We start from the raw sequence: 71,174 nt of genomic DNA, 5'->3' as shown, positions 1-71,174 counted from the left end.
AGCATAAATATGTAGAACATTTGGTGAATAAAAATTGACCCTGATTACAAAGTGCAGGGCTTTTAAAAAAAAACAGGCCAAAAAGTTGGCTCATTGCAGTCTACATTAAAACTATTTGGGGTTGTCACAACGTATGTGGTTGGTTTAGCGTAGTGGGTAACACCTCTGCCTTCTAAGCTGTAGACTAGGGTTCAATCCCCCACCTGGACAAGCACCCCACACTATACCAATAAGAGTCCTTGGGCAAGACTCCAAACACTACCTTTGCCTACCTGTGTTAAATGATCAGATTGTAAATCACTGTGGATAAGAGCGTCTGCTAAATGTCATAAATGTATTAAATAAATAATTAGGTAATCTAGTGTTCTTAACAGCACACGTTTAATTTTACTACATACATATGTGTATCCTTGAAATCCTGTTGGTTTGGGTTTCCTCTATTTCAGTGATGCTCACAAATGCCATTTGAGTACTAATAGCTCCCCCTTATGGAGAATCAGCTAAACATGGCTTTATAATAATCTGCGGATATCGTGTTTAGCAGTCAAATTGCAAACTATTCATGAAGCCGATTCACAGAGAGCAAAACATTTTAGTAGATTAAATTGAATCCATTTAAAGGGCCTATAACAGATGAATAGGGTAATGTTTTAGAACAATAGATATCACAGTGATTCTTTCCCAGTTGAATGCTGAGTATGTTTTGTGTTCAAGGTTTCCTAAAAATGACATTTATGAGATGATTTTTATTCATTACATGCAAATATGCACACATTTGCTTAGAATCAAAGTGTTAGGCTTAAATTCTTTGTTGCACTGGGAAGACACGCCCCACAGAAAAATAATTTTACAGAACAGATTGTTGGAATCTCTTCTTTTTATTGCTCAATCAAGAAAACACTACGCACTGTTATTATAGAATGTTATTCAGGTGTTGTAGTATATCTATCCAAATATAAATCCATTTGTTAATAAAAAGGAAATATACATTTTTAAAAACTGTAGTTAGATTCTTCACGAAGCTTTTCACGTGGCTGTGGCACATTTTCAAATTGATAACTATTGGAAAATACAGTTAAACATGACTGGATGTGCGCTGACAAAACATGCTGAAATAGCCATGTTTCTGTTGGGCTTGTTACAGTTCAAGGCAGGACATGATATATATGCATTTTCTCCAGAAATCTAGAAGGGAAAAGATTGAAAAGAAGGTTTAGAAGATGTAATTTCTGCCTGTAGTTACTTGCCTTAAATCTAAAGGTATCTTTGGGAGGTGATTCATCATAACCAGCTTATTAGTAATCTGTAGAAGTCAGCAGTTTGTGGTGTTACAAAAAGGGAGAACTGTTAATCGCTGAAAAGTTAGAAAAGATAGCACAGATAACTTATCAGAGGTGTAATATAAATGAAAAGTGCAGAAAACAAGGATTGATTTTAGACCTTTGGAGGAAGATGGATGTGTACCCTTCTTTATAAACAATGCTGAGTTATTCATAGTTATATCTTTAAATACCTGGGTGTAATCTGCTCCTCTAACTAAAATAAACTGGAGTGAAAAATGAAGAAGCTCAGTTTGCTCTGCGTTCTGTCTGATATAGAGTCTAATAAAGGCATACAAACAAATCAGTATATATAGATTAGAACAGTTGCAGATTAAGAACATTACACACAGGGATGCAGTCACTAAAAGACAAATCAAAAACATTCACTACTGTTCAAAAGTTTGGAATCACTGTTTTTATTAAAGGGGGATTCCACTGATGTTTCAAAATTTCTGCATGATTTTCAAGGCAGGTAAAATGATCAAGGACGGACTGTGTACAAATACTTGTTATCAGAATGTTTTTCTGTATTTCAATCTACATTATTGAAGTTCTTATTAAATTAAATAACAGCAATTATGAAAATGATGAATGATTTCAAACTTTTGATCAGTTTTCAAGGTACAAACAATGTAAATGTTCCCTGAAAGGTACAACAGTGGTTTAAAGGTCAAATTGTGTACCTTAAATTTTTTCCAGGTGAAAAGTACATATTTGTATCTTTTCATGGCCGAATGTTTTAAAACAGAACAGTAAAATAAAAAAGCCTGGAGACGAGACGGGGTGTGTGGAGTCAACTCCAAGTAAATATAATTTCAGTGGATTATGGTACAATTATGTTCCCTGACTAAAGGTACTGAGATGTACCCTTGAGGGTACCACCCCTTTGAAAAGAGGGGTCCTGCCCCGGTGAAGTGAGTTTAGTACCTTTATTTCTGAGAGTGCAGGTGAGTCCAAAATATCACCAACATTCACAGGTGATGTTTCATACTGTTTTCACAGAACTTTAGCACAGCAACTTCTAAGTATCAAAGCAACTGATGTACATATCACTGTCCTTTTAAATCTAGTGATGTTTTATTGACCTTGCAAATCTTGTCATGAGCCAACGTGAGGTTTACTTAGCTGCCTGTAAAGTGTTCCATTTGTATTTTATCACATTCATGTACCAGGTTGAAGTTTTCACTGCTGTACAATGCCTTTTACAACCCTTTATCGAGGTAGTGGAACGTGCGGACATTTGAGTCACTCCAACCAAAGGCATTGTAATTAGAGGTATTGGATGAAGAAGCCCGTGCTGGGGTGTTTTCAGGCAGGTCCAGACATGCTGCCCTCTTGCAGAACCTGCTGTCTTCAAGCCCTGTTGCACACACACGCTCCGGTGGCTGGCCAGCAATTCAGCAGCCTGATCTTTTCACTCATCTTTCAGTTTCAGGTATATTTCTCCTGAACGTTCCTTGTCATAAAAACAACATCCCAAGTTATATAACTGTTGTTTCTGATTCCAATTCCGATTACATAGCCCAGGAATTTAGCGCGGGAGAACTGAGGAACAGCGTCTCTCTGAGGACAGTGACGCAGTTATTACACAACAGAAGGCCATTAGTTCTATCATGACTGCTACTCCTTTTCTGTGGCTGTTGTGAGTAAAAAACTCCCTCTCCACACACAGCTCCCCTCCCCCAAAATCCCACCACCAGCAGTCCCGCAGAGGCCTGGCCCGTATGTCACCCTCAACCAAGCTGTTCTAGTCATACACGCTGTGCCAGCTACCCTACAATTCGAAAGTCTGGAATTACTTGTCATATGAATCATACTTGACAATAACTTCAATCATCGATTTACACTAATGTTTTGTTAAGGAGTTTACTCAAGATTTGATCACCACTTTTGAAATATGAGACTAGTTCCACTAGTACCCCTAGCAAGGTCTTCCCATCACATGATGCTACCAAGCTGGGAGGATGAAGGTTACCACATGAAGCTCCACTGCATATTTACTGCATAGTTAGTGCTGCTAACACAACAAAATTGGACATCCCTGCATGCTAACAGCAAATTCTGTTACGTTAGTTAACAGACATCCATGTTGCCTAGCATCTCGCTTAGTGGTGGGGGAGAGAGAGAAAGGGCAATCCTACCCACCCAGAGAAACAAGGCTAATGATGGTGCCCCAAGCCCTGTAGTCTTCCTCAGAGTCTTCACTTTGGAGACTTCACCAACATGCAAATGTAGAAGGCAAGGGAGCCTGAAGGCACCAGGTTTAAAAGCATGCATTCTGGACAGTACTGTACTGTACAGTAATGCACTGTATCCAATGAGATGTTGTACTCATTTTTTAAATGAGCTAATTTTCTTATCTGCAGAGGCTCAATATAGATTATGAGCATAATGGAGCTCAATGACAACTTAATAAACAAATGCATTTTAAATCAACTTCTCATTTGCTATGTTGGTCAGACAGCTACAAACAGCTATAAACCCATCCACTCTGGCTAGTCCTCGCCTGTGTCTCAAGAAATTTTGGCAATAATTTTGGGTAATAACGCAGTCCTAACCAAAGGCCAAAGTAAGGAGTGAACTGGGACACGGCCTTACAGTCTTTGTAGACACATGCAAGTCGGACAGGGCTTTGGACTCCTTTGGCTTTGGCATCAAGGATCAGACTCACAATCTCCCAATGACAGGGCCAACGCATTTGGAATAAACATTTTGGAATATGTCATTTCGGAATAATCTGCAGCTCCGTTCATCATTCTGGATACACTTCATCTTTTTAGCTTTCTTCTAATGGTTAAAAAACTTGCGCCCTGCTGAAAATAACAGCACAGACAATCAAGCATTTCATGCTGGTCTAAGCTGGCTTATGCCGGTCTGGTTCTGGTTTACCTGGTCACCCCAGCGTGCTCATGCTGATTGACAAGCATACCAGCATCCCAAACACAACATATGCTGGTTTTGCTGGTGACCAGCCATGCAGGTCTATGCTGGTTTTTCTAGCAGGGTTGAGCTAAACAGGTCTAGCAAATTATAATCATTTTATTCACTTATTTGCAACCAAGTTGGTTATTTATGGTTATTAAAACATCGATTATACATGTTTGAACTGAAGCAGTGGAGCTGGAGAGGATGCTGTTTAGGATTAGGATTTGTGAATGGAGGAGTTTGGGGGAGTTTTGGAAAATCTTGGTCCAAAAAACAGTAAACAATCCAATCCTATCAGTCCCCACAGCCAGCTGGCATTCATTTGTCATTGACGGCAAACCTCTTGCCTGTGAGAAAGTCCGTGGCTTAACCCCGTCGCTCTGCGTCCTCATGGAGAGATCTAACTGACGGCTCAGAGCGATCGGTCAGCTTGTTTTAATTTAAGCATGGTACTGCGACAGGAACTGCGGGGGAGAGGAGGAAGTGGACATTGCATGGGAAACAGTTAAAAGAGCCTTTAAGGATGAGGCGCCTGTTATGAGTAGAATTATGAAGATGTTTCCCATGGAGAATGAGGATGTGCCTCTTTCACAGCATGCAGGCTTTGAAATGTTTATTTTGTTTTAAAATAACTACCAAATATGAGCCTGTCGCACTACATCACTGTGCAGAATTATTGGCACCATTGATCAAAATGTGCAACAAAACACACAAAAGTGTTTATCAGTTTAATCTTACACTGAAAAGATAATGCACTAGTCATTTCTACATTAAATGTGACTCTGATCATTTCTACATGAATGAAATATATCAATAATCAAGAATATTCAGTGCATTGATTTTTTTGTATACTTGCAATTATGAGAGAAATCTCAGCTTGTAGCCATGTAAATTTATTCAAAGGAAAGAAAATCTTTCTGAAATTTTTCTGTGCCATAATTACTGGCACCCCTGCATTTGTGTCAAAGCTTTGCCGAGATGACAAGACAGTAGATTAGGTGAGGTAACACATGTAAAGAAATCTCTCTGTGTTGAAGTGGTCATTAATGGATAGTTACTTCATCCTGGTACTGTGTAATGGACATGAATTCAATGGACACAGTGACCAACGTATGTAAATTTTCCTGAAAAATGGCATAGAAATACAATCATAACTTTATGAATAACTTCAGAAACACCCTTTTGATTATGCAATTTATGCCACACAATAACACAATGCCTTGATAATACAACACACGCAACAGATTCTCCATTTCAGCCAATTATTTAAAGGTGGTTTCCAAAAAAAATCAAAATGTTCTCAAAATGTAGCCAATCGACCAAGACATGCTTGGTGTCCGAAGTTAGCTTCTTTAGTTTTTGCTACGAGGCTAATAGAAGACTATGTCACCTAAAAAGATTCTGGGTGGCAAAGACATCCATCACTTGTTAGCTTCATTAGCCTCATGGCTGTAGTACACAACTAAGGAAGAAAACTTTTGGCAAACAATTTCTTTAAAGTTAAAGTTAAAGCTAATAGCAATAGCAGAAGAAAAGATTAACTTCACGATAATTCAAAGAAAATACTTAACGCTCTTGTCCATGTTGGCATTTCTTCGGTAGCATCCAAACTCAAACAAGCCATCAGCATGTGAATTCCCACCCAGTCTTCAGCCAGTGGAAACCAGAGGCTAGCACCTTGAGGCTAATATGTTTGCGTAATTGCTGCTTTCACCTTTGTTCACACCCCGTATCTCTACTGCTGAATGTTTACTGTTTGATTAAAGTCCTTTATCTTCACTGGTAGTGTTTTCCTTTGGGAGCTGGGTGTTATTCATCACGCTAGGAGTCCATAACTAGCCTATAGCACCCGCCAAGAGAGAGACTGACGAGCCATATTTTATCAATTTAGCTGAAAAGAGACACCAATGCTAAGATGAGTGTGGTTACTGGAGACAGTATGTTTGATCATAATCATTTGTCTTGTCTGATAGTTCGCCTTTGGTATTTTTAACAGTGCAGAGCCAGAGGTCAATAAAAAAGGAATTCAGAACGAAACATTGCAGAAGTGCATTGTGGGGCATCCAGAGCGTGAACATTTCCGTTAATGTGACATGCCTCTGAGAATTCTTTCCTAGAGAAGAAGTGGGACCAGAAGACAACTGTAACTTGAGAGACAGAGAGAGAGAGAGAGAGAGATGATGGTGGGAATAAGCACTGAATGGGGCGGTCAGTGGACAACCACATAAGGTCTGGGATGGAGAATCCCATTTCCAATAAGCAGGATGCTGTGGTGGGCCTGCTGGTAATACTCCCAGGAGATACTGAGATGTTTTGTAAGGCATTAAGCTTCTTTTTTCTCTTTGTATCTCTCTCTCCTTTCTCCTTTACTATTTTAACTAGAGACGGCCCTACACTACCATTTTATTTCTGATTCCAATACTGAATTTTCATACTGGCTACATTTTCACCTCGGATTCTGATACTGAACCATGGCATATCGGCTAGTACCAATACTGGTCCAGTGTTTCTTTCTTTTAAAAACTATTAAGCTTTAAAATAAGGTACTTTTAACTGAAGTTCACTTAAGAAGGTAATCTAAAAGTATTATAGCATTCACTGCTATTAAAAGAGACAGCTTTCACACAAGTCGTGGTGCTTTGTTATCCAGCTGTTGTCAGCCACAGCAACAGAAGCAGACTTTTCTTTAGCAGTTCACTTGCTACTCACCTCATCTGACTCTCTCAGTTCTTCCTGCTTTAACACATACCAGAGCCGGTTTATGAGGAGCCTGACCTTTTCCTATTTCCTCCATTATATCAAACATGACCGCGAAATGCCAGAGGGCACCTGCAAGCAAGTCCTCAATGAATGGGGGTGAACAGCTAAATACAAAAAGTTGAAATAGTTTCTAATCACTCGCCTGGAACTTTCCTTTCATTTTAGAAAGTAGAAGGATGTATTTCACTAAAAAAGCAAAGAAAACTCACCTGTAATTTTTCTTTTTTCTACAGCAAATCTGTTTTGGGCAACATCTGTTCAGTGTTCAGGAAATTAATGTATTATTTTATATTAAAAATGTTTAAGCATTTATAAACTATGTTTTTGCTCAAATACTCCATCTTAACCCTTTCATTTTGGACTTGCTCGGGAGCGCCCTCTAGTGTTTGAGAAACCCAGAAGACATTACAGACAGATAATTCTCCTCTACAAGTTCTCTGCACATATCCCCCTGAAGCCTAGGTCCGCCTTCACAATAAGAGTGCAGAATAACCTCGTGAATAAATGCTGAAGAAGAATTACCGCAAAACTAACAAAAGCATTTATTGATCACACTACAGGTCATGGTCCTCAGCAACTAAGTATCATATTGTAGCTTGTTCAAGAAATGCTTTTGCATGTTAGTTTTGGGTTTTGTGTTCTCTAGCATTTATTGCACTTAGTTTGTTTTGCTATGTATTTCTTATTGTAGAGTGTGAAGCTAGGAACTGCCCAGGGGTGTGTGTATATATGTGTATGAGCAGAGAGAGACAGCTGTGAATGCTACAATATTGAATCTTTCACTATCAGTGTAATGTGTACGCCCTTTATTACAGCTTCCATTCTTGCATACAGTTTTTCATAGAAATCTGCAGGGATATTTTTCCACACCTCCAAAGTTCAGTCTTAGAAGTTGGTTGCATTTTCTGTAATCCCAAACACATGCAGTGATGTTGATGTCCAGGCTCTGGGGTGGTCAGTCCGTTTGTTCCGAGAATGCCAGAAGCTTCTTTGTATGATTTCTAAATGTTGTTCTGTTTTCCTTTTCTCTGTGAGGCCTTTTGACAGCTACACATCCTTTCAGACCCATAGCACTGAGTCATCTTCATACAATGGAAGGATGGACAAAACACCTGTTTTCAGATCTAACACAAGAGTGGAACTTGATTATCTCTTCTCTTTCAAAGATGAAAGCTTTAAGTATTTTTCCTTATGCATATTGTTTATCTTACATCTAATTTCCTCTGAAATGCCTCATTAAAAATGAATAAGTTGTACTTAATGACCATTTGACTGGAAATTAAATAAATGAAAGGGTCTCTGACATTTGCACAGTAGTGTATTTAGGATGAATTAGTTGTAATTCTAGTTTAATAATTAATTAGCTACTTATTGTTTCGGTGTTAATGCTCGGCTATGTGTGGCTACGTTGTTATCACATCATTTACTGTACTTCTCTTTACATTTTGTTGCATTTTAAGCCATTCTGTGCTTTTTCAGGCTAGACTTCTTACAGAATCACATTGGATTTGTTCTTTTTTCGTCCAATTTAGCATGTTCTGCTGGCATCAGCCAGATACTGAGAATTGGATCAGTGCCATCCTTGGCTGTCACCTTATCTTCTGATCTGCTGCTGTTCTAGGTCAAATGTCATACTGGCTCTAATGAGAACAATGACAACAAACCTTGACTTGACTTGACTGCAAATAGATCTTCTAGGAAAGTTATTCAAATCACTGCAGTACCATTTCTGGATTGCCATGACCAAAGCCTCCTCCTCCTAACGCATTATCTGGCTCTTGTTTTCAAAGTAATCAGTGTCCACATATATCTCTGCATTCTCAGTCTGTTTGTTATACAGTGCACACTTAGCTGTGTCCCCAGTTCCTTGTTTCATAGTTGTCGTGTGAGTATCTGTTCCGTGTATCAAGTCATCATCTTTTTGTTTTCTTGCCTCTACCACTTGATAGTAAACACCATTAAGCAATTTGATGCTACCTCCATTCTCTGAGTCATCACCCCAAGTTACATACTGAACATTCATACAGTATTTGATTCACTGGGGAATTTAATGGGAAGCTTTGTAAACAAGAGAGGTTTTCTCATTACAGTGGAGCTACAGTGGAGAAAAATATATGACATGGTGTAAAATAAAAATGATATACTAATGTAAACTACTGTTATACTGTAGAAAAAGCTCCAGTATTGTTTGATACACTCTTAAAAACAACAGTCCCAAAATGATTCCAGTTTCAAGAAGAACCTTTCAATGCTTTAACTTTTACATTATGTGATTCTTTTAACTTAAGCATTTTGGTAAACATATCACTTGTGGTGGTTCTTTGAACTTCAAAGAGATTCTTCACACCCACACATCTCATTTATAAAAATAGTACTTTAAAGAACCATCCAAGGTTCTTAAGAAAGCCAAAAAAATGGCTGTTCTACACTCTTAAAAATAAACTTGCCATTAAGTGTTCTTTGAGGAATGAATGCCAGAAAATAATAACTTTTGTTTCCCTAAAGAACCACGTTTGAGAAGAGATTTGTGAGTGTGAAGGACCTTTTAAGGGTTTAAAGAACCTTCACATGATGTAAAGATTCCCCACCAATTTACAAGATCTTCTTAGAAACTTTACACAATGTGGAGGATCTTTAACCATTAAAAAGAGTCTTCACACTCATTTACATTTACACAAATGGCTCTCTAAAGAACCACCTATTGAAAGGTTCTTCAGAGAACCAAAATTGATAGTTCTCTGGAATATCACAAAGAACGCTTTTTGGCATATTTCTTTTTAAGAGTGTGTCTGAGAAGTCTGAATCTAACACTAGGCCCTGTAGTACTCCCTTATAAACAAAGGTTCCTAAATGAGTCTTGGCTTGGATGTATGTTTCTTGGAAGTTGTTGGGTAAAGCTATAACTGGAAGAGAACCTTTAGATTATGTGGACTTCACATTTAGACATCTCATTTACAAAAGGTTCTTATTTAAATGTTTTTTGGGAACTAAAAGTGGTTCTTCAATGGCAGTGCTCCAAAAAAGTTTAGGTGACTGTACTTGTAATTTCCCTATTGAATTTCCCATTAATATGTCCATAGATCTAATCACTCTAAACTAAAGTTTTCATAAACGTAATCACTCCAAATTAAGTTTTCATAGACCTAATCACTGTAAACCAATGTTTTCATAGACCTAATCACTGTAAACCAATGTTTTCATAGACCTAATCACTCCTAACTAATGTTTTCATAAACCTAATCACTCAACAAAAGATGTCATAGATCTTATTACTCTTAACTAAGGTTTTAATAAACCAAATCACTCTAAAGTTTTCTTAGAGCTTTTCACTCTAAGCTAGATTCCGTAGACCTAATCACTTAAAGCTAAAGTTTTCATAGACCTAATCACTCTAAACCAGGGGTGTCAAACTCAGCCACTAAAAGCACCACATTAAAAAATGTCAACAAATTTGTAGGCCACAGATTGTCAATTATTTAATTTTTAATTAAAATTTATATTTCATATATATATGTATCTTTTGGAACATGTTGTTGGCATGGGCGGCGCAGTGGCGCAGTGGGTAGCGCTGTCGCCTCACAGCAAGAATGGCCTGGGTTTGATTCCCGGCCGGGTGACCAGGGTCGTTTCTGTGTGGAGTTTGCCTGTTCTCCCCGTGTCTGCGTGGGTTTCCTCCGGGTACTCCGGTTTCCTCCCACAGTCCAAAGACATGCAGTCAGGCCAATTGGACATGCTAAATTGCCCCTAGGTGTGAATGTGTATGTCTGTCTGTCTGCCCTGCGATGGACTGGCGACCTGTCCAGGGTGTATCCTGCCTTCCGCCCAATGACAGCTGGGATAGGCTCCAGCACCCCACCGCGACCCAGAAGGATAAGCGGTTTAGATGATGGATGGATGGATGGATGGATGTTGTTGGCATCAAATTCAAAATGTGGATATATTTTTCAAAAAACAATACAATTTCTCAGTTTCACCATTTGATATGTCTTTGTTGTATTTTCATTTACAAATATGGTTTACATGATTTGCACATCATCGCATTCTATTTTTATTTACATTGTGCATAGAGTATACACACACACACACAAACACACACACACACACACACACACACACAAACACACACACACACACACACACACACACACACACACACTTTATGCTACATTACCTAGAGATAACTATTAAACCTCTTTAAATGTCCCCATGTTTTTTAAACTAGTACCTAAATTAGACACCTTTCATCTTTTCTTTATGTGGTGTAAACGCCATCCCATAAATTGTTGTGGGGGACGGGGGGTCGGAGTGCACATTTTTTGCAGTGCATGCTGGGGACTGTAGTGCAGCTCATTGTGAAATGATCTAATAATAATAGAACATTAAAATAATTTTATGGGCCAGACAGGTTTGTGTCACAGGCCTGACTTGGCCTGCGGGCCTTGTGGTTGAAACGTGAGCTCTGAAGTTAAGTTTTCATAATCACTCTAAACTAAAGTTTTTATAGACCTAATCACTTTAACGTTTCCGTTTTTTTACCCAACTAATGTAGCATATTTTAGTATGACGTTGTCTTGTGTCACCCAAACAAAGGGACTGTTGAGACAGGGGCTTCTCCAATAAGACTTGCCAAACCTGTATGTTGGGTGTGGCTGACAGAAAAAAACAGAGCTGTAGGCAAAATGGAAGTTGAACAGCGCACAGCTCGCTGCTTCTCCATTTGCAATGCAAGTACAGAGCATTTCAGATGGACTGTATGTCTCTAAACCCTGCTGTGCATTTAGTCCCTTACTTTTTTGTTGCCCATTTGCTTATCAGATGGAGCTTTCGAAAAAGAGCTGTGTACAGTGGCATAAAGTGAAATTAGATAGTCGTAAAACAATAAAGCATTCCAACCAAATGAAAATGAGCTCATCTGAGATACAGTGGCTAAATCTAAACGACTAACAGCTCTGATTCTTCCTTTCCAGTTGATCCTGTGCTTTCATCGATGCTAAATAATCTTCCTATATTCACCCATTGCACCCCAGCTTGCTCCACCGCAGCTTCTCCTTTTTGTTGCTGCCTCATTGTTGGAATTCTTTATAAGCCTGTGCTGTTGTTCAGTGCTACTGAAAGCAAAAGATTTATGCTTGCGGCCTACTTTAACAGCCATTTTGAGACAGTTATGTTGTATGTTAACACAGGCAAGATGCCAGATAGCTGCAGTGGGTTTCTTGGAAAATAACAGTTCACAAATCATACATTTGATCATTGTGGATGGATTTATGCATGCATGCGTGATAGCTCATGTAATTGCTGCACACACAGAAAGAAGAATGAGAAACTCTTAAATGAAGTGTAGCAAATTCTTCATGGGTGGTTTGCTAGTTATGACACGGATGTGACAACAACGATGAAAATGGGGTCAGTTAAACAGCATGGGAAGTTTTGAGTGATAAACTCTAAAATAGATTAAAGAGTTGTCTTCTAACACAGCTTAAAGAGAAATTCCACCCATTTTTTAAGACGTCTAAATAATTAGTTTGTTATTTAGTTTGTTATTTATTTGTTAACAAAGTTATTCAGAGAGGTTTATTGTGAAATTGTCCATTCTAAAGTAGGGGTTCTCAACCTTTTCCACCCCAAGGCCCACTTTTTTATAACTACAAAGCACAGTGGCTAAAACTAAAATCATTTTTTAATACAAGTTTCTTTTTTTCTTAAATGCTAACACTGAAAACCTGAAAATTTAGACCTGAAAAAGATCAGATCATCCATTTGCAGTTATGTTAAAAAAAAATAACAACATTGAAAAAGCATATGGCTTCAGTGATATTAAAAAAGGAAGAAAAAAGAAATGAAAAAGACACAGAAACGTAGCTGCAGTTTATCGTATTGAGAGGAATCGTTTGGTCTCTTTAGTTCTGAAGGTTTTAGCGCCTCGTCTGAAGCAGTCAAACCACACTAACCACGCTCAATTCAACTGGGCTTTTGGATTAGTGCTGTCACAATCAACAATAATAATCAATCTCGATCTGCTTCTTTGTCATTGGTTTATCAGTTTGATGCTCGGTCACAAATACGCTACGCTATTATCCAATCAAAATCAAATGCATATCTTTGCTATTATTGTATGGCTCGTCCATCATTTTTAACAGCAGCTTGTGCTGAGAGTCAGGGGTGAAAACCGGCAGATTATGCTGACAGTACAGTGCTGAGGTGCTGCTAGAAGAAGAGGAAAGCCAGCTCTGTTGGTGAATTCAGAGGATGCATTCCCACAAGCAGTGAACTCAACCAGGGTTTGTTTAAAAGCAGACCGAGACCCACGTTTTTTGCCGAAACACAGTTCAGTTGTCTGCTGCAAACCTGAATATGGGTGGAGTGTTCACACATATCAAATAGGAGCAAACTAAAGAAAAAAGTCATGATAAGTCCATGCCAAACAAGGAAGTAGTGAAAGCGCTCGGAGAAACTTCTCAATCTCTAGCTAACCGCCTGCATTGCATGCCCACAGCTGCATTGTCTCAGACTGATGACGTTTAATCTGCTCCTGCAACGTTTTTATTTGTACATCTCTACTAATATCTATATCGGTTATAATTTGATCCTTAGATTTTCAATTATTAAGTTAATCTTTTCTCCGCTTAAGTTTTTATGACTTAAAGTGACCACTAGAGCGTGCTTCACGGCCCACTGGTGGTCCGCAGCTCACAGGTTAAGAAACCCTGTTCTAGAGAAGTCAGAATTGTTCACAGTGGTTGTGATGGGAACCAGACATCTGAAGAGTTTAATGCCTATAAACTAGCTCACAGAAAGTCATGGTTACAATGGTTACAAATATGCTGCCTGATGCCTGAAACATTGTTTTACAGTCGTTTTGGGAGCTTTTGGGCTAAAACATAGTTTAAAAGCTGTTTGAGGTATGTGCAGGGCTTTGTAAGTCAAAATCGCCAAAGAATTTCTTTTTTTTTTTTCAGATTTATGCCTGTTTTTCCATCATCAGCACTGCATATAAAGACTCAAAAGACACAGGTAGGTTCACTGGTGGTTTTGTATAGTAAATAAAATGGCCACATTTTCACTGTAGACATTGTGACCCCTGGTTCCTATTACCACCACTGTAAAAAAAAAAAAAAAACATTTTTCTCTGCAATTAACCATTTCACATCACACCTTTCTAAATGATCTTCTCTACATCTCAACGACTAAATTATGCAGAAAAATCTTTAAGAAACAGGAGGAATTCTCCACCCCATATTGACCATGTTTCATTTTTCTTGCTGGACAATCAGAGCTGACTTATTTAAGACATGCCATGATTTATGAAGCACGTACTGTATTGTTTACAAGTTATTTATAAAGAGGCAGTGATATTAGATTGGAGTGAATAAAATGTCCTATTTATTGTGTCCTTATTAATCCTTGAATGTAATCCTCCCGCCGTCGCCCAGTAAAGGTATGCACCAGCTGTGAAACCCTCCCATTCCAGCAGGTCGTGTCGCTACACGCCTCATTTCAAACGATGATTCAGAGTTTTCAAGATGTTCTGTGGGTTTTTTTTTTACTCTGTTCCTTTTTAATTACAGTAAAAATGCAGTATCCGACTGAGACGGCCGTGAGGGGGGCGGAATGTGTGCAGTGTGGCTCTGAGAGTCTGAAGGTATTTAGTGTGAGGCTTAATGACGAGAGGAGGGTGTGCCAAACAGAGCAGGTAGGCTAACTCAGGCTAAGTGCAGTCAGAGTTAACGCCGTGTACGGTGAGGACTCGCCGGACTTCCTGACGCCTCTTTTTCTACTTTTACCACACGTAAGCTTTTCCTTATTCCCATTTCTCTTTTTCCTGTCTCTGTTTGTGGGTTTCAGGAGCACAGCTGACCGTCACAGACAGCTCTGTCTTTTCTTCAACCGGCTTTATGCAGGACAAACAGCGCTCAGCTGACAGAAAAAGGAATATAACGCAGCTTAAAATGTCCTAAACTTTTACTTTTTGACGTGTTCTGCAACAGTGAGATTTAATAAACACGCACCGGTCACCTTGCGGCAGTTTAAACTCCACTTAATTACAGAAAACACCCTATACCCTGCAGCTGAACCCGGCGAGAGTGAAGCGGTTGAGCTGCTCTGTCTGTTTCTAACATCAGCTCATCAGTGAGGAGGCGGATGCGGGTTTAAGGGAAAGCGCCCCCTCGCGTCAGATCACGGAACCCCGCAGAGAAGAGTGCACAAGAACTGCTAGGTCAGGAATCCATACATTTAAAATATAATCTGCTGGGATTTTTACATAGAAGGTCTGCATATGTTCAGTTTGGGATAGTAACCTAATAATGATGTTAAAGTAGTAGTAATAATAATAATTCACAAGATGGTGCATGTTCATTAGCTTAGTCTGCTTATTATTATTGTTATTAATATTCAGCCCCTCAAGGAATTTGCAATCACAAATTCTCGCAAATTTAACAAACCCTCGCACTATTTGCAAGGGCTGCCAATCACTCAATCACTACTTTATTAATGCATTAAATGTCATAAAGTGGATTAAAATGCAGTGATTGGACAAAATTGCGAGAGTGGGATCAGTTTGTGTGAATTTGGAATCACAAATTGCTATTATTATTATTATTATTATTATTATGATTATTATTATTAGATACTATCCTGGCAGATATGCTAAATAAGATGTACCACATGCAGATGCATGTAAATAAATGGTTTAATGAAGCATCTGTAAACCTATGCAACCTCTAAATGGAGGACTGAATGATGAAGTGCAATTTAGGGAATTTCCAATCACAAGTACACTTGAATTCACTAAACGCTCGCAATATTTGCAAGAGCTTGCATTTTTCCCCAATCACATCATTATTAACGCACTAAAAATGTCATTTAACGTATTATTATTATTATTATTATTATTATTATTATTATTAAGATCAGTAGGCTAGCAGATATATAGCAAATAGCATGTACCACGTGCTTCTGCACAACGTACTGTTCAGAGATCTGTAAGCGTAAAAATACAGTGCGTGCGAATCACTGTGTTGAAGGCAGCGCACTTATGCGTGTGCCACCTGCGGCAGATCACGCAGCTCACAAAATCCTCTCTTTTGATTTAAAAATGGACTAAAACGCACTTGTCCGGTTCCACCTCGCTCGTGTCGTCGCCAGCAGCCTTTTTATTTCCCTTCTCCTGTCGAAATGCCGTGGTAAGCTGCGCGGTGCGGTTGTAAGTGATGTTCACATAGATGTTGTCTAGAACCGTGTGCTCGGTGGGTGGACCCAGTCCCCATTGGCCGCGCTGCACACATCCCCATCCTGGGTGGAGAGATGCTCGCGTGAGTAGCCTGCTCTGTGCCATTCAGTGGCGATTTGGTTGAAGGACCATACGAGCTCTCTCTCAGTGAGCCTTGAGGAGCCAGAGATATTGACAGGGAGCCAGAGGCAGCGCGCGCACCGATGGAGGCTCAGGGCGCTTCTAGTGGACATGCCGTTCAGCCTGGTGAGTGAGGCTCGGTGCTGCTCTGCTGTCTGTTCCTCTCGCTTATATGTGATTTTGTTTGATCCACAAGCTCAGGTTCATATATCTGAAGTTGTTCTCTCTGGTGAAGGACTCTGCACTGTGCCTAAAGTCATGTTAGGACACATAACAAGGCTCCAGATGTTTGCTTCTCTTGAATTCTAGGCTGAGTAGAAGGTGGTCTGTTGCCAGCATTATCAGCTGTAGCCTATATCTCCACTCAGGATTCAGTTAGAAGATTAGCAGAGTGTGGCTCAGGCAGATAACCCATATTTTCCAAGAGTTTATGTTCAGCAGAGTCACGTACTGCTTCCACGCCGTGGTGTGCAGACTGTGTTTTAGAAGGAAAGAGGAGCCGCAGGCTGGCTGTCAAGCCTAAGAGGGGTCAGCACTTTGAGGAATCCCTCCGTCAGACACAGGAGTAGGCTTTCCTGCACCGGCTTAAGGGCTGTGTGACATTCAGTATCGGGGTGTAATAAGCAGAAAGCAGAAAAGCCTATTTAACAGAAGGCTACGCAGAAGTAGGGGTCGGCGATATGGGAGGAATATAATATTGCAATACTTGAGGAATTTTTCATGACACACGATATGTCACGATTTATTTTTACAGACATCTGGTCAGTTGGAACTAAGAAAGAATCAGCAGCGCTACACCTTAAAAACAAATGTAAACACAATGATTTTTATTCACTATTTGGACGACTGTGTTGCGCTAAATCCAGTTAAATTGGACTAACTTTGCTCTGTTTATGATGAAACATGCAGTTGGTCATGTTAAGAAAATCATACTCTATTGTATTGTGATATATTGTATCACGATATACATTGTCAGATTGCCCAGCTCTACACGGAAACCCCAAATACTAAATACAATATCCGATTTTTTCAGCATTTATTGTGTCCACACTTTGCCTTTATTCCAGTTCCATTCTTTTCAGGAGACTTGTTTTCAGTTTTTCAAAGAAATCTACAGATATTTTTCCACAAGTTCAGTCTTAGAAGTTGGTTGCATTTTCTGCTTCTCACAATCCAGATGATCCCATCAACAAACATAGACCCATCAGGCTATAAAAGCCACATTTCAGATGTCCAGTTTTGGTGTTTTACTGCAAATTTTATTCCTTTTCTCAGTGAGGGCTTCTTGGCAGCTACACATCTTTTCATACCCATAGCGCTGAGTTGTCTTCTCACAGTGGAAGGATGGACAGAAACACCTGTGGATGTTTTCAGATCTGAAGCAAGAGAGAAGCTTGATTTTCTCCTCAAAGATGAAAGCTTTAAGTGCTGTTAATCTGATGGTGACAGTTTTGGTGGTTGCATGGTTGTTGGAAGTCATCTTTTGAACTTCAGCTTTGGAAAGTCCTGTTTTCTCAGTTACGTTCCTTTGGCTTTACACTTTCATATTCAAGTACATTATAATATATCTAATCTCAAAAACATTTCTTGAAAAATTGATAACTTGCACTTAATGCCTGCTTTGACTGGAAATTAGTGAATGTGGTCTCTGACTTTTGCACAGCACTGTATCTTCATGGTGATGGTGCTAAAACCCTTCAAAAAAAGGTTTACTTGCATCAGTACCGTTGACTGATGATGTTCCAAAGTGTTCCTCATTCAAAATCTTAAAATTGCTGTAAAATTGGCACTGTGTCATCAGTGCTGGGCAATACAGTGTCTGATTATCACATCCAGCTGCTAGTACCATGTACTACATTGTACCATCTCTTTATTTATATTTATAAGGTGCAGTTTGCTTACAACAGTTTGCTTACTGGTTTGAGAGGGTCTGAAGTGTTTCTGGCCCTTTCTTTTCTTCTTTCCAACATTATCCTTGCAAACCCAGACACCCTCTATTCAATTATAAATGCCTTTTAAATTGATTCCCTCATTCATACTATTCTGTATTATACAGCAATATAGTGTCTGTACTGATGATGAGTGTTTATATAGTGTATATATAAAAGATGATCTATGTATATAGTTTGCTGGATGCTTCAGAACAGTTTAAAATCTTTAAAAATGAAACATATGAGCTTTCCTTTCTGCAGATGTGCTTTCCGTCTGGTCAAAGATCACAATACTATGTGAGGTTCCTTTTGGTGTCACTTTCAGAGAGGAAAACAGAACAAAACAGGCCAATCAGAACAAGCTATGTCAGATTTCTAGGGTATTGTTTTGGAACACAATAGCATAGAGAAGTATGGGTTCATTAAATGTATTAATGCTAAATTAAATATCATCTTATACCATTATATGTTTGTAAAATATTGTGGTATTGAATTTTATCAGTATCGGCTAGCACTATGTTTTATTATCAATGGAAATTCTATGTGTAGCCGTTTTGCATTGTTAGATACCTGTAGATGCCGTTCCAGTTAAACTGGCATTATCTTGTCGGGTATTTAAATAACCCTTAAATGAATTAAACACAGCCTGTTTTAACTTAGCCTACAGTACTGCTTTTCCCATGTACTGCCCATCACAGGTGGCATACTACTAAAGTCTATGTCAATGTATTTTGTAAAACACGTTGCACATATTGAAACTAGGAATCCAAATGCTATATACTGTACATTTGTATATGCACAGTTGTATACGCAGGTTTGAACACCCCCAGTCACATGACATTGTTGATTTAGATTTTCTAAGTGAAAATAAATTCGCATCTACAGGAAACAAACTTAAATACAGCATTTTCTCAAATTTTAGTGCACTTTGTTTTCTATTTATCTGCAAACTTAAACATGTTGGGGGGAAACATGAAATATAAAATGTGTCATAACTTTTGCACAGGCCACATTTTATGCATTTTTTAAATCTGATAAATTCAGCAAATTGTAATTGACAAATATCACTTATAAAGCCAACAAATAATGTCATTTGACCAAACTTTTGCATACGACTGTATATTAACAAGGAACTGTAATTAAATCATCACATCCAGCTGCTAGTCCCATGTACTACATTGTACCATCTCTCTATTTATATTTATAAGGTGCAATTTGCTTACAACAGTTTGCTTACTGGTCTGAGAGGGCCTGAAGTGTTTCTGGCCCTTTCTTTCTTCTTTCCAACATTATCCTTGAATACCCAGACACCCTCTATTCAATTATAAATGCCTTTTAAATTGATTCCATCATTCAGACTATTCTATATTATACAGCACTAAAATGATACAGAATGGATACCTATAGGCTAAGTAATCATTTTCACATAGCTACCATTACAGCTGCTGCATTAAAATGCTCCATGGATTATCTTTGGATTATCATAAAGAGGAACATTGGGAGTGATGGTAACGGTCAATAAATTACTCCCTTTAGATTAAGAGCAGAATGAATCCCTAGTTTATACTGATCTAGGCGAGAGTGTTTAAAGCCAGAGCTTCTAAATCCATTACATTAGTGGAGTTTAAAGTCTTTCTAAAGTCTTAAAATTAAGTACATGAAATGATCAGGTTCTACCCACAAACTATTGAAGAACTTAGGACCGGATAAGATAATTAAAACTACAGAATATTTGAAGAGCACTCTCATCTTTCGTTATGGAGTAATACTGGATGGGTCATGATGTTAATGAAAGAGAAATATGCCGTTAATCCTCGTTAAAAACCTCATAATTAGGGATGTCAGTACAGTACAGTTTTGTTTAATGAGGTACGTAATGTTCTACCTCTTTATGTGGCTCATTGCTGATTAATCAGCGTGTTTTTCTCCATTGGATAAGCCTTTAGGTCTTTCCAGACTAATCAAATCAAAGACATTGTGTAAATGCTAAAGGAATGCAGTCTTAACAGATCATGACCACCGTCTTCTGGCCATTATTTATGGTACATACACCGATCAGGCAGAACATTATGACCACCTCCTTGTTTCTACGCTCTGTGTCCATTTTATCAGCTCCACTTACTATATAGGTGCACTTTGTAGTTCTACAGTTACAGACTGTAGTCCATCTGTTTCTCTGCATACTTTGTTAGCCCCCTTTTACCCTGTTCTTCAGTGGTCAGGACCCCCATGGACACTCACAGTGCAGGTACTATTTGGGTGGTGGATCATTCTCAGCACTGCAGTAACACTGACGTGGTGGTGGTGTGTTAGTGTGTGTTGCGCTGGTCTGAGTGGATCAGACACAGCAGTGCTGCTGGAATCCCCAAATCTTACTTAGTGTAGTTTAAGTACATTAACGCTAGTTTAAGCAGGATATTCTAGGCTCCCAGTTAATGCTACAGTAAAATCACTTCCTTTTTAGTGTGTAAATAATGTGACAATTTGGGCAGATCTATTTTTGTTTTTTATGGCCTTTTAAAATGTGTTTATTGTTGGCCTATGATCCAAGGCCTGTGGAATGTTGCTTGTGGTAAGCAGCAAAGAAAAAAACTCTTAGCATAATAGCTGACACTCCCATTTTACGTACGGTTAGATTAATCATGTTTTAATGATAGGTTTGCTCGCTCAAACACTGTTAGACTGTTTTCATGTGTAATGTACATGCTGTAGAGATATAGACTGCTTGCTAATTTCTGAAAGGGGCCTCACAAAAGTGTGAATAATCAGTGCAATAGGATCAAAGGTTGGGGATGCACTGATATAAGAAATGCTGATATGAAGTGGCGATGCTGATATTTAATATTTTTCATGTTCATATCTGCTGATACAGATAAACAAATATTTATAAAAAAGTACAAATTGGGACTACCTACCTAATCTATGTGAATTGTCATTACAGATCAATATAACATTTATTTCTGTCATAATTACAGTAAAATTTCAGTAAAATAAATAAATGCAGGCATTTTAACACAGTAACCCAGCATTTTCTAAACATTCAGCTTTTTTGACTATAATAAACACATCGTCAAATATTGGTCAAATCTAAACATCTGTCCGATGCTGCTTTCTTTAGTTATTTACTTTGATGGATCCTACAAGGGTAATTTGTCATTTTGCTGCTTAACTTTGCCCATGAGTGCAGCACAGTTTTGCCTGGTTCAGTTGTGGGTTAAGTGCTTTGCCCAAGGGCACAACCAGGAATAGCAGTCTTGGGATTTGAACTCTCAAGCTTTTCACCTCTCCTACCACTGGGCTACTGGTCACTAAATTAAGGCAGTCATCTGATGATACTGATATGGTTCAGATATCATAGTGCTTTCCTATTGGAAGTGGATTAGGCTTACCATAGCTCTGATCAGCTTCTCCGGATTGATTCGGGACACCTCTGGATCTGCCTTTTTTTAAAAATCAAAAACATGTCAAGTAGTGCAATATTTGTTTTACTTCCTTGATAAAGTTTCACAGTTCGTACTTCTGCAATGTTCCTCCTACAGAAGAAGGAGATAATGCAGTGTATAGAGTTGTTTGCAAATAATTGCACACCCACGGTCAAATTTTATTGATTTGAAGTGAAGATAAAATAAACCATCATCTCCAGGGAACAAACTTAAATAAGGCATTTTCTAATTTTAGTTCATGATTTCTGTTTCTGAGTTTAACATATTGGGAAAAAAATAACATAAAATGTGGCATAATTTTTGGACAGGCCACACGTTTTGTTCTGTTTTCTTTTCCAGTATGTTAAGTTTAACAAATGAACAGTATTTGTGCATTAGAATGTGCTGAAATGTGTGCAGAGGAATTGTGTGGGTAAATCATGCAAATTTGACCAGTGGTGTCCAACTTTTGCATAGGACTGTACCAAATGTAATCTTAAAACGTACAGTATGCAGTACAGACACGTGACTGATGTTCTTATTCAATGTCCAGTATGTTTTGATGGTGCCTTGCCTTGAATTAGTGTCCAAGCACTAGGAATGTTCTTCTACCCTTTTAGGTAGAACGTTGAACATAATGTGTACCTGTTGATTGTCTGTGGCTCAACACAGTGAAACGGATGTGAAGCTATTAATTTATTGCACCACTGATTGGACACAGCTCAGCATGGCATCAACGTGGTTTCCGATTACCCTCTTCGTAATTCCATGCTATGAAACATCTAATTCTGGTTAATTAATATGTGCACATCTTCTCTTGTTAGGTGAAACCTACTTGGCTGACGGCAAACAGGAGGAGCAGCTCGGTGAGCTGGGAGAGGAGGCCGACATGTGGCGGAATGAGAAGTACCAGTCTGTTCCAGAGGAGGACAAGGGCCTTGATCTAGGTGACCGCAAAATTGCTGGAGACATTGGATACGATGAAGATGACTCTATAGTAAGTGAGCTCTGGTGAGGTAGGAATGTTCCTCTGCATTAATTTCCATTTTTGTTCAGAAATTTTGAAAAGTCACATCATCTGTTTGAGCCCGAATACTGGTTTGAATGTTGTCTGTCAAACTGATTTGCAAGGCAAACTAAGGTTTACAGGAACAAGACATCTTCCCAGAGTGCAGATGGTCAATGCAATGGTCAATTTCATTTTAAGGCTGCAGCCTTGGCTTCCTTGCACAACAAGTGCTGCACCTGTGATTGCACTGCTGGCTAATTGAGTGCATGCAAGCATGCTCGATTTATGTTGTTGTGCCTGGTTGATTTGCTTTAATGCATCATGTTCTATATTTGTATTTTCTTTCTAGCATTGCGCTTTGCCAATTTGTTTGCACGCCTTCGTATTTGCATTTGAGATTTGCGACTTGTTTTGCATGCTTTAAATTTTGCGTTTGTGTTGAGCGTGTCGCTTTGCACAATGAGGTCAATGTAGACCAAAGTCAAGTTTATATTGTAGTAGGAGCTTTAAAACCAAAGAAAATGCTTCAAATACTGAATGTAGGTGCTCTTCTAGCACATTTGCTGGTTTCAGTGCTTTGCATTGGCTCACGTTGAATCAATAGAAGATTGTTGTCTTGCAGCCCAATTACTGTGCATGCAAAATTATTCCGAATTCTTGAAGAGAATTAAGATAAGGATGTAAATTGTCCAGCCAAGTTAGTGATTGTGAATAAGGCTCTTTGTCTAAGAATACACAAACTCACAACCTTCCTTTTCATTGGCTGGAAGGGAGGATGGTTGGATAAGAGATTGTTTCCAGGGAGTGATGTTGCACATCCTAATGTTCCCTATGAGGAAAGACTTTTGGCCTGACTTCCTGTGAGCTGTACAGTGTTTTGTTTTGGAACAGCTCCCTTTTTGGTTCAGTGTTATCTCACTTTGACCAAGTTTACTACCATATTTTATGGCAGCGCTGTGCTGAGACTGAAAACATTCTCGTTAGCTTCAGATGAAGTCCCAGGAAGATGCCATAATAGTGATTTATGCTGCATGAAACGGGCTCCAGTAGCGAATTGCATCCACCGAAGACGCTGATCAATAAGACTAGCACTGTGCATCATAACGCCTTCCAATTCCCTCAAACATCACCTCTGAAAATCATGAAATGTAATTTTCAGGGAAGTGTTCAGAGTCAGGATCATGAATAAGTGAAGCACAAGTGCTAAAGGCATTTTGCAAGCATTGTCATTTATCATATTCTCGCCCTCGTGCGCAGTGCCATTTGTTTGACATAGATTGCGGTACAAGTTGTCCCCTAAGAGCACAACCCAGCACGAGAAAGAGGAAAGTGAATGGGATTCTTTTGATGGATGTGGTGTCATTCTCATGCTGCTCAGGTGCTGGGAGGACTTGTGGTGTAGTCTGTTATTTGCAGACAAATATTGACTTAGACTTGTACTAGTCAGCAAACACCTATTATTTTTAATGATCCACTTATGCGCTTAAGGTATGTACTAAACCTGCACGATATGGACAGAATATTAGTATTGGGATTATATCGGTACATATTGTGATTGTGATATGCCTTGCAATATATTAAATACACATCAGTGAATCAAAGATGTGACTTAAGATTAGCTGGGAATATTTTAACCAAATAAGTTGCCAGTATCCAAATATTGAAGTCTCTATTTGGATATTCATTATGCTTTATTATGGTAAGATGGAAAATATACAGGCAAATCAGTGAAACAGTGGTTTTATGTTTTAACAGGACAGTAAAATGTGATAGTTTTGCTTATATTTGTAACTATATTTGCAAGTGTATTATATTATTCTTTGCTGCCAAAAACAAAACTAACTTAATGTGAACATGTTGCCAACCCATATGTAAAGTAATGTTTCCGTATGTGTCAAATTTGGAAAATATTTTTGACATATACATGTAAGTATTAAAAATGGACACATATTACACATATTTAATCTACATATTGCTGTTATCAGAACAAAACCTTGTATTTCCCATTATTGTCATTTTTCAGATATTGACATATCGAAAACACCTGTTGCCTTTTACATTGTGTGTAAATTTCATGATGATGGGACCAAAAGAAACAGTCCAAAATGACTTGGAAAGAAGTCTGGATACACTGACTTTAAAAGTAAAGTAGTTTTTTTCCTTCTCCTGTCTAAGTTATCGTTCCGAAAACAGCGATATGTCCATTACAATATGTCGACATATATGTGCAAACACTTGCATGTATTTAAACGTTCAAAAATGAGTTAAATACATTTCGCACATACATTTTAAAACATCATATATATCACACATCTGTTTTTAATATGAATATATAAAGGAAGAATACGCTGTAAAGGATGTGACTGCGGCCAGAGCCAGTTTACGTTAGATGGCACCCAGTGAGTCCACAGGACTGCAGGTGAATGGAGCTAAACGGCTACAAACAAACAAAAAATTCTAGCCATTTAAGCAGCAACTTCCTTTAATTTTGGAAAGTATGATGTAGTGAAATGTCCACTAAAAAAATCGAAGAAAACTAACCTATATTTTTCTGTTTTCCTTCAGCAAATGGGTTTTGGGTAATAGGATGCTAGCATTACTGCTACTAAGTGCTGTTGGCTAGCTAATTAGCTCAATGCTCACTTATGTCATGAATGTACAGAAAGTCCTATAACTTAACTGGTGTTCAAAAGTGTTCAAAGATATAACAGCAGTGATTAAATATGTAATGTTCTGTGAAATGTGTCTGTATTATAAGGATTGAGCCTTTACAAACTGTAAATTTGCACAGAAGCTCCATAGAAAACTGTTCATTTTCTCTCTAGTGCCTGACAAAAATGGAAGGCAGTGCTCCGCACCAGAAATTCTCTGCTTAGGCTTTGTTGCTAACTAGGCTAACTGCTCTAGCTGATGATTCTTAGGTCCAGAAGCAATGAAAAGATATTTCTCTCACAAACTAACATGGTGGCTCTGACGAGAAATGGCCTTGTGTAGAAGACAAGTCCTCATTAGCATTTAGCACTGTACCTGTTTTAGCTTTAGTGTTAGCTCATTAGCTCATCTGGAGAGGCAGCCTTCGTAACATGAAAACCTAACAATTTCCCTTGACTTTTTTTGAGCAATTAAACACATTTTTAAATATATTTCTCTCCATGCTGATAATTTTTTGTGCTACTGAATATTGAAGCCTCCAAACAACTGTGTAAGCTTATAAAAAGTAAGCTTCAGCCCTACGCTAGTTTCAGCCAAAGTCTGTTAATGGGATATCCACTGAATACCACCATTACGCATATTCAGATGTCAAAATTGGTCATATGCACATCCCTAACCAAACCACACTAAGAAACATTCATCCAAAAGTTGTTGTGTAAGATGCTTGTTTGTTTATAGCAGCTTTCTGCAATGTCAGTATTGCTAAGCTCTGTATCGCGATGCCAGTTAACAAATGATATATTGAGTAGCTCTAGCATGTAGGCACTTTTTTGGAGAAACTGATCTGAAGCAGCTTAAGGATAATCCTTGCCCCTTTTCTCACAGCCTAATGAGTGGTCTACCAAATTAATAAATATCGCAGCAAGCCCCCTGAGAGGACAATCAAGTCTGAGAGTTAAGCATCTGGCTCATTCCTTAGATTCACAGCTCTTAAACCAACAAGTTGGCATTTCAAAACCACAACACTGCTAAATCACACCGGCGTGTACTCATTTACTGTCTGAACTCAGTCTACAGAAAAGCAAATAATGCTTATAAAATAAGAAAGCCGTGCTGTTTTCAAAGTCAGAGGCCAGAGAAAATGTCAGAGCTGGTTTGTTATTGTAACGTCCTCTGAGTCGCGCTGAGTCTCTGAGTCATATCAGCTCGCATTGATGTGACCTCCATTGTCTAGGTATGTGTTCATGATTTTAGATAAGGGGATGGAGAATGTTGTGAGAAACGGCTACATCTCTGAAAAAGGTTTTTGGAAGATCTCATTCAACGTCACAGCCAATAATTTGTGAAATTGACGTGAATTTTGATTAAATACAAGCTTAATTCCAAGTTGTCTTCAAGATAACACATTTTAATATGTTTATTTGCGAATTACACTGCTGTTAAAAGACTAGAACACTTGTAAAATGTACCTATAAATAAACTATACCGAAAGATAAACAAGAAATTAGTAACTAATATATAATATGCTGTAATAATCCTGTAGTCTTTTTACTGTCATTTTTTTGTTGCCATCAATGCATTTTGGATATTAATTTTATTACAACATTCTTGATATTATACAGTTTTTGGATTATAATATCTCATTTACACAGCTTTCCATCTTACTCCAGATATAGTCGATCAACCAAGACATGTTTTGTGTTTAAATTTTACTTAGTTTAGCACTGAAAGTTGCTAATAAACACTAGAAGTCAATAGTCACCCAAATCTTTTCTGTAAATACAGAAGCTTCTCCCAACCTGCTTAAACCGCATCTAGCTTTTCATTATGGTCGCACAGACTTGTCAGTGTGGTTTAGAGGACAGTATGACTTACTGTGAGCATTATAAATGAACCAATCTTCACAGTGAAGCTAAACACTAGGGGCAGCCGTTGCCCGTATCCTGCATTTTTTGGATTTTTATTACACTTGTGACATTTGTGCGAGTTTATGCGCCAAAAACAGTCATAATTAATTTTTTGATGACTATTTTCCAACTTATCTTTATCCCTAGAATTAAGCAGCTTTTTTGTTAGTCTTCCTTTAAGATATATGAAACTTTAAAAGTATTTTTATACTACATCAGATTCTTTTATTTCAGTGAGGAAAGTGCAGGAAAGTGGGTGGCTATTGAGTTGTTAGCAAGGTCAGCCTCTTAGCTTAGTGCTAAACTAAATTAGCATTTTTGTACAAATTTGTACAAAAAACATTCATTGGGTTCATTGGAAAAATACATGAATTATGATTTCTCACTGAAACATTAATTTAAAATCATGTAGAGCCTAAAATGAAGATTTAAACATTTCATTTTTTACTACTTCCTGTCTTCCTATTCATAGTTTAAAACCTTTTGAATCCTTAAAAAAGTGGTTTGTGTGTATATAAGAGCACATAGAAGTGAGACAACTGAAAGAACCGTGAGAATTCATAAATGTTTCTTTGTATGTTTACATAGTTTGTCTCTATGATGGAGAAACTGTTATGTACTTTTTTTAAAACTTGTTTTTATAGCACCAAAATGAGTTCTGTTACAAGTAACTGGTACTATATACAATCCTTTTTGCTAAGAATGTCAGAGGTCTAATTCATCCTAATCTTCTCTCTTTCCATCACAGCTTCTGAGGCAAACAGGTAAGGGCCCTCAGCATTCGAAGTTGGGTCCATACTTTCAGGATGGTCAGCGGCGGATTGACTACGTCCTCACCTACCACGTGGAGAAATCTGACCGCTCCCGCCGAAGTTCCTCCAACTCCTTCGTCAAGAGCCTGAGAGACAGCCTGAGCCGCAGCTTCAGACGAAGCCGGCCTGAACCGCGCACTCAAGAGGACCCCGAGATAGCGGCCCAGGAGCAGAAGCTTGACTACCATGAGGACGACTTGCGCTTCCGCAGGGACGAGTTTGAACAGAAGCTCGTGGACATGGGCCTGGAGCTGGAGAAGGATGAAGGGGTGAGTTTAGCGTGATTTGTGTAGTTTTTTAGGTTTCAGGTTCTTTTGAGCTTTTATTTTGAAATTTTGAGGTTCCTCCATGCTGCTGGAGGCTATAGTAGATGATATTGTTGATGTATTAATAGTGTATTGCAGTTGCAGACTCACATTTAGCCTAGATTAGTTTTACCGGAGGAGCTTATATTGTTCTATATGGTTTTTAATTCAGTACAAATCTACAGTGTTTGTAGTTTGAACAGCTCTGACAGTAGTAATTCCGGTGAATAACTTGGCGTGATTGACTAAACACTGAGCTGCCTCTCTAACAGTAGTTCTGTACATGACCTCATGGTAACGTAATAACATCTGCTGGACAATAGACCTGGAGCATTTAAGCATGTTCAACCTGCACAGGGTTCCTGACTACATTTCACCTTCACAAAACCTTACAAATATAAGCGTGCTTAGTTTGGCTTGTTATAGAATGGCAGTTAAATTTCTCTGTTAACTTAAGTTTAGATACTCAAGCTGTGATTGATCTTTGTGTGCATGCGATGCAGTGAAAGCCAGCATTGTCATTACTGCCACCATATTAGCACAATTTCAGTAATGATTAATTTGATTCCTCTTATTTATGTGGTCATTTTTTTACATAATTGATGCCACATATGTCATGAGGAAAAAAGTGACCCTAAGAAGACCTGGAGGGATTCTCCTCTGTCAGATAGCTGGCCTGATTAGTGGAAGAGCTGTATATGACCTGAAATCCGGAACCTAGGAGACATGAAGAAGGTTGAGAATCGAGTCGTGTGGGGTCAGACCTGAAAGACAATGCACATCCGCAACTTTTTAAACATTTGTTGCTGGATTGCGGCAGTACACCATCTGAATTCCTCTCATCCATGCTCTTTTAATGTCTGGACCAATAACACACACAAGTGTTTCTACTTTTCAAGACTTTTTTTTTTTTTTATTATTTCACAGCATATGCGCACATGCAACACACATCCATATGCTTAACTGGAGTCTTTTTGGGGGACATTTGAGCTATACTTGTTGTCCATTGGACCTTGTTGATGAGTGCCCCAGTGCCCTTACTTTGAGCTCCGCCTTCAACATTTTTCATCCCTCGTTCATCCCATAGAGTCCCATTCATTTACGCCCCCAATCAAGCCCTATTATTTCCTTTGCACGACAGCAACCAAACTGGATATACTCACTCAGGGCAGGTCCTCAACCTTTAATCCACAGCCATACTGACGCACTGACGTCTTCTATGTGTTGTTTTTTTTATCCCTCGTTCCTCCCATAGACTCCCATTCATTCTTCACAACAACTAGCAACCACTTGGCAACCCCCTAACAACCACTCAGTTCACACACCTCATGCCATTGCAATTGCCTAGAAACACCTTTATAACCGCCTTGCAACAAGGCGCAGTCACTCTGCATTTTCTTCAGGAAATGCACTATTCTAGTCTGGTTAATGATTTCAATCCAAAGTGATGCCGCAGCCATCTGCTGCTGGAGGTCCAAGAGAGCACAACTGGCCTTGCTCCCTCTGGATAGGTAGGATGGTCATTCCTCTCCATCTCCAACGTAACAGAATTAGCAGTTAGTGTTATCCTCCAAGCGCACTGAGCTGTCCAGTAATGTTGCGTTAGTGGCAGCTCAAAAAGATGGCTTCATATGTCTTGGAGGAAGCATGTACTAGCCTTCACTCCCCCAGCTTGGTAGCATTTTGTGTTTGGGGGGGAGCCCTAGCTAGCAGGTGGAATTGGCAAAAAGACTAAAATTGAGGATCTTATAAGGTAAAAACCCAAAAGAGTTATCTGGTTAACCGAGAAATCTTGCATCATTAAATAATCCCATGTAAGGTCTGTCGCATAATGCTAAAGTGTACATTCAGGCCATGATATTTAATCTAGACTATCAGTGGTAGATTGGGGAAAATACGCAGATGCTTTGTCACGAATATTATATATTTTATCTGCACTCAGATGGTTCTTCAAGGGTTCTTTAGTAAAAGGAATGCTTCTATTTATAATCCTGAGGCCTGTACAGAACCATTTCATGCATAAGTGGTTCTTTGCAAGGTGAAATGGTTCTTCAGGTTAATGTGTTGTATATGGTTCTATATAGAACCTTTTTAAAAAAGGTTCTATGCAGCACAAAAAAGAGTTCTTCTGTTGTTACCAGCTTGACATCATAACCTGACATGAACCACGTTCTCCAACAATCTGAAAAATCATTTCACCATGCAAAGAAACATTTAAGCATTCAGATGGTTCTTTGAGTGTTCGTGTTTCCATACAGAGCCATTGTCTTTACTAAAGAACCCTTGAAGAGCCATCTTTAAGAGTGTATATTAGAACTGCTCTACGGTTATGTAAGGATGTGCATCATAAGCAAACTTTTCTACAGTAGTTGAAGTCAGTGCATTGTGTCTCTTGTCTGGTCATACATTATCTGCTTAGTAGCGATGCCAGTGTTACTTTGACCACTTTGGTCACCTTTAAAATGAATTCAAATATAAACGCTCCACTTACAGTTGATCTTTATTATTAATGTCAGCACTTGACTGTGTGTCACCTTTATAGCGCTTTGCTAAAGCTTGTTTGTTCTGCATAAAAGCAATACATTTGGAGACACTTCAGCAGTTTAGAGTCGTGCGCTGATGTCACTGCGTGTCTTCTCAGCAGTCGTTTTCAGACTGCAGCAAAGCGCAAGTGGTTCATCTTCCCTTTGTTTATACTGCTGATGGAACAGGGCTAAGCCCAGAAGGGTGAAACACAATGTTCCTTTGGATTAGAACAGGTTCTGTTTGAACATCCTATAGCCAAACCTATAAATATTTACCAGGTATGTAATGTATATAGGTATGCAGATAATTGTAATTATATAATAAGCTCTGCTAATCACTGAAGCCACTTGGAATGAATGCTGTCCCCAACACATATACCTTTAAGACTGTTGTAAAACTGGATGACTCATTGGCACGTAATGCAGATTAGGTCTTAAATGGGCTTTTCATGTTATTAATGCAAGTGCAATGCGATTTTCACACGGTGTTCTTGAAGTTTTGTCTCCAAATTAGCCTCCCAGGGATGATTGTCAGCTATTAGTGATGACAGTTATCCAGTATGCATATAGAATTTGTGGGTGCTACTTAGTACAGTAATTAGCTGACGGTTAGCTGACTAACTGGATGTGTAAGATGATTTATGCAGTGTGTAAATGTAGGGTTTTGTAACCCTACAGAACATTTTATATTTGTCCCTAAAGCTAATCTATATATCACTGTTGTCAAAAGAAAACCTTGTATCTCCATTTTTGACGTTTTTCAGTTGTCGACATAATTTGAAAATACTTGTTGCCCTTTACATTGCATACATTGCATGTAAATTTCATGATGAATGGACTAAAAGAAATGACCCAAAATGACTTGGAAAAAGTCTGGTTCCACTGACTTACATTAAAAGTAAAGCATGTTTTTTCCTTCTCCTGTAAAATTCCCGTTTTGGAGATATGAGGTTTTCTTCCAACAACAGTGATATATATATATATATATATATATAGGCTTTTGTCACCAGCCCACAATTCCCATATCAATGCATTCCTGTTAACTACCAAAAATCAATATTTTGATCTACAGTGGTCCCAATTTAGTGAGTAAAAAAAATCTGTCTACACCTGAAAGTCCTAGATATGTTGACACATACAAAATATGATATGTAACAAAGTTTCTATTTACTGAAGATGTTCTTGTGAAATGTCAACATACAAGGTAATTATATGTACATTTCTGTCATAAGCATCAAATAAACCATGGAGTGTCTTTTACAAGCTTCAAATGTCTGTTTTTAATCCTGAACAGCAAAAAAATTTTCATGTGCACCAGCGTCATCTTAGTACTAACATATTAGAAACCCCATAGAGGCGCTATCAGAATTATCATCACATAGAGGTGTTTTTTCTTCCTACTGATTTTTGACATTTATGCTCTACCTCTAATAGCCACAGTTCTCTGCTGGATTATTAGCATTAAAATCCGCTATGATGTCATGACTAATTATTCAGAATCACTGCACGAGAATCAGTAACATTTGACGATGACATTTGTTAAAGTAGCACGGATTTCTGAGTGGTTCTCTCACCAGTTATCTTGGAATAATGGCCTTTTTTGTTGAATAAGTGTTCACATGTATTGACTATGCCTCTAATAACAGCTGCTGACCTGTTTAGTTTCTTTTAGACCTCTCCTCACAATCAGACGTTTTTCATGAATGAGCATCGTTCGCCTAATAAAACGAAGCCCAAAAGTAGAGCGCTAGGTTTTCGCCGTTTACTGCAGATCACAGAATGCAGCGGTGGAGTTTGTACAGACAGGGTCAGACCCTATGTGTGGGCAGGGATTTATAACAAGAGTGGGACACGAAGCAGAACTTACATAACGCACTCTCCAGCTGGAGATCGCTAAAGGAATCCCCTTTCTCCCTCATACGCACTGCAGAAATGTCCTTTTTCATGCTGTCCTTACTTGTCTTATTTGGTGTTGTGCAGCAGTAAGTGATGGACGTTTGTTACAAAAAAACAAGGAAACAGCTACAGCGTGTATTTTTAGACTCTTCTAGTTTCAGATATGAGTCAACAGATACCAATTAAATGAGTTTGTCTACTTTAAGCAGAGACAGATTAATAAATCTTGGGTACAAACCCCTCAACACACCCAGCCCCCCAGCACACCCAGCACCCACCTCTTACTCACATGTGCGCATAGAACAAGCATCAGTGCTATATTCTAGCATATCATTAGCTGCTAATGTTACCTTTTGCCATCATAGTCAAGCACAGAACCAGCATTAGCACTATGTTCTGATATATCATTACCTGCTAATGGTACCCTCTCGCTATCGCAGTCACTCATTAGCTCTGGATTACGGGAAAAGGAGAGATAGCAGGTACTTTTTCAATAACACTGCTTCACTGGCTGCTCTTTCCTTTTTTCTTTCCTCATTTTTCTTATCTTTGCTAGTTGTGGGTTCACGATTATCCGTGATTTTGAATATCTTTACTTATATTTCTGACATTCAGACACACTCTTTTTGTTCCCCTGACAATGAAACATGGATAACTTGCACTTAATGGCCATTTTGACTAGAAATTAAATAATTGTTTGCAATTTTTAAGACATAATACAGAATATTTTAAATAGCACAGAATTTATCAGTCCATTCCTCTTACTAACTCATAATCAGACGCCTTGTTCATTACTTAAAAATGCAGACTTTCACTCAAGTAACATTTCCAGACATATTTAGTTTTGTGGCTGTGTTTTTGATTGGCTCTTGTTAAAACACAGTGATGTCTTTATAGGTTCTGTAGGTTGTGTATAGAAAAAATCTAGAACAGGCTACTAGCCAACGTGTTGTAAATCTGTGCAGCAGCATTGCTTGTTGAGGGCCCTCAGTGGCCAGAGCTCCTGGGCATGTGCACAATAAGCCCAGTTGGTAATCTTATGTTTTTTTTTCTATATATATCATGATTTGCTCCATTATTTCCAACTGTTCTTCTCCTCCTCCATCCCCAGACCTCAGTGGAAGTGGAATTGGAACTGCCTTACGCCTCAGGCCACTGTGGTCCAATAACGATTACACTAAGGTCCTGTTTGTTTTGCTTTGTTTTGTTTTCAGAATAAAATCCCAGGAGTGGGCTTTCTGAAGATCCATGCAACGTGGAACGTTTTGTGTCGAGAAGCGGAGTTTATGAAGCTCAAGATGCCCACCATAAAAGTATGAACATTATTCCCTTCATAACAGCATTAAAAAGCTTTTTTAATTCAGCAACAAACAGCACACTGTAACCACGCTTCTCCCTGGATATTTGCAGAAATATGATGTGAGTCCAGGAAGCAACGTCGTAGAGAAAATCAACTTGTTTATTCACAAAGTGACTGCACCTTTGTATCCCAAAGTCATGGAGAATCGCATCCAGACTGAAAAACATCTGTCCTATCCGTTCTCCCGGGAAAAGAAGCACCTGTGAGTAAACGGCTTACACTATAATTGAGCATATGTACAATTTCTGCTTTGTTGAGCCGCGAAAATTGGAAATATTCTCTTAGAAGATTCTAGTATGCATTGTTTGATAACAATAGGCTGTCTTCCAGCAGCAAAGCATGAAATTTAAGATGTATCTGCTTTGAATGTCCCACCAATATCACATCTTTCTTAACAGGTTTGACGTGTCAGATAGGGATTCCTTCTTCAACAGCAAGATCCGCAGTTCAATCGTGAGTATAAACCAACCTGTGGAGGCCACAGGGCTTTTCTCTCCTCAGTGTAGAGCAGAGGTCGGCAACATGCGGCTCTTTTACTGCCCTGAATTCGATTTTAGGTAAAAACAAAATAATCCTCATTTGCAGTAAAATAAAGCTCTGCTGGTCATTTTAACACAGTTTTAACAGTTAATGGTCTTAAATGTTCGAGTTAATGTAGAACTGCTAATTCACCCTTTAAACCCTGAAGGTTGGCGGGCAGACTGCTGGTCACCATAGCAACAACAACAGCCTCACCTAGCTAGTAGCTAATGAAAAGGCAAAAAGAAAGATTTAAGATGAACATCGATAATTTGCTGGTGTATGAACAGACTTGTTTGCATTTATACTATATTATACTATACTAGTAACACTATAGATGGTTTCTTGATATGTTTAATCTGCAACGAGGAACTTTCAAACACTAAAAAGTTGCAAAGCTGAAGTCAGCTTCTCATTTAAATTTTCCCGTTCTACCTTGGATGGTTCTGCACTTATATTCTGGCGCCCCAGGCAGAATTTAAGGTGGAATGGGAAAATTCAAACTAGAAGCTGGCGAATGGGAAGCTGACTTCAGCCTCATAAAAGATCAAATGTTGAGAGACAATTTATGAGAAACGGTTCTGCTTTTGTGGAAAAGTTTCCTGTCGGAGATGCAAGAAAAGTGAGCTAAAGCTTAAAGCAGAGCAAAATAAGTCTTCCTTTTTTAGCTTATACTGGTACATGAGCACATACTGAAACATATTTACAGCCAATATGTTAAAATGGACACAAAATGTTGTGGCTCTCAAGGTGGTTTGATTTTTGTTGAAAGGACAAAATGGCTCTTCTTAACAGTTGAGTTGCCCCTGGTGTAGAGTCATGAAGTGGTGCACATATCTTGATATCAGTGATTCCTCTTTATCCCCTAAGTGTTATTGAATCAGGTGGCAGATGATCACACAACAAACACTGCATAAAAATGCAAACGTAGAAAAAACACTGTGCGCTGATTTTAAAATAGTTTATAGACAAGTATTTGATGGTTTTTCATTGGAAGATTTGTTCTTTTTTTAATTTAGTGGGTACATATTCTAAAAGTATTCTCCTAAAATTTAAAAAGTAACCATTCTGAACACTGCTGTTACAAAATGTAAATTGGACCGAATACAGATTTAATTTCATTTCATCTTCTTTTCTGAATTCTTAATATGTATTTTCCAATTTTCGTATTTCGTTACATCCCATTCAAATACCCTACAAGTGCACTTACCTGATGCCCGTTATTTAAATGGAATTATTTAGAAAAAATGGAATAAAAATGAAAATTAAATATATAAAATGGAATTCCAATAAATACAAAAGGAACAATATAAAAAAGATTAACTAAAAAAAAGCTAAAATATAAAAGTAAGTGTTCCAAATCTTTGTTGCATAATAACTGCAAGCTGCTTCACAGTAATGTAAAAAGATGATATTTTCCTTTTTCAGGTGTTCGAGATATTAAAACGAACAAAATGCACAAAGACCAAGTACGCCATGGGTAAGTGCTTTAATCTGTCTTTGGTTTTCAGAGGGAGACTCCGCGGAGACTCCTTGGAGCTCGGAGTACAATCCCTTCACCTCCTGCTCATTTAACGGCATCGATTACTTTGGCCGAGTGATTTTTCAGGCCGTGAGATTTTGATTGATAGCTCAAGAACTAGAAGAATACCAATATGGCCCCACAAAGAGAGAGGTCATGCAGCCCCGGCCCTGCCTTTTCATGTGTACCTTTACAGATATTATGTCCACCCCAGTCCATATAGAGTGCTGAAAGTCAATAAGAGCAAAAGCTGATGGCATTTTGTTCTGTAAGATAAATAGCTGATTTTTGGAGTGCATAGTTGTTCTGTGCTCTTGGAGATGCCCTGATCTTACTGAAATGTCATGTCTGTAGGCATCAGCAGCCTACTTGCCAATGGAGTTTACACATCAGCCTACCCACTGCATGATGTAAGTAATGTCGGAAATGTTAATGCTTTATCTGAGGTAAAAAAAAAAATAACCTTCACTTGCAATTTATGCATATCCATTTGCTATTGTTATTACAGGGAGATATTGATGCTGTTCATGCAGAACCAAATGACAGAAAGGTAGGAGGCCCTCGACTTATTTTTGTACTTACTGTAATAAGCTTACACAATATGTTTGATACTGGTTTACTTTCATGAATATTCATTAAATATGAGTGCTGAATCTTACATGATTTGAAATTTGGGGTTGGTATTATTAAGATATAAAAAAGCACCACTATTTAATGGGGGTACTGGATAAAAAAATAATTACTCTATAGTTATTTGTTCATATTCTAAAAAAATTAAGAGTTAAAGATTCTAATTGGCGACTCAGGCTTGTGTCAGATTCGAGTCGCATGTTGGTTGACACACACGACTCAACTCAGACTTAACTAATTAAATTAGAACAGCCAGCATTAATGTGGTGAAGGAATTAAATCTTTTTCCAACTTTATATGTGTGACTTTACCTGTCAGATTTGCTACAGTCATGCACAGTCATTAATGCCGTTCTCCTGCAGCTCACAGCAGCATCAGATGTGATACGGCTTCAAATAACGAGCCTTTCTCTAAAAAAAACCTTCTGTCTGATGAATAGAATGAAGCGCTACACACAGTAAAGGGAGCCTACCTTTGTTCCCAGGGTCCTATATTTCCAGAGTCCTATGTTCCCAGAATTCTATATTCCCAGGAACCTATGTTCTCAGGGTCCTCTGATTCCAAGTTTCTATGTTCCCTGCATCCTATGTTCCCAAGACTCTATGTTGCCAAGGTCCGGTGTTCCAAGCGTCCTGTGTTCCCAATGTTCTACATTCCCAGTGTCCTATGTTCCCAAGGTTCAGTACTCCCAGCGTCCTATGTTCCCAAGATCCAACATTCTCAGGGTTCTATTCTCCCAAGTTTCCAGTGTTCCCAGGACTCTATGTTCCCAGGACACTATGTTCCCAGGGTCCTGTGTTCCCAAGGTTCTACATTCCCAGTGTCCTATGTTCCCAATGTTCTGTGCTCCCAGGGTCCTATGTTCCCTTAGATTTAACATTCTCAAGGTTTTGTTCTCCCAAGTTTCTATGGTCCCAGAATCCTATATTTCCAGAACTCCATGTTCCCTTTATATAATGCATCATACCCCAGTGTGATACATTAAGGAAACGTCTGAAGAGTCATGGTTAACTTCATGGGATCATCAAAGATCATACAGATCTTTGAGATTTTTCATCAGATTTTTTTCGGTAGGAACATACTTGTCCTAAACTAGGCTAATTAGCTTGCTATGCAAACTTTGTAATCTAAAACATAAGTTAAACTGTAGAACAATTTCTGTTTGGTTTGTGAAATATTGCCCTTCATTTTTGTTGTTGTTTTGTTGTTGTAGCCTATACCTTAATAAATATCAAGTTAGTAGGGTCAAGTAACTTAAGAGGGTATCAGGGACTGCCTGAAATGGGGACATGTTGAGTTGACAAGGTCATGTTTAAAACAGTACTAAAATGGAAGGTAGATGCTGTCATTGAGGATGTGCTCAAAAATTCCACTATTAGCATCAATGCCAATTTTGGTAATGTTTTGCTAACCATCCATGTCACATTGTTTTGTCTCTTTCCTTTAAACATCACATGTACTGCGTGTAGTGCTCCAGTTCTTTTCTTCCGACTGAAGATTTTTCTGCAATGAAAGGCTCGCAATTTGAAGCTGTGATGAACCTGACAGGTTTTAACAGGGTTAACTTTTGTACAGCGCACTGCCTGCAGCTAATAATAAGACTGTCCTGAATTTCCCTGCTAAAGACTCAAGTCTCAACTTGCACTCGAACCCCAGTGACTCAAGACTCAACATGAACTCACATGAAGAGACTTGTGAACTTCTCCGTCCAGTATAATGTTCCAAACTATGCCTACGATAAAACCTGTGGTACTCAAAAGGACAGTCTGTATTTTTAAAATTTTTTTAAATTATTTATCAAGTGATTCATCCTTTGGCCTTGAGAATCTCGTTGATGTTGACTGTAGAGGTGCGAATACATTTAAGTGCTACATTATCATAAAGCTTTTATTGTTTATATTGACATTGGGGTCAAAAACTTCAATGCATCTTAAAGCACCGCTCAAACGCTCAGGGCAAGTGGTAGATCTTTAACATGGCGTGCATTGAATCAGCATGTCAGTCAGCACTGAAGTACATCACTCTGCATTTCACCTGTCCTGTGGCATTTAGCCAGTTGAATATATCATGAGGATGAGACAACAGAAAGAAAACAAAACAGCCCATAACCCGACCATGGGCAGCCTGCAGGGGCTCTGGATGAGATCAGCATGGACTTTCAACGAGGAATAATTATCAGCGCGAGAGTGTCACCAAGGCAACAGGATAATTTCCCACTTCACCATCTGTGAGCGCTGCTTCGGCAGGCTTGTTGGCGAGTCTGCACAAATTTCTGTCCTGAAGATACGAAATCACTACAAGAAAGGAGAAGCTTAAACTCGCCAAAAGTAGTCAAAGGGAATTTCAGGCTTGTTGTGTTACTATAGCAGGAGGAATGGAGGAAAGTCCTCTGCAATCCTGTCTACTAGCTGTTTTCTCCTTCTGTCAACTTGCCAAGCCATCTTTTGCCAGCAGGACTAGCAGTGCACAATAAATTGGCAGCAGATATTTGTGGGCACCTAATTTATTTGTTGGTATTAGCCTGATTAGAACTACAGACAATAATTATAACCTATAATTTGCTGCCTCCTCTTTGTATCTGCATGCACTGGCACATGTCTGGTCATCAGCGATAAGCAATAACGTTTTTTTTCTAACATCATCTGATAATGATAGCATGGATAGTTGGATAGCATAGTGGATAACATCACTAGCCCAGATTTGGAATATCAAAAGTTTTATTCTTTGTCCATCCAGGAATGCCAGTGCTAAACCAATTAGGGCAAGACCTCTTACGTAATATTTATTTTTATAGAATAAATAATTAAACGTTCCATTTTGTCACTACCAAAACATTCATAACACTGCCAAAACTTTTCCTAATGTTTCAGTAGCGATAACTTTAGTTAATTTTAGCATAATTCAGAAATGCCAGCCAGTACATGACTAGCTTTCAATGGTTGTATACACACATAGTCAAAACATAGTATTTTAATTAAAAAACAGAAAAGTTTACTTAATTGCAGAAAATATGTGTGACAGCTCTTAATGGTTCACACTGATTTTCAGACATTGGGACACATTTTCTTCAAAACAGTGGGATCTAACCGCTCACCATGTGGCCATGAAGGACCAGGATGCAGTCTCACTTCCTGCTCTAAAATGCAGGGGTGTGGCTAAAATAAGGCTCTGCCTATGGAGTAAAACTAATTGTCCTTTGGGAGTGACATAAAAACATGGAACAGCATTTTTTGAATAACGTTTTTACTTTAAAAGAAATCACAAAATCTCTTTAAAAAGCCAAAATAAATGTATGTTTCATTTTCACAAGTTAACATTTAGGAGTTAGGGTTTGGTAGAGACACCTCCCAATATAAATAACCTATAAATTATGATTTTGTATATATTTAGCCTATTACTATCTCAATTAATGTATTGGGATTAAATAGATCATAACATAATCCTTGCCAATATCTAAGGCCTGAACACCTAATTGTTTTTTAAGTCATTTTTTAAAACTCATTCTGTAAAATCATCTATATAAATGCCTACGATAGCTTATTTAGCTATCTCATAACTGTGTTAGATTAATCAGTGATCCATCTTTAGAGTTTTAACCTTACTTACACTACACTTCATCAGTCTGTGTGTATTACAGTATGAGCCTGTTTTAAAATGCAAAGAAGTAAAATTATCGGTTATTGTTATTGCTGTCAGCCAGTTGGTGCTTATAATTATTATTAAATTTCTTATCAGCGCAGCACTAAGCCTGACTTTCTCTTTCCCCCAAATGGCTTACGGATGGTCTTATGTGATGTGCACCTTGAGTAACTCATTTTGAGCCACAGAGAACCGGCTTCATTTGTTTTAGTTATTGTGTCCCCAAGGCACAGAGCACAGAGCCCATTACGGGCTGCTTTCCACACGAAAAGCTTTTTTTTGTCATTGTTTTGAATCCATCAGCATTCATTTTGTTTCGCCTTCTTTTCACGATCCCCATTAATGTGGGGGAGTTCAATCACAGCACGTCTGTGCTTTGCTGACAAATGGCTTAATTGCACTTGTTTTATGATGTATGTCAGTTCAGTTCCATTACTTTCTGTACAGCTCTTGTACGAGGAGTGGGCGAGTTACAGCATCTTCTACAAGTACCAGCCCATTGGACTGATCAGGTAGGAACTTGTGCTTTGTTGTGTACTGTCAGATGCAGCTGTTCTCTCTGCTTTTTTCATACTTCAGAAGAGATTCTTTCAAGGCAGTTGACCATAACATTTAAAGGATTTAGGCCCCTGTCCTAAAAGAAAGAAGAGATTCTGTCAGTTTTAGCAGCTAGGATTGTGTAAGTAGGGTAACTTCAGAGAAGAAGGTCCAGTAGCACTTTACTTCAACCCTGCTGCATAACGTTGACATAAACATGTCATGGTAGATATCATACGCTGTCATGATTTGTCATGACAGATTATGTCCAGTAATGTAACATGTTACCATCACTGGTAATTGTCATGACAGATGTTGGCTCATAAAGCATAGTGTCATGACAGCTAACTTGAGTAAACATTAACATGTGATATAAGCAGTCGTAATGTCAAATGTTATGACTCTGTCATGATAATTACTAATGATTATAACATGACAGTATTACATTATAACATGACAGTATTACAGAACAAAATCTGACATCTGCCATGATGTGCTTATGGCATGCTTCTGTCAATGTTATGTTTATTCCCCCAGAAACTATTTGGGGGTGCAATTATATATATATATATATATATATATATATATATATATATATATATATGTATATGTATGAATGCTAGGGCCAAGAAGTCACCCCAGACAAGGAGCAGTTGTTAACATTGTTGCTGTTATTATATCTTATTATATGCTATCTTATTCTTTACATAATGTAATAATGTACACATCATTAAGAATTCTGATATTTCTGCTTTCCTGTGATTTGTGAGGTATAATCATTAAGACTTACACTAAAGAAAGAAATAGGGTATTTAGAGTTGTACTCCAGAGTAATATAGCAATATTTCGTTGCTGTTGAATAAAAACATGTATCTCCATTTGTTGTCATTTTTTATTTTTCTACATCGTTTGAACATGGCAGCTGTCCTTTACATTGTGTCAAAATTCTGTGATGAATGGGCCAAAAGAAATGCTCCAAAATAACTTGGAATAAAATCTTTTTACATTAACTTACATTAGAAGAAAACATTTTTGCTTTCTCTTATAAAGTTGCTATTTTGAAGATACTTGTTTTTGTTTGGATAGAGATGATTTCAATAATGCAAATATAAGAAAGGATTTGACACAGAAATGATAGAGTTCATAAACATCAGATGACATTTGAGTCAGGATTTCCCCCAGGGGCTGGTGGTGGTGGAGTGGGGGGGGTTCTTACCCTGAGTGGAAGCATTTATGGTCAATTTGAGTTTTTGGACATCTCTCTAACTCATCTTTCTCTCTCTATCGCGCTCTCTATCTCTCTCTCTTTCTCTCTCTCTCTCTCTCTCTCTCTCTCTCTCTCTCTCTCTCTCCCTCTCCCTACTGTACATATAGGAAGTACTTTGGAGAGAAAGTGGGTCTATACTTCGCCTGGCTGGGTGTGTACACTCAGATGCTGATCCCAGCAGCGATCGTGGGCGTCATCGTGTTCTTGTACGGCTGCGCCACAGTGGACGACAACATCCCCAGGTCAGCTGGCTCAGCTCGTTTAAACCCAGACAGGCACTGCTGAAGAGCTGCGAGGCTACATTAAACTAGTTTCTGAAACTCCTGCTTTGTCTGACAGAACTTTTCGAGTGCCTCCTCGATAGTCTGCCGCCTAGTCATTTTTATACATGAGTTCTCCGAGATGAGGAGTGCGCTCTGCTCTGCTCAGCCTACGTTTCTTGCTCTAAGAGTGTCTAGGAGCAGCGGGGACATGGCTTACACAATTTCAAATTAAACATAGCTTATTCCTATTCTGAATATAGCTGATCAGTTTGGTGTCTCGGTTTTGCTTTTTTAGTTTTGCACTGGAGCTGTAAGGTAGCTCACAAGTAATGGTAGCTTTTGGCCTTCCGTTAGCATCCTGCACACTGCACGCTTAGATCATCACATACTTTAAAAATGTGTTTTTTTGTTAAGTACGCTTGAAACAATCCAGATTAGCTAGACGAAAGCCAGATTAAAGCCTCAATTTGAACTTTCTCCCATTTTTATAGATAACAGTACAGTTGTGTTTTGTTTTTTCCAATATGTTAAATTCAGCATTCATGTTTAATTTGAGGGGCAAACAGTTCACATATGATGTTTAACCATCACCTCAACTCCCAGGAAAGAGATAAGATGCCATGTTTAGCTGATACACTTAGCATTTATGTGCTGACACGCTAGTATAACCATCATTCTGGTGTGAACAGGATCAGTTTATGCACGTCTGTGGCTGTATAATATACGAGACCACAAGTGTTGACAGTGACACTGTGCATTTCTGAGACAAGTGCCACGCCTGTCAGAGGCCAGCCTCAGGAACGTTCGCGCTAGAGCTGCCAAGTGCCTTTAAGGCTCAACTCAGTACTGCTTCTGGTGAAACTAAAAGGAGGTCAGCTGAGAACTTGAGAACAAAGTGTCCTATGTAATTAAGTCTGTGATCCTACAGGTAGAACATCTCTGATTCACCAGCTAACAGCTAACAGCCGGCGGTCAGACTTCTGATGCTTTTTGAAGCATGTTGTAATTAGATAGACAAAAGTTACGATGAAATTGTACGGTTGTCTGCAGTCATAATGGACTCTAATGTAGTCTATAATGGCGGTTCTCAGCGTGTGCATTGAATTCATAACACTCTTGAAGTGCACTTACACTTATGCCAAAGCAAAAGACAGACTGGGTACGTGTGAAAAGCTGCTGGCATTCAAATACAGACAAATGACAAACTCTCAATCCTCTTAGTGTCTGAAGCTTCTAGTGCAGCAGGAATTCCTTTACTGCAACATCATAGCATTACTTTACTTACTGTGGAAAAAAAATGTGGAGCCCAGCAGACCAGAGATTTAAGACCTACTGCCCTAATTTTTAATATTTTGATGATGCATCATGGTGGAGGCTTTATAAAGTTTATAAGCACCAGGACAGAAAGACGAATGCTGTGACCGCATGTCTACCAGAGCAGTGTTTCTGGTCCTGGGGTGTTTTAGTGTTTAGTGTTTTCCCTGCTCTCAACACACCTCATCCAACTAATCAGATCATTAACATTTGATATTTGAGTTAAAGTGGCTATTTTTAAACCAGGAAAAGCACAAAATTGTGCAGGGCAGTAGGCCTCCAGGACCAGGGCTGAGAAACACTTGTGCCCAACCGATATATCAGTAGGCTAATAATATCGGTCGATACTGACAACCTGAATTGTTGATGTAACTCAGGGGCACACAACTCCGGTCCTGGAGGGCCAGTGTCCAGCACAGTTTGGTGATTTATCTGCTCAAACACACCAGATTACACTCATTTGTTAATTGCCAGGTTTGTGGTTGTGTTTGAATAGGGAAACCATCAAGCTGTACTGGACACCAGCCCTCCAGGACAGTAGTTGTGCACCCCTGATGTAACTGATTGGCCACTTAGTGAACTCGATACAAGGTCCAGAGTTGAAGCCCTCTGCCTTAGACAGTTGTGCCTCATGGTTAGAATAATGAAAACAGGTCAAATATATCCAAACCTAGACTTCAGCTACAGCACAGGAAGAGAACTAAAGGAAAAGAAGGGGTCCTTCACAGAAACCAAAACTGCAAAGATGTCTGTGTCACACAACCCCCAGTACTACAATATTTTATTCAATTTGAGTTTAATAAACGTGACAGCTGAGAACTGACAATCATATCGGTCGGTGGAGCGCTGTTTAACTATTATACTATTGGAGATCTGTAGTCCTTCAATCAAAATCTGCCTTATTGTTACTTCTTCTTATCATGGATGTGTTGAGAGAAAAACGAGATCTAGTTTCTCCAGAAAAAAGTGCCACATTTAACATAGATGAGCAGGAAGCAACAGTGCAGACAGACAATAAGTACAGACAAACTATGCAAACACTATACTATAAACTCTTCTGTACAACAAACAAAACTATACAAATATACACCCATTAAGTGACAGCTGAGAAAATAGACCGGCCGTTGGTCCACAGCAGCAAAAATAGTTTTATTTAATAGAGTTTTATTATCAGTACACTGATGGCCAATAATTGTCTTTTTTAGCACAACCACAAATATTAATATGACTACAGACAATAAAGATGAAAGTGATTGTGCGTATATAGTGATTTTGTTTCTGGTTTGGACACATTTGGATATAAATCGGACCCTAATGTCTACATAGGAGTGGGCAATAAGACAACATTTTATTGTATTGTGATAAGTTAGATCACAGTGCCCCACAATACACTTCTCTTTGTCTATTGTGGATATGGTCAGTACTTAAAGAACATTGAATAACTGCATATTTCATTACAAAGCGAGCATAATTAGTCCCGTTTAATTGGATTTAGTGCAGTGCAGTATTGCGCTGTTAAATGTGGAATAAAATTCAATGCACTCGTTTGTTTTGAAAAAGTTGGGACGCTGTGTAGAATGTGAATAAAAATAGAATGCAATGATGTGCAAATCATGTACACCATCTTTTTAAAGGAAAATACTACAAAGACAACATATCAAGTGTTGAAACAGAGAAATTGTATTGTTTTTTGAAAAATATATGCCCATTTTGAATTCATTACCAATAACACGCTACAAAAAAGTTCGGACAGGGACATGTTTACCACTGTGTTTCATCACCTCTTCTTTTAACAACACTCTGTAAGGGTTTGGGAACTGAGGAGACACTCCTGTAGTTTTGAAAGTGAAATGTTTTCCCTTTCTTGCTTGATATAGGTATGACATTTGTCATATTTTTCATTTAATAATGCACCAAATGTTTTCAGTGGGTGACAGTTTTGGACTGCAGGCAGGTCAGTTTAGCCCCTGGATTCTTTTAATATGCAGAATGTGGTTTTACATTGTCTTGCTGAAATAATCAAGGCCTTCCCTGAAAAAGACGTCATCTGGATTACCAAAGCATGTATATATCGTTTTTATATGATCTCCAAAAAGAATTTTAAATGCTGATTCGTAGGACCACAGGACACTTCTCTGCTTCGCCTCAGTCCATCTTAAATGAGCTCAGGCCCAGAGAAAGTGGCAGCATCTTTTAATATTATTATGTACCGTAGATGATGAAAAGCAAAAGCTCTTTGCTATTTTACATTGAGAAACATTGTTCTTGAATTGTTGCACTATTTGATGCAGTCTCTCACAGAGTGGTGAACCCCTCCTTATCTTTACTTCTAAAAGACTCAGCCTCTATGAGATGCTCTTTTATACCCAAATATGTTACTGACCTGTTGCCAATTAACCACCAGGTGTTTTTTTGCATTAAACAACTTTACCAGCCTTTTGTTGCCCCTGTCCCAACTTTTGGGAACGTGTTGTTGACATGAAATTCAAAATGGGCAAATATTTTTTCAAAAACAATAAAATTTCTCAAAAAAAAGTTTCAGCATTTGATATGAAGTATAGGGTTTAAATGATTTGTACATCTTTGCATTTTGCTTTTATTTACATTCTACAGAGCGTCCCAACTTTTTTGGAAATGGGGTTGTAGTTTTTGGGGCTTTTTTTTGCCTGTTCTGACTTATGAAACTTATGAAACTGTGAAAGTGAAATATCATGATGCGTATCGTGTATTGTGAAAACGTCTAACAGTAACTGTCAAAATGTAGCCGCAGTCAATTGAATGTTTGTTTTACATAAGCATTAAAGGTGTTTATGTCTAAACAAGCCTTATGCGTGCTATGATTAGCTAAGATTGAATAGCTTTTGATCCCCTAAGACACATAAGACACAAATACAAAAACGCCTATGCTTGAATTGCCATCCTCTTGATTACTGTGTGCCTTGTTAAAAGTTAATTGGTGGAATATCTGTCTACTCAGCCGTTGTGAAGTAGGGTGGGTCTGAATAGTTCTATATGGTAGAAAGCCAGAAGTAATTATTACAGGTTTTTATTTCATAGTTTTGATACTTTCATTATTGTTCTAAAGTATGAATAACAGTAAACAGCAGTGTCCAAACGTTTTTGGCATAACAAGAAACTAGGTCACATGCTGAATGTTAATAATAAGTCTGACAGTAATTGTTAGTTGCATACAATGCATGGGAATGTCACCACCTTAGATTAAAATTTTTCTTAACACACGTTACTGAACAAAAGATAGAAAGGAATGAATGTAATTATATAGGAATTATCATTGCTGAGAAATCTGAGTTGAAAGAGAGCTCAGAAATACCTTAAAGAAAGCTCGGTCATGTCTTAAATTCCTAAGGACATAACTGTCTAAATTCTTAACATTGGTAATGTGTTTAGAGAACACAATGTGCTACTGCTTTGAATGAATCAATGACGCATATAATGAGGTATGAGACAAGTAATTAGCTTTATATATTTGAAGTATGTATCCTGTGTTCTGCCTTACTTAAATATATAGAGAAAATGGGACTCCTAACAACCATGCAAGGCCTGGTAGACCACCAAAACTGAGATAAACAGTAGAAGAGAGTACAGAAAGCTTTGGTCTTTGTGAGATAGAAGAAGCTCACTTATCTGCTTCAGATCCAAAAAACTTCTCAGGAGTTTCTGTTCATCCTTCCACAATGAGAAGAACTCAGCGTTAGGGGTCTGAAAGGATGCGTATCTGTTGAGAAGCCGTTGCTGAGGAAAGGAAATGCAACCAACTTTTAAAACTGAACTTTGAAGGTGTGGAAAAATGTCCCTGCAGATTCCTTTGAAAAACTGAAGCAAAAAATGAAAAAAACTGTAGCTGTAGAAGCTTCTGTGTAATTGTCTGTTTAATATGTTTTCTGCTGAAAAATGAATAACTTGTTTCTAATGGCTGTTTTGACTAGGCTGGCTAAAAGAACGTTAACCCTGAGGAAACAGTTAGCATGGTGTTGATCTCCTGTCTTCTCTCCCACACGCTCAGTATGGAGATTTGCGATGAGAGGAATAACATCACCATGTGCCCGCTGTGTGACCGCGCTTGCAGCTACTGGAAACTGGTCACAGCCTGTGGCACTGCAAGGGCCAGCCACCTGTTCGACAACACTGCCACTGTCTTCTTCTCCATATTCATGGCGCTCTGGGGTAGGCAGCTTTCTGGCCTGCTTTTTTCAGCTCTATGAGCAGTGCTGATATTATACTGAGTTAGTTAGTCAGATAGATAGATATTTTATTCATCCTGAAGGAAATTTAGCAGCTGTATTACACAGTGGACATTATCTGCATCTCAGAAAAAGTTAGCTGGTGAGCACTTTGAGGAGATTAGCATTCCTCTGCAGAGGTATAAAGCATCTTGTTCCAGTACTTCAGCACGTTTTCACCACTAACAGTACTTTTTTGAATAAATTTACTGTTATTGAAGCTCATTTCCAATAAAGTTATTTTTAAAATGGTCAAAGAATAATAAAAACAGCTTCTAACCTGAGGGAGCTGCTAGCTTTCTGACTAGTGTTAGCTAAATACCTACTATGTCCTTTCATTATATTCTTTTTTATTTTTGCCATTCAGACCAGCTCTTTATAAAAAGTGCCTGTCAGCTAGCAAATTTAACTAACAAGCAGATGTTCAGTGTAAGCTTAGGTAGCAAATAGGGCTTGGGAATCAACGTCATGCTGTGCTACATTATGTGATCGTGCCGCCATATTGGCAGGGTTTGTTCTTTGTTTACGTGCTGCAGCACAAACTGAGCGAGAGCAAACAGAGATTTCTGTTTTATTTTTTACATTTTTTTTTCAGGAATCAAATAAAAAGATAATTTCTTTAGCAAGTCCAGAGAAATGCCAAGCAACTATTTAATGATAGGCATGTGGCTTAAGTGTGTGTTCTTTTGAGTAATTCAGAGGTCACTCAAAGCCCAAATACGGTTTAAAATTGATATTCCATTAAGCCACAGACAGGTTTAAATCAGTTTTTGCATGTTTCCCTCAGCCTCTGGAATATTCCACTGGAGGTAGCCCTAGCAAACACTGCTTGCCTAGCTAGTTAGCAAAAGCTAATGGCATTGTTGCTGTTCTGTACTTTATTAAACCCCACAAAAATCTTTAAGATCACACATGGCTTAAGTTCACACTGAAGTAGCAGTCAGTCTGAAGTCTTAAAGACAAACAGACAAATGCTAATCTTAATCTTGTTGTCCCCTGAACAAGTTACAACATAACTTACTTCACCTTATATGGTGGTAGTGGTAGTATCCATGCATACCTCACCGCTAAGCTGTATTTGCCAGCTTCTTTTTCAAATTTTCTGTCCCACCTTAACTTTGCAGCAACAAAGTGCCTATGAGGCATTTGAGGAGCGTTAGCTTGCTGATTCCAAACGTGATAAATACACTAAATGTTGTAAATGAATTTTTATTCCATTAAATCTATATGATTAGATCTCTAAATGAGCTTGAGCTTAATGTTTATTGGCACTCTCACTGTGATTCGAGTGGATTAGCATCACAGTGGCAGTAGTCTTGCATCAGTATGGATTTTTACTACACTTTCCACCCCTGTTCCTCTGTCACTCTGCATCTGCATTCTCTCCCTGCCTCCCTCTGTCTCTCTGCCTTTTTTTTTTGCAGTTTCTCTGAGGTTCTGGAACACCTAAATTCCCTCCACTCTCAAATCCACGGCTTATCCCCTGCTCAAATGTTGAGCTTCTTAAAAAGCCGAGTATTTTGGCTGCAGCCTGAAATGTGCCTGTGCTTTGTCAACCCCTTAGCTCCAAGCTATAAATGCACACATTGGAAATCAGTTCTTTCACTCAAAAAGTGTTTTGGCTCAAGAATGAGAATGTGAGATAACGACATGAGAAAATTTGACTTCCATTGTCAGGACTTAATGAGATATCGACACTCTCCACAAATCGCTGTGCATTTGCTGCTTAATTAACTTACTAATCACCTACTTTGTGCTGAGGTCAATACTAAATGGGCTGAATGCAGATAGAGCTTTTTGTCATCATGCCATGAATTAAACTTGGGTTTTCCATGCTCTACAGCCACCATGTTCATGGAGCACTGGAAGAGGAGGCAGATGAGGCTCAATTACATCTGGGACCTGACAGGCTTTGAAGAAGAGGAGGTTAGTTTTTACATTTGTCCATTAAGATAGAGAGACTGTGGACTCCGGAACAATTCGGTAATCTGTGGGATGTTTCTCCAGCTATTGATTTTATCCTGAAGGCCTTTTTGTCTGAGAAACGGTGTGTCTGCGCTGTTACTGATTTCTTTTGTTCATGTGTGTTTGTACAGGAGGAACATAAGGTTTGGACTTGGTTTATGCTATTGACTTCTTTTCTAACTCCACTCTTAGCTGTTGCATACCAGCAATAACCCAGCAGTTCTTCATGTCTTAACTGGCCATCTTCTCTCACATTTCTTACTGTGGTCTTTGGCATTTTCACCCAGCGGATAGGTTGCCACAACCCCCACACTCTAAATCTTCAAACTTTTTTAAAGCATCAGCTGCTCTGTGTGGGGGTCTGGGGGACTCCTGCTCTCTCCTGTGCCCGGCCTGCAGGTCAAAAAGCTGCTCACTTTTCCACCATCTGTCACTCGGAGCACTGCACCGTTAGTGTCGACTAACTGAAGCATACAGGGAAAAAAGAAACAAAAAAATGCAAGCAAAAAAAAGAACCTGTGCTGAGTGCGTAATGGATGCATTGTGGTAGCGCCACAAGAGGCTGGTTTTTACAAGCTGCACACTGTACATGCGCGCTAAATGCTAATGCGAAGCTGCTAAATTTCTCCTGCGGTTCTGTCATCATGCACTTGACTGCATAGGGCTCTTTTACCAGTCACTCCTTTGGATGAGCTGGGCATTAAGTGGTGCACAGAGCAATGCCTTAAAGCCCCATGCATGTTTTGAAATGTAAATCTCTTGTCTTCTCCAGAACCATCCACGAGCAGAGTACGAGCTCCATGTCATGCAGAGGAACCTGAAGAGAGAAGGTTCCTCAAAGGTAAAGTCCCATTCTCTGTAGGGTTTGCCACAATATTAGAGCTTTGGCTTCATTGTCGATGCTAAGTGTAGTGTCCCAGTCAAAAAAGAAACCTATACAATGGCAAAAAAAGTCAAAAATATTTGTCATTGTCTGAACACCTAATGTTTACTGAAATAAATAAGGACAGGGGCTCCCGAGTGGCGCAACAGTCTAAGTGTTGGCCCTGTCATCAGGAGATCACTAGTTTGATCCCTGGTGATGCTACAGCCGTCCATAGTCAGGAGTCCAAGACAGCACAACTGGCCTCGCTCTCTCTGGGTGGGTAGGATGGTCCCCCTCTCCCCCCATAACTCCAACCCAATGCTGGTCAGCGCAGGTGTCTGTTAGCTGATGTAACAGACTTGGCAGTTGGCACTTTCTTCCAAGCACGTTTGGCTGTCCAATGACATTGCATTAGCGGTAGCATGAAAGATGCGGTGGCGCTTCACAGGTCTCAGAGGAAGCCTGTGCTAGCCTTCGCCCTCCTAGCACTGGTGGTGTTGTATGATTGAGGGAGTCCTAACTAGTGGTAGGAATTGGAAACGACTAAATTGGGGAGAAAATTGGGAAAAAATTTTAAAAAAATGAACAAAATAAGGACAGCACTTCAAAACACCATGCATAAGCATTGATTAACATATTTAACATATTTGATTAACATATTTGTAAAGCAATACTGGGATATTTATGAAATGCCAGCTTACGCCAGTAATCAGAAAGATAACGTAATGTTTTATGAAGTAAATGACATTGTATAGACATAAACTAAAGTGATAGGGCTTTGTTCTGTGTATAACACTGTTATGAAGCACTTCTGAGTGGGCTTCCCACAAGATTTTCGAGTGTGTTTGTTGGAATTTTTGCCCATTTAGTCTATTACCCTTCACTAAAGGGCGGAGCCCAAACCCTGAAGAACAGGCCCAGGCCATTATCCCTCCTCAGCCAAACTTTACACCTGATACTTTGAATTCCAGTAGGTGGTAAATATGACTTTGTTCTGGGTTATAATATGTTGATCGATTTTGTCAAGAGTCAAATTAGCACGTTAAATTAGGCGCCACGTGTTCAGTGAGACGTGGGAGTTGTGGGAGGGGGTTGAAATAGGACGCATTGATTAGTATTATTTTGCCCTGCTCAGTGGTGCTTAGTGATGTAATCCAAAATCAGGAGATCTTTTAGAGGTGGGCAAAAGTTATCATGCTAAATATGATTAACTAACAAGGTCTGTTTTCAGGTTGACTTATTTGATGTATTGAAACGTTTTCTGATACTGATAATACTGAAAAACCATTGAACATCAAAACACCATGCAATACTAATTCTCTGTACCTTTGCAAACTAAGGACAGGTGTCTATTGGCCATTCCATATTATTCCATCTGTTGGCATAAGGCCTAGCGTTCCCTCAGCCACAGAGCTATTCAAATTGACCTGACTCAGTAACGTCTGCAGCGGTTTAATGAGCTTTGACCAACCTTCTTCCTCTCTGCAACCATTATCTCCATTTCTGAGCTGTGTTAGATTTGCTGTGGCACGTGCTGCAGCGATCTCTTTATTGTTATGGCTCTGCTCCTATGCTAGCCAGTTCTTTTGTGGTCAGGAAGCTCCCTGGTTCACTGGGTAATATACACTAAAAGGAGGTTGACCCACTTTGTTGTATACAGAAATTAGATGTGACTGCATGATAGTGAATTATGTCCAGAAGCTCATGTTTGATGTGCTTGACTGGGCCGTAGTTGCTCTCCCTCGGGCCAGAGCAATGACGGCCTTGTCCGCGGGAGCAGTCACGGCTGAGGTCACCCACAGTAGTGTGTTTAGATCTGTGTGTGTGTGAGTGTGTGTGTGTGTGTAGAATAGATGTTTAGATCTCACACCTTCTACTGTTTCTGTTCTAGCCTGGAAAACATAAGCTGACATGCACCGACAGGATGCCAGCTTACATGACCATCCTTATCTTGATGTGTTTCATGGTATGATTGCTCTGTACTCCCATTTAAATATACTGAAATGTACCCAATATGTGCCTTTTTAAAAGAATAGCTTGACCAAACATGCTAGCATGACTACAAATAGAAGTTCGTACTACCAATTAGCAATCTATTTTTTACAGATGTTTTCCTTTAACCCTGTTAAAGGGGAATTCCACTGATATAGTCCTTGACTATATTATACTGATATTTATAGTAGTCTATTTGTGCTCTATACAGATTTGTGTGACCTTCGCTATCGTGTTTGGAGTGGTTCTGTACAGGATTTCCATTAAGACCGCCCTTCACATGAGCTCCACCTCCTCCTTCCGCTCCAACATCCGGGCCACGGTCAAAACTACCGCAGCTGTCATCAACCTCATCATCATCATCATCATGGATGAGATCTATGGAGCTGTGGCGCGATGGCTCACAGTTCTGGGTAAACTTTCTTTCTGAGACTGGATTAAAAGACTTGGTAAAGTCAAACTATACTATATTTAAGTAGACTGCTGTAGAAAGTTCAAAGCTACCTGTCACTAAACAGCAGTCAGTATTCTTGTAATATAAGAGTGATTAATAAAACGTAGGTGCTGAGGATTTGGCACCATTTGCTAAAAGGACAAAAACTTTCCATGCATTTACAGATTTAATATATGACCACAAAACATGCCCCAGGCTCTGATCTCCACCAGTGATGATCTTTCTTTTCAGCTCATTTGTGAAGATTCCTACAAATTTACCCTAAAATCTACAGGAAACTTTCTACTGAAACTGTTATGTACTGTTGTGCTTTTGCGTTTTTGTTTTGTACACTCTCAGAAATAAAGGTGTAAAATAGTCATTGGGGCAGTACCCCTCTTTTCACTGGGGTGGTACCCTCAGGGGTACATCTCAGTACCTTTAGTCAGGGAGCATAATTGTACCATAATCCATTGAAATTATATTTTCTAAGTTGTATTGACTCCACACACCCCGTCTCGTCTCCAGGCTTTTATTTTATTGTTCTGTTTTAAAACATTTGGTTATGAAAAGGTATAAATATGAACTTTTTACTTAGAAAAACTTATTTAAGGTACCCAATTGGACCTTATATCCACTGTTGTACCTTTGAGGGAACATTTACATTGTTTGTACCTTGATAAACGAAAAATGTACCTGCACAGTACCTTTATTTCTAACAGTGTAAGGTGATGCAACATATTGTGGAATTTAGATATGTAGTTCCACAGTGTTTCTGGGATTAATTGCCATATTAATACTTACGACTAACAGTTAAATATTTTTTTTGTTCAGTCTGTGCAAGTACAAGCCTAAAGTGGCTAAAAAGGATTTTTTTTTCTTAGCTGTCGGTAAGCAGTAGCTCCCAACAGAAACAGCTCAAGCTCAAATAAACAAACATTACTCAGCATTGCCCTCTAAAGGTGTTACAGTACCATGTCAGAAGTTTGTTGACCCATGATGTGTCTCAGTAAATGTTTTCTGCTTTTTTATTTATTTATTTATAGTTTTTATTGGATAAAATAACAAATCTTGGACTAATTTAGACAGCTGTGTGAAACTGTTTTATTCAAGCTAAACGAGTTTTTTTCTTTTTGTCAGAGGTGCCAAAAACAGACAAAAGTTTCGAGGAGAGGCTGATTTTCAAGACGTTCGTCCTGAAGTTTGCAAACGCCTTCACTCCAATTGTCTACCTGGCTTTCTTCAGAGGCAGGTTGGAACATTCCCCTTTTTCTGTCAATCTCATTCACCAGCTGTCTTCTCCTCATACTGTCAAAACATGCCTGCAGTGGCGTTTTCTATTTTGAGCTGTTGTGTAAAGACCAGTTGGTCTTACATTATATATTTTCCCCACACAGACCCTTTATAGTGGGCTCTTATGCTATAGGCCCTGTTACATAAATTGGCACTTGCATTAGTGTGGTGGCTGATAAACGACTCTTATCTTGACCTCCCTTATCCTATACCCTCAGGCTCATTGGACGACCAGGCAACTATGTTTATGTTGTGGGGTCTTACCGAATGGAGGAGGTATGTGTTTGTTTAGATATATTTGTTTCTTATGTATGTGACTGTCTTTTTACGTTGCCAGAATAGACAGTGATAACATTGGCTTAAAGCGATAGTTGGGTGAAAAATCAAATTGGCCAAATTTCTGCTGGAGCATATCCCAGCAGTTAGTGGGCGGAAGGCAGGAAACACCCTGGACAGGTCGCCAGTCCATCGCAGGGCAGACAGACAGACATATACACTTACACACATATTCACACTTAGGGTCAATTTAGCATGTCTAAATGGCCTGACTGCGTGCCGCCCATGATTGAAATATGATATGATAAATTTAAATATTTGCTAAATCCTGAAAACATGACTCACTGTGGCAATTTAATGTGGATATTGACCCTTATTCATCAAAGTTGCATTAAAAATAGTGCAGATTTGACCATCTTTAATGACGTACCAACTACTCCTTGTCTGATTCAAGAACTTCTGTACGACTTGGAATTAAGCAGAGACTGAGCGATTCAGAGCATGAAATCAAGCGGCAATCTAGCAGTACCTCATTCACATATATATGCTTCTGCACTAACTGTGTTTTGTATTGTTGTCAGTAATGTAAAACAAAAGTATATATTTTTAAATGGAACATAATATAAATGCAGGGTTTGTTTATACCAGTGTGCATAAGTACATAAACCTTTGTACTGGATTGTTATGTGTACAAATTTTATTCGTAGTACTGTTATTTTCTATTATTATTCTAATTTTCTATTTTTATTAACCGCAAATCAAGCATTTTTTTTTTGGTTGTTTAAATGTTTTAAACTCAAATTTACACACAGTCTTGTCAGATGTGAGTTTGATTGTACAGATGTGCCAAAGATGAAATTGATGAATGACAAAACTGCTGGGGAAATTTGTGTTTGCTCATTTTTTGATCAGACATGACTGTACACAAAGTCCTTCTGTATGCTACTTTGATGAATAAGGGCCAATGAGATTGAACACTGCTGTGAATGTTGATCAAATCAGTGACACACTAATCCAGAATACTACAAGTTAACTAATCTTGGGTAAGGATTGCTAACGTCAGCTCTGTGAAATTAGCAGTGCTTCAGCAACTAAGTAGGCTATTAGGAGTTTAGTATAAGACATAATATGGTTTCAAAATTAGGCCAAAACATTCAGGAATGTTTATAAAGAGGAGGGCTGTGACTGATCTCAGGATTTTATTTAATTCTCAGGTACAGCCATTAATTTTGCATTTTTTTAATGTCGTACCCATCCAAAAATGGATGGAAGAGAACGGGAAGAACACAGAAGTTGTTTATGTGAGCTCATGAATCTCCGACTCACTGTTGTTGTGATGCAAACCCAAACTACACCAGTTTAGTTGACCATGTCTGCTGGGCTGGGGCAGATTTACAGTGTTTTTTAAGACCACACCACTGGTATTATGATGCTTTTTTCTGGCTGAAATCACTTTATATCAACTGACTTGGAAGCTGAGTGTATATCAAAGTAACAATGTCAGTGATGTGACCAAGCTTGAATCTTATAAATGATTAAAGGCGTCAGATTACACAATGCTAATTGGTTGGCTGTAAATGTGCATTTTGTGTTAGATATATCATCTCATATTTCCAATGTAAAGCTACATGATCCTTATATTTCCAGTGTAAAGCTCAAGAAGCAAATTTTCACCAAACATGACTTGACTGACAGACTACACTTGGATTAAAAGGAAATTTTGTACATTTGGAAGTTATTCACATTCCCAAATTGAAATATATCTGCATACATGCCTACCCTCAACTTCAAAATGTGAAATAAGGATTACACTGACATTACTAATCTACTGGCTTTGAATGACAGTGCTGTTCCTTCTGTTGTGTCTGCTGTAGTGCGCTCATGCTGGTTGTCTGATGGAACTCTGCATTCAGCTGTGCATCACCATGCTGGGCAAGCAGCTCATCCAGAACAACCTCTTTGAGATTGGAATTCCGTGAGTACACCCAAACAAGCACACATGTTCCCAGCACACAAGAGCCGCGTGTTTACTACACGCCAACAAATGACGCCTTCCAAACGGAGTGACGTCTGGGTACACCTCATTTTATTTGTACTAGAACAGCCTGTCCCCTGCTTTTTTTGATGGGAGACACGTCATGGTCTTTTCCCTGACTAAATTAGGTTGGTGACTCATGCAAATGTGATTATTGACTGTAATTATTTTATTGTACACTTCATCTTTAAGAGGTCATGCATGCAGATTACATGGACAGTATGTAGAACACACTTAACACATAACATGGTATTTCACAACATTTACACAATACACAACATGTCAGATTATTTTCTGAGGGTTGGTAACAAAAAGACAAACTTGCCAACAAATGAATGCATGAAACACATTAGCACACTTACAGCACCTTTTATTGGCTAAAGCTGCCATAAAAAGCATAATTTGTTTTTTTATTGAGAACTGGCATTTTATATTCTTAAACCATCATTTGCCTGTCCCCTTTTTTAAATTACAATGATCACAATTGATCGTGCGTAATTATGCTACAATATTTATGAGTGTTGTTACAGTACATTCTGACTAATTTTAATATCCAGGTGTCTGTTAAAGTTAATGAACGAATATCTGATTAACCACAGAGAAGGAAGAAGCAACAACTAAAAACAGGTGTTAGGAGGCTAAAATCTGAAAACATCATACTATTCAATAATAGTTTAAGAAAATCTGTAGGTTTTTATTTCTAATGAGTAACGGAGGTTCTTTTTTCAGATGAGCCAATAAGCTAACACTAGAGCTAACCAGCCTAATGTTGGATGAAGATGAAAACTTGTCTTCTATGCTAGGTCTTTTTATGGACTATATACCAACATGTTAGATTGTAAGAGAAATGTATTTTTACTGTCCTAGCCAACATTAGCTAGAGTAGCTAGCCTAGTTAGTGAACAGGTAGTGCCCAACCCCCCCACCCCTAAATCATTAACCTGCAGTCATAGATGCAGTTCTATTGGATGAAATTATCCACGTGGTTGTTACAGGTATGCCAGAGATCGAAAAATATTTGTACTTATTATTAAGAAAGTGCTTTTTTCTCATCGAAGTGCTGCTAGGTAGCTTAAATGAGTTCCTATCAAGTGTTAGCTGCTGGAAGAGATCAGTTAAAGAATGGATATAAGAATGGGAAGGAAAAAGCAACAAAAAAAAGAAAAAAGACTGTAGACTTACTTTTTACATTATGCACTGGTTAGCTAACTAGCTAAAATGATTTTTTGATGATTTTGACAGCCCCAGGGCTGCTTTAAAGTGGACCTTCTGTGCAAATATATTTGGGATAAAGGTTAGCTAGTGGTCATAGTTATTTTAAACTGATATTCTGTATAGCTGCAGCGGCTGTCCCCGTTAAATATGATGAAAATGAGGGGCTCTTATTGGAGTGCTTTAGCTAAACGTAAAAAAAGCTAAATGGCTAGCTAGCTTGGTAGTTTGTTACCACCCTCTACAAGTCTCTCTAAAGAATGTACCCTTCCACAACTCGCACATCAATAGTCCAGCTGTATTTTACTTCAGACCAAGTAGAAAACTAAGTAGAATTTATAATGTGTAACAAAAAAATTGGTTTACAAACATCATTATCAGTGCTAAATTGTCTACCCACCTGAATGAGTAGACAGGAGAAACCGGTACAGCATAGCTAGCCCCCACTAGTCTGGTTAATTTAACTAGTGTTAGCTCTTCAAATTCATATTCCACCCTTTATTTTTGGCAGATATGCTTGTTTACATCTTGGTTTTTGTAATTGAGATTATTGTGTGGAATTGACTCCATCAGTTTCCATCGAATCGGAGTCGACTCCAAAATTTCTGCAATTGAACTCCCCTAAGGCCACCACAGCGGCCTCACTACCTCTGCCTGCTAAGTTATGTCCTTAACAACGCATCTTTGCGTTGTTAAGGACATAATTGTTGACCTGTATTATTTTCTCCATCCTCCACGATGAAACGCATGTTCTATAAGCTCTAAAAACAAATACGTTGACATTATCACGATTACTGTAATGTATAATCATATCTCCTCCCCCTGTGTTACAGTAAACTGAAGAAACTGATTCGCCGTCGCAAGTCAAAGAGGGACTCCAAACAGGAAGAGGAGTTTCACAAAACGCTCACTCGCCATGAGAAGGACCACTTCCTCAACCCTTACGTTGGCCTCAATCCAGAGTATATGGAGATGAGTGAGTCACTACACGCCCACACACGTACACACACAAGTAGTCAATCCTATGAAACGGTTGCAGACTGAACCAGGATCAGATAAAATCCATGAGTCACGAGGAAACAAGTGCATTATGGGTACGATTTGTATTTTCTAAACCGGGCATTCTTACATGATCAGCTGTTTTTTGACATAATCTGTGGTTTCGGAATGTCTGAATTTGGTTTGGAGCACTGAGGGATATTCCTTGAAACAGTGATTATTATTACTGGACAGGCTTTAAAATCCAATCTAAAGTCCATTAAGTCAGTGTCTGTGTGGTACATGGTGCTTTTCTTCTGTCCATCCTCAGCTGCCCTGTAGATTTGGGTGGATTAGGGTGGTATCACCTAATCCAGCCTCAGACAGTGAGTGCTGTCTGCTTACTGCCAGCTCCATGAAAGCAAGGCTGTAGAACGCGAGCTGTGAGCTTTCTCTTTGCCCTCTCATCTCCTCTCGCTGGGCTACAGCGTGGGCTGGCCTCCTGCTAAGAGCGAGGCATTGTGGGTCCAGAGGGGGCCTGGCAGAGCAGCGCTGAGATTATGAGCTTTAGTTCTGGTGTGGATTCATTAATAACCCGCCCCCTCAGCCCCTCCCTCGCTCACTAACACGCTCCCTCACTCCGCTACTGCCTTAGAATTGTGGCAGTCTATTAGAAACCACAAACTGATGTGTAAGAATGTTCCTCCAGGCACATTTGGCAAGTTATGATGAGCTTTGTCAAATGCTTTCAAAGCTGCAGTTATTTGCTGATCTGAAATTCCACCTGTTTTTTTTTTTTATGTAGGCCAAGTCATTCAGTGTGGTTTGATGTAAAATGGTAAACGGTAGAAAAACTTGGCAAATCTGATCCATTAAAGATTCCAAATGAGATTCATATCAGATTAATACTATGTTTCACGCATCAGGCAGCACATTTGTAACCATTTCATGTGATAACGTTCAGTGAGGGAGCTTTTAGAGCAGGGATGTCAAACTCAACCAAAGGGCCATATTAAAAAATTCATTAAATCTGAAGTTGTGAAAGGGCCACTATTGATAGAAAATTCAAATACTTTCGCGGGCCGGATAGAATAGTGTGGCAGCCCTGATCTGGCCCGTGGGTCTTGTGTTTGACACATGAATTTTAGAGGCAGTAAACACTTCAGATGTCTGGATACTGTGACCACCACTGGTGTTTCTCTAGAATGAAGCATTTCCCATCAAATCACTCTGAATGCATCTTTGTTTGCATCTTAATTATTTATATTTGCAGAAATTCTGAAAAATCAGTACAGCTGCTTTTTAGTAATATTTTGGCCACTTGTCCACACCACCTGATTTCCCTGATGAACCGTACTTGACACACTGTTCTGGAATCAGACCCTTAAGCTACTGATGTCAGCCTACATTCTGAGAAAATTCGTTGAAAAACTTCCCAACAAACGTTGCTGGTTTATTTTTGCTTCCCCTCCCCATCTAGTCATCCAGTTCGGGATGGTGACCTTGTTCGTGGCCTCCTTTCCTTTGGCTCCTCTTTTTGCGCTCCTGAACAACATCATCGAGATCCGGCTCGACGCCAAGAAGTTTGTCACCGAGTTCAGGCGGCCCATTGCTGCTAGAGCTAAAGATATTGGTTAGTATCCATACCAAAGGTGGATCCTCAGGACCTTCAGAGAAGCTTTAATGATTTCTGTGAGATAAAATATGCCTGGAATTTTTATTCAGTTCATTTTTATTTAATAAAGTTGTCATACTTGCTGTATTTAAAGTCTGTGAGTGTTGTAGTAAAATTCACTTTAGAGGTCCTAGGTAATTAAAGTGGTAGTCTAGACAGGTTTCAGTCAGTTGTTAGAAAAGGAAAAGAGCAGCAAAACATCTATTTTAGTATATTTGTTACAAGCTTCAAATAAAACATGCAATGTCGTTTAAATTCAGATTTTCATGTTTAATCTAGACAGGCTAGAAAATGTTCATGTGAATTGCTGTTAGCTTTCCACTAAGCTAACATACTACTAGAATCCCATAGAGGGTTTAGCAAACCTCCTTGTTTCTACGGTCAGTGTCCATTTTATCAGCTCCACTTACTATATAGGTGCACTTTGTAGTTCTACAATTACAGACTGTAGTCCATCTGTTTCTCTGTATACTTTGTTAGCCCCCTTTTACCCTGTTCTTCAGTGGTCAGGACCCCCATGGACCCTCACAGAGCAGGTACTATTTGGGTGGTGGATCATTCTCAGCACTGCAGTAACACTGACGTGGTGGTGGTGTGTTAGTGTGTGTTGCACTGGTACGAGTGGATCAGACACAGCAGTGCTGCTGGGGTTTTTAAACACCTCAGTGTCACTGCTGGACTGAGAATAGTCCACCAACCAAAAATATCCAGCCAACAGCGTCCTGTGACCACTGATGAAGGACTAGTGGATGACCAACACAAACTGTGCAGCAGCAGATGAGCTATCATCTCTGACTTTACATCTACAAGGTGGACTGACAAGGTAGTAGTGTCTAATAGAGTGGACAGTGAGTGGACACAATGTTTAAAAACTCCAGCAGCACCGCTGTGTCTGATCCACTCATACAAGCACAACACACACTAACACACCACCACCACGTCAGCGTTACTGCAGTGCTGAGAATGATCCACCAGCCAAATAGTACCTGCTCTGTGAGTGTCCATGGGGGTCCTGACCACCGAAGAACAGGGAAAAGGGGGCTAACAAAGTATGCAGAGAAACAGATGGACTACAGTCTGTAACTGTAGAACTACAAAGTGCACCCATATAGTAAGTGGAGCTGATAAAATGGACACTGAGCGTAGAAACAAGGAGCTGGTCATAATGTTGTGCCTGATCGGTGTATTTAACACTTGTTGAGAGTATCAACACAAAGAAAATATCATACACAGAAGTTCAGAGAAGAATTAACATGTATCATGTAGCAGGTGTGCAGTAAGTTAGATGTGATGCCTGTAAATTTAAGCCTATAATGTGAACATTTGCTGAGTCTATCAACACAACACCAGCACAACAAAGTTCACAGAATAATTAGAAAGGCAGACAGTTGCTGTTATGCCGTGTCGCACTGTGCAGTACATGTAAAAGGGTTTTTCCTCATGTCAGCCGTTTGTTTGTTCTCCTGAGAGATTTACCATAAATAGTATAATACATACCAAATCCATCCAGTTCGGTCAGTATCCATTTTAAAATCCACCACTTACATAAATCATAAACTGATTGTATGCTCAGTTAATCTTCTTACCGTAGTGATGACCTCTGACGCCTTTTCTGTTTGTATGTTTAATCATAAGCTTGATTCCCACAGCGCATATTTATTCTGACATAGTAAATCAGGTGGAAATCTCAGGTTCATCTCAAACTGGTGGTGTTACATTTTGTGACAGTACTTTAACGCCACCCTGTGGCCATAAGTTAGTGTCTATCTAATCACTCAGTACTTGGCTTTCTTTAAATCAATGATCTCTTCATCCAAGTCACCTTTAATCAGTTCATTCTCTCTTTTCTAGGCATCTGGTACAACCTTCTGAGAGGACTAAGCAAAGTTGCGGTCATAGTGAATGTAGGTTCTTGACTTTATATCTCTGTGCACATTTATTGAGTGCCAAATTTGTGCCAGTCTGTCAAGGCAGTTTTATGATGCAGTAAATGCTCAGCAATTAAACTGTCATTGACATGGAATCCAGTTATTTCACCGATTGCCTGTGGTGAATTTCTATTCAGGGAGGAAACTCACTGAACTGAAAATAGCAGCCTTAGTAGAAACCACACCATAAAACCTCACGCTCCCAAGATGATTTATTCTCTTAATGATCCATTAGAGAGGATTAATATTCTCTGAAGCTGTCAGGCGATTTAATTGTGGCATCTCTCCCCTCAGGCGTTTGTGATCTCCTTCACGTCTGATTTCATCCCACGTTTGGTGTACCAGTATGTTTACAGTCCTGATGGGACCCTGCACGGCTTTGTCAACCACACCCTCTCCTACTTCAACGTTACTGACTTCCAGCCTAACACAGATCCTATAGACCCTATGTTTCTGGGCTATAAAGTGGAAATTTGCAGGTGCTTCTTAAAAATGTTTAAATAGTTAATAGACTTATACACATACATACACATAGCCTTTGTTACTGGCCTATATTTTATACTGCATGTGGTATGTTGGTGATCTTCATCATGTAAATACCTTCTTTAGGTACAAGGACTATAGAGATCCTCCGTGGTCAGACACCCCGTATGAGCTGTCGAGAGAATTCTGGAACATTCTGGCAGCCCGGCTGGCTTTCGTCATTGTCTTTCAGGTCAGTGAAAAAGTGAATATTGTCCCTTGAAGTCCTTTAATATAGAGCAGGGGTGCACAACTCCGGTCCTGGAGGGCCAGTGTCCAGCACAGTTTGAAGGTTTCCCTGCTCAGACACACCAACTTAACCTGGCAATTAACAGATAAGTATAATCAGGTGTGTTTGAGCAGGTAAATCACCAAACTATGCTGGGACCAGACCTCCAGGACCAGAGTTGTGCACCCCAAAACACGAGGAGGGTATACACACACATATACAGCCCGCCCTCCCCAGACCGATTTAACACACCCAGCATGCTTCACTAATATTGTCCATTCAGTAACAATTATTTACAATAGAAAACCTCTCTCACTGAGAGTCCAGCGCTTTCCCAGGAGGCTAAATACATCCTTTGCCGAACGAACCAATAGCAGAACACTACATTATGTTTGTAGATAATACAGCCACACAATGCCCTTCTCAAGTAGATTAAAGTTACTATTTTCATATTTTAAGTACTTAATTTCTTCATTTTGAATGCACTGGTACTCTTGCAGCTTAGTTAAGCAATAGAACACGAGAGGGAGTGTGTAATCGCGAAATAACAGCCATGATGTTATTTGCAATAACACACAACCTCAAGTGTTCTATTGCTTTTATACAACAGTAAATAAATGAAGTAAGAAATAAATAAACTGGGCCGTGAACGCAGCATTTAATATGTTTAATGTTCGCAGTTCCTTCCACCAAATTATAGTTCCTTAACAAGTAGCTTGTTGCTACATCAGAGTAACGAACTCTGCCCACTCGCTGCACAGTCTGCTGTAAGCCTCGCCTTTTGAAGGGCGGACTGAACCATAAAAACGCCATAAAATCAAGTTTAGCTCAGTTTTCTCATCTTTTGCTAGATCAATATTTCTGTTGTTTTGTTCCAGCCAGTCTGTAAAGCATCTTACAGCCCATTGTGTTTGGCGAATGGTATTGGGTTAATTTCTGGCTGATTCCAGGTTGTTTAGCTGTTCTTCTGTCACAGCTGCCGACTGAAAAGCTGCTCAGTGGTGATGACAGTTTGGGAATTTAGTGTCGTCTCATCTTCAGAGTCTGACCAAATCGACTGTCGGTCAAATGGGATCTTAAAAGTGTCCATTTTCTGTTTGTGCAAAGTAAGAAGTAAAAACGTTCATATGGCTTCAGCGTCTCCTACTGCTGTCAAACTCGTTGCTTAGCAACGGCGTTTCAGCGGAGTGACACAGTGTTTGTGAAAAAAACACCATAACAGCACGGTTACAACGCTTCTCAACCAATCAGCTTGCGTGGCCGGAACTAACTGTCATTGCAGATATCAGCAAGGACTATTAGGCTGTTTTCATTTCCCACTTTAAAATAGTGAGTTATTTTAAGAGCTATTAACCATTAAAACATTCCTCACTGGGGCAAGTTATTCTGGATATCGGCCCTTATTCATCTATGTTGTGTAAAAAAGAGCCCAGATTTGACCACCTTAGTGACGTACAGACTATTTGCATCTGATTCATAAAACTTACATGTGACATAGAAACAAGCAGAGGTTTCAAATGATGAGTCAGCTTCAGTGCATGAAATCAAGCACCAGCCTTCCAGCACCTCATTTACATAGCATTTACATCACACGTGTGAGGTTCCAGTCCTCATGGGTTTCATTAAACACACCTGATTTAGCTTATTCGCTAATGAGCAATGCCTTCATGAACTGAATTCATGAGTGTTAGATGAGGGAAAACCCTAATCTCCGCAGCACTTTGGCCCAGAAGGTCTCCAGTTTACATGCTTGATTTACATGAAGCACAACCTGATTCAGTGGATTGTGAGTGCACTGCTCCCCCTACTGACCAAACCTTATAGTGTTAAAATTAGGATGACTGGAAAGAATGAATTGTTTTGACCATAGAATGATGATTGTGTAGTGTGATTATCCTAAAATAACTTATTTAAATGCATTAAATGTATTATTGCAGTATATGAGATGCTTCTGCACTAGTTGTGTTTTGTATTTTTATTTTTTGTCAGTAATATAAAACAAAAGCACAGAGTTGCATGTCTTTCAGTGGAGCACGGAACGGTTGTGGCATTTGTTTGTGTAAAATAAGTACAGCTCCTTTTGTACTGGATTGTCATGTGCACAGTTTTATTGTTATTTTCTAATTTTTTTTTAGTTTATACTATTTAGGTTCCATTGACTTACATTAAAAGTAAGGTAGGTTTTATCCTTCTCCTGTAAAGTTACCATTTTGGAGATACAAGGTTTTGTTCAGACACGATAAACAGATCCATTAAACTATGCACTGAACTGATTCTTCCGATTGAGTTGGGACATCCCTACTTGCCTTAAAGGAAACATTTACAGTTTGTCCCGCCTTGCAAAATGTAATAGCTGAGACTGGAGAAGAAGATCAGTGGTGAAAAAATCCTCTATTTTGGTGCACATAGCAAGACAGCCAACTCACTAACCATAAACAATAAAACACAAAGGTGAACAGAATTATACAAGACAATTCTATACTCACAGGAGTACAGTGCTGCACACAGAGATGGAGAAAAAAGTGTAGAAGTTTTCAGATTTAATTTTATTGTGGATGAAGCAGGCTAAGCAGTGACCTTGCCTGAATTTGTATTTGAGAGTTTATTTTCCCCAACGGACAGTATAACGCTATAATAATTACGTTTATTTTCAGGGAACCCACCCCCTAGAATTTTAATTAATCCCAGACTCCCCAGGACCCCCCTGTATTTCTCACTTTGCTGGCCTCCATTTTCTGTTTCCACCATTTTTTGTGCAGAATTAAATTGTTAGTTTAAACAAAGTTACTGAGAGTGGTTTGATATGCTCAGTTCTAGAGAAACTTACTAAGTCAGAATTGTTCGCAGGAACCAGACGTCTGAAGTGTTTATTCAGATGGAGCTTATGAATTTGCTGCATGATGTCTGAAGTTGTTTTATGATTAGAGATACATGGACGCAGTTGTACTGCAAAATAGTTCCCAAAGAAAAAGTTTTTTTTTTTCCAGATTTACTATTTTACTCTATTACATTTACAGTTTGACCATTATTACCATTGCATATAAAAACCCAGAAAACATGTGTAGGTTGACTAGTCATTTTGGATAAGTAAATAAAATAGCCATATGTGTGGTATAGACATTGCAACCCCTGTTTCTAACCCTGAAACTAATATGAAACTAATACACCATCAGCCATAACATTATGACCAGCTCCTTGTTTCTATGCTCATTGTCCATTTTATCAGCTCCACTTACTATATAGGTGCACTTTGTAGTTCTACAATTACAGACTGTAGTCCATCTGTTTCTCTGCATACTTTGTTAGCCCCCTTTTACCCTGTTCTTCAGTGGTCAGGACCCCCATGGACCCTCACAGAGCAGGTACTATTTGGGTGGTGGATCATTCTCAGCACTGCAGCGACACTGATGTGGTGGTGTGTTAGTGTGTTGCGTTTGTACAAGTGGATCAGACACAGCAGTGCTGCTGGAGTTTTTAAACACTGTGTCCACTCACTGTCCACTCTATTAGACGCACCTGCATTCTCGGTCCACCCTGTAGATGTAAAGCCAGAGACAATAGCTCTCTTGCTGTACAGTATGAGCTAATCATCCTCTAGTCCTTCATTGGTCGTCACAGGACGCTGCACACAGAACGCAGTTGGCTGGATATTTTTGGTTGGTGGACTATACTCAGTCCAGCAGTGACACTGAGGTGTTTAAAAACTCCAGCAGTACTGCTGCGTCTGATCCACTCATAGCACGTCAGTGTCACCATAGTGCTGAGAATGATCCACCACTCAAATAATATCTGTGTAGATGAGGAGTTGTGTAGATGAGTGTAGAAACAAGGAGGTGGTCATAATGTTATGGCTGATCGTTGTCTTCTACAGTGAACCATTTCATGTCAAACCACTCTGGCTTTGTTTCCAAGTGACTAATTATGGACTCATCTCTGCCTCTCTTCACAGAATGTGGTGATGCTGATGAGCGACTTTGTGGACTGGCTGATCCCAGATATCCCCAAAGACATCAGTGTGCAGATCCATAAGGAGAAGAACCTGATTGTGGAGCTCTTCATGAAAGAGGAGCAGGACAAGAGGCTTTTGCGCAACAGGCAGAGCAACCAAAGCCCGTATCAGCCCCGGTCCCGGCCTGCCTCGCACGTACAGACAAACAACCACTAGTCTCTAGAAGGGGAACTTCCACCCACACCAGAGTGTGCCATCACTGAGCCTCAGTCAAACGCTCTACTAGCTTCTCGCTGGAGCCAGAGGCTGGTAGAGACGCTACCTGATCATGGTTACGAGGGATGTTACAGGACCGCCGTCTTACTTGCACAGCGCTTGGCTTGGTGTTTTTCTGTCTGTTACTTTAAACATGTGAACCAAATGCAGGGAAGTTGTTTGATCCATATGCAAATTGTGACGTTACGTTGGTTCTGGAAGCCGCAAGGCCTCATTTGTTGGTCAAGTGTGATACAGAAAAGTCTATCTTTTGATGTACTTTGTGTTAACATTAACTCCTCCTAACTTTATAGAAAAAGCTACCTTTTTCTTTGAATGTCAGTGCTTTTATATGGATTTTATTTAAACCATGTTTTTAGGATCCGCTGAGGAAAATGGTCCAAACTGTCCTAATTATAAATATTCAAAAGCTGTTCACAGTTGTTTGTAATTATTTCAAAATAAATATTTTAGAAAGTGGAACATTGTTCTGTGCGATATTGTGCTTGGCAATGGGGTGACCTTTCAGGACAGTTCAGATCACAATTCTAGTGACCAGTGATGAAATCGGTGCTGTCTTGTGTTTGATGGTGAAGGTTAAAGTACAGTATTAGTGTATAATATTGACAAGTGTGGATTTCTGTCCCTTTAATTCTGGATTAAGACATTTAGTGAGCGTTAAAATGTCGTACATGGCTGCTCTGAACCGTCAGTGGCTGGTCAGCAAAGTAAGAGTAAATTTACATTTATCTTTTGGTCAGTTTAATCCATTTCAGTTACAGTTCTTCCAGAGGGGTGGACCATTCTAGATACGGTTGAAAAATAATACTATTGAATGTTATTATATGTCTGGCAGTTGTCAGTAAAGTCCATCTGAAATAGCTATGAATTTGATGAGGTACAGTACGTAGGACATTTACTACAGCTCAAGAGGCCTTAATACTCCTGTAAATGAACTGTAAGTTGTTGCTTTTTTTATTTTCTCTCTAATTTACTTACACGTGTGACTGGGTGGGATCATTGAAGGATAAGTAGTCTGACGTAGAGGAGTTTGGAGAAAGGAGAATTCCACCGATTTTTCAAATCTTCTGCATAACTCAGTGGTTAAGATGTAAATAAGGTCGTTCAGAGTGGTTTGATGTACAGAAATCGATTCTTCAGAGTGGTGGTGATAGTAACCAGGGCTCTTGATGTCAGCCATTTTATTTACTGTTCAAAACAACCAGTGAACCTACACGTGTAAGTTTTTATATATAATGTTAATGATGGTAAAATAATGATAAATCTGAAAGAAAAGGTTTTATCTGGGCGCTATTCTGCCTTAGAAAGCCCTGCATGCGTCTTTCTGCCATGAATGGATTTTAGGCCAAAACCTCATTATGTAATGTGTTTGTCAATAATAAGCCTTGGAAAACTTGCTTAGATGGTTTTCATTTTCATCTGAAATGTACTTCTACACATGAATCAGAACGTTCTTCATATTCAGTTCTGAGCCAAAGAGGTTGAGGTTTTAGCTCAGTTGAGAGAAACATACATAATTGTAAACACGTTTTTTTAAAGACTGTTACTTTATCCATGTGGTGTACAGTGGATATATATGTGAATGAAAGGACCTCTCTGCGTATTTAATGTTAATAAGACATCTGTTTTTATAACCTCTTCTTTTTCCTCTTCATTTACTATAGACATTCCGGCTGCTCCCAAAACAACATGCTACTACACTTTACATACTATAATGAATGTACTGCTAATGGTGGTGTACTGTTCTGAAATACTGTTTAGATGGTAGGATGCAGTTCTGGATGCAGCATCTTTCAGACCTTTTCCATTCTGCCAACTTAAGAAGTCCCCAACTTGGGATTAACCAGTTTTGTATGCTACTGTGTTTTGCTTGATCATCTCATCCTAGTGGTTCATTTTCATTGCTAGCGTTCCACTGTAGTAAAATTCTATTCCTGTATTCATAAAGAAAATAAAAAACCTGAAATGCTGGTCTCTGATGTGCTTATTGTTTTTATTCAAAGCATGTTAAATGCTGTTGGGCCGGCCATAATTTTATTTGAAAGTTTTGTCAAAATCTTAACTTTATATGCCTCATTTTTCTTTATCGTTTTTTCTCCAGTTGCTTAGATGTACAGAAGACAATAGGTGTCAATCCACTCCCTGACTGATCTGTATACTCCAGAACTAGGAACGGGCAGAGGTCATTGCTGACTTGTTGCACCCTGACCATCTGATTCAGCTGCTTTCTTACATTTCAGCCAAATGATGGTTAGAACAACTAGACCCCAGGAAAGTTTCTTTACTCAGAAACATATCCCTTCTTATTTTAATTTGTGCAGTACTGCTTTTCTTATATTGTTACTGTACTCTTTATTTTTTATGTTTTATTCAGGAATAAACAGGAGTCCCAAAAAGTATTTGAGCATTTGTGTTATAGTTAATCATGTATTAAAGCTACACTATGCAGGTTTGAGGGATTTGGAGACCTCTCTGGTGGAAATGTGTAATTGCACATAACGTGAAAGAACATTTTGTAACGTCAGTTGTGCTTCGGACCCCTTCCCCAAGGCGATGAGTCTGATGATTGCGAGTTAATCATTGAAAGACTATTTAAAGATAATGTGTCTCTTGAGGATGTGAGTGAATTTTTACTATTGTCATCGTATCTTTATCACTATAGACCTAAACATCGAGCTGGACCATCGTTTTGAGCCTGTGTGTGACGCTAAAATGTAAAGAGACGCGCAACGTGGTCCAAAATCCGTCCCAATGCCTCTGACATTTTTATATTAGGCTTTACAGGGCGACTCGCGGCAGTGCACACACACGAGAGACATTTTGGGCATGTATTTACTAAAAAGATTTGGGTGTTTATTGTCTGTTTGTTCGTAACGTTAGCTCTGTAGATCTAATGCAAAACTAGAAGCTAAATTTCTTTCACTGAACCATTGTTTGAACCCTGTTTGTGAAATTGACCCTTATAGTTTTGAGAATGAGGCTAATGTTCCAAAAGAAATGCATCTAAGCAATTGAGAAAAAACTGTAACTTCATAGTAAAAGTCTCAGTCATGTAATTAACAAAAGAAAAGTGAACAAGCAAATAAGCTTCTATTGTGCCTTTAATAAAAATAAATATATAAATAAATGTTGCTTTTTTACTTTTCTTTTTAAAGATAAGGGTTTGTGTCATGTGATGTTTTAAACCGTTGTTCTTGGCTTTAGCAACTTCAGGCTTCACTGCATAGAAAAGGGTCAAGAGCTGGCAATGGATGAAAAACAAAAAAGTGATACTACGACTACTACTACTACTAATAATAATAATAATAATAATAATAAATATAGCTGCAAGCGTCCATCTGCGGGGTCCAAGCTGCCTTTCGCAAGTTAGCCCAACATTACTATTTTGGCTATGACACTTATTACTGCTTATTTGTTGGGCTTATTGGTCATTATTAAT

The 71,174-nt window shown here is 38.9% G+C and overlaps 1 protein-coding gene across 3 annotated transcripts; it reads left to right on the top strand.

Moving 5' to 3' along the window:
* Nucleotides 1-14,538: 14,538 nt before the first annotated feature.
* On the top strand, nucleotides 14,539-69,705 carry ano1a (anoctamin 1, calcium activated chloride channel a). 3 transcript variants are annotated; one of them, XM_036586683.1, is made up of 26 exons: nucleotides 14,539-14,793; nucleotides 22,534-22,706; nucleotides 28,026-28,358; nucleotides 34,030-34,128; nucleotides 34,226-34,377; nucleotides 34,574-34,628; nucleotides 36,123-36,174; nucleotides 36,571-36,626; nucleotides 36,725-36,766; nucleotides 40,933-40,997; nucleotides 42,397-42,531; nucleotides 47,891-48,051; nucleotides 49,951-50,033; nucleotides 50,204-50,215; nucleotides 50,845-50,913; nucleotides 52,829-52,903; nucleotides 53,141-53,342; nucleotides 54,503-54,614; nucleotides 54,874-54,931; nucleotides 56,806-56,906; nucleotides 59,012-59,154; nucleotides 60,637-60,789; nucleotides 62,683-62,735; nucleotides 63,054-63,238; nucleotides 63,369-63,474; nucleotides 67,460-69,705. In XM_036586683.1, exons 2-26 carry the CDS (start codon nucleotides 22,599-22,601, stop codon nucleotides 67,673-67,675), a joined length of 2,826 nt encoding a protein of 941 aa, XP_036442576.1. In that variant the 5' UTR covers nucleotides 14,539-14,793; nucleotides 22,534-22,598; the 3' UTR covers nucleotides 67,676-69,705. The 3 variants fall into 3 exon arrangements, with proteins under 3 accessions (XP_036442576.1, XP_036442574.1, XP_036442575.1); XM_036586681.1 differs by lacking the exon at nucleotides 14,539-14,793 and adding an exon at nucleotides 16,199-16,482; XM_036586682.1 differs by lacking the exons at nucleotides 14,539-14,793; nucleotides 50,204-50,215 and adding an exon at nucleotides 16,199-16,482.
* Nucleotides 69,706-71,174: the final 1,469 nt, after the last annotated feature.

This window comes from Colossoma macropomum, unplaced genomic scaffold (assembly GCF_904425465.1).
Source record: "Colossoma macropomum unplaced genomic scaffold, Colossoma_macropomum, whole genome shotgun sequence".
In the NCBI taxonomy this organism is placed as follows: Eukaryota; Metazoa; Chordata; class Actinopteri; order Characiformes; family Serrasalmidae; genus Colossoma; species Colossoma macropomum.
The sequence above is the reverse complement of the archived record's forward strand: the minus strand, read 5'-3'. Positions and strand labels throughout refer to the sequence as shown.

Coding starts and splice junctions, on each gene's coding strand:
- ano1a (XM_036586681.1), top strand. CDS start 16,440: ATGGAGGCTCAGGGCGCTTCTAGTGGACATGCCGTTCAGCCTG. Junction 16,483..22,533: donor TGGACATGCCGTTCAGCCTG/GTGAGTGAGGCT, acceptor TTCTCTTGTTAG/GTGAAACCTACTTGGCTGAC. Junction 48,052..49,950: donor CATATTCATGGCGCTCTGGG/GTAGGCAGCTTT, acceptor CATGCTCTACAG/CCACCATGTTCATGGAGCAC.